General features: G+C 43.0%; 1 protein-coding gene and 2 long non-coding RNA genes across 4 annotated transcripts; 1 reads left to right on the forward strand and 2 right to left on the reverse strand.

The window, feature by feature from the left end:
• Positions 1-15,176: 15,176 nt before the first annotated feature.
• Positions 15,177-17,402, reverse strand: LOC134460751 (N-acetyltransferase 8-like). Its single transcript, XM_063213282.1, has 2 exons — positions 16,380-17,402; positions 15,177-16,082 (listed from the first exon to the last, which is right to left on the reverse strand). Coding segments are annotated over exons 1-2 (678 nt in total). The 5' UTR covers positions 16,381-17,402; the 3' UTR covers positions 15,177-15,405.
• Positions 17,403-44,009: 26,607 nt separating this feature from the next.
• On the forward strand, positions 44,010-46,487 carry LOC134460758 (uncharacterized). 2 transcript variants are annotated; one of them, XR_010037163.1, is made up of 5 exons: positions 44,010-44,144; positions 44,418-44,529; positions 45,549-45,685; positions 46,050-46,183; positions 46,306-46,487. It is a non-coding gene; the product is annotated as an uncharacterized LOC134460758 (long non-coding RNA). The 2 variants fall into 2 exon arrangements; XR_010037162.1 differs by having other exon boundaries at positions 44,010-44,139.
• Positions 46,488-46,575: 88 nt separating this feature from the next.
• LOC134460765 (uncharacterized) lies at positions 46,576-48,295 on the reverse strand. Its single transcript, XR_010037164.1, has 3 exons — positions 48,177-48,295; positions 47,570-47,739; positions 46,576-47,120 (listed from the first exon to the last, which is right to left on the reverse strand). It is a non-coding gene; the product is annotated as an uncharacterized LOC134460765 (long non-coding RNA).
• Between the last annotated feature and the right edge of the window lie 12,907 nt (positions 48,296-61,202).

Raw genomic sequence — 61,202 nt, forward strand, 5'->3', positions numbered from 1 at the left:
ACCTAGATAACTATCTGTCAGCTTAATGGAGAATGAGAGACTGTGTGTGTGTGTGTGTGTGTATGTGTGTGTGTGTGTGTGTGTGTGTGTGTGTGTGTGTGTGTGTGCGTGCGTGCGTGCGTGCGTGCGTGCATATCCATATGCCTGTGCATGTGTGTACAGTAAGTATTGACTACATGTATTACATGTGCGTCATGTGCCTGTGTGTGTGCGTGCATACGTCCGTGCGTGTAAGACATTGAGTGAAAGAAAAGACAGAAAGGGTGATGAAGTGAGAGATAGAGTAAGTGTGTGGAGAGGAAGATAGAAAGTGAGACTTTTATTAAAAAGAGATTTTTTTTAAAAGACAGCGAGAGAATGAGTGTGTGTGAAGAAGAATGTTTCTGTGAAGGATGACAGAGCAAAGAAACTTTGTGAATTGCTGCCTCGTTCTCTCAGACACTAATGGCGCATCACCCAGATGTATTGGCGTTCAGCGCCTCTTTGACGATCATCTTTGATGAGACGGGAAAAGCGGAAGAGAAATCTCAGGGCTCGTTTCCTTCTGCACATCAATGAGTACTGGAGGAGAATAGCCATTAATTTACCTGCATCTGCAGAGAGGACGGTTTACGTAAAGCTTGCGCTCTAATAATAGCAGAAACACAGCTCATACTAAAAGCTACATGCAAAATGTAAATGTAGCAGGAATAGGCCTACATGGTCACAAGCATGCCACATGAACATTCCACACACACATTACACATAAAAAAAACATGCACACGCACACACACTTTATTTCAGTTCAGCTCTCCAATACAACACATTCCACTTTTCGAAATAAAATCCAAGGACAAAATGGACACGAATTGCAGTACACTGAACAAGACAACCCCTTTTTCTACCATTTCTCTGCCACTTAGATCGACTTGGCTGCTGTGACAGCGGCAGCGCCTGGGTCTCCTGCTGAAATCAATATTTTCTCAGCTCTCCAGACAGGATGAGCCCAGGCAAGAATGTCGCTGTTGTTGGCTGTTTTGAGGTTTAAGCTCATCAGAAAGGAACACAGTGAGTTGCCAGGCCCATACCAGAACGCACTTAACAACAACACACACAAACGCACACTCACACGCGCACGCACTCACAGACATGCACACACACACACACATTTCAGATACAATCACAGGCACACGAACATGCAGAGAACACAGGCACATAAGCACAACCCACTTTGTAATGCATGGCTGGATATTGAATTAAATAAATATAAATATAAATTCATCATGCCAAAGTCCACGTTTGTCTTAAAAGATGTGTTTCACAATATCAGCACAATAAGTCACAGTCATTGTCTCTCTGTCTCTCTGTCTCTGTCTCTGTCTCTGTCTCTGTCTCTGTCTCTCTCTCTCTCTCTCTGTCTCTCCCTCTCTCTCTCTCTCTCTCTCTCTCCCTCCCTCTCTCTCTCTCTCTCTCTCTCTCTCTCTGTCTCTATGTCTCTCTGTCTCTCTCTCTCTCTCTACACAGTCAGTCAGGTCAGACAGTCAGTCAGATAGACACCCAGCAGCCGACACCCAGCAGCATTTGATGAGATTAGATGCCACCTTCCACCACACTGCCGGATCACTCTGGGCAGCCAGATGCAACAAATGGAACTGACAAAAGTTCAGTGGAGCCTGCAGTGGCTTAGCCACGCTCTGAAGCCCCACACCCACACAACCCCATCCCCAGCCCCTCTCCTCTCGTAGCCACGCTCTGAAGCCCCACATCTCCACAACCCCACTCTCCATCCCCAGCCCCTCGCTCCTCTTTTAGCTACGCTCTGAAGCCCCACATCCCCATCCCCAGACTCTCTCCGCTCTCCCCCACAGCCCCCTCTGCCCTCTCTGCCTCAAAACAAAGCTGGATCAGCAGGCAGAGCCCAGGGCAATCTGGGCCACTTATAGGTGGGCTGGGAGGCTGCTGCTCAGGAACAGAACGTGTGGAAAGGAAGGGAAGAAGGGGAGAGGGGAGAAGGGGAGAAGGAGAGAATGGGCCAGGACTTTTCTAAACCAATGTGCTGCTCCACTGCCCTCCATCAGGATACTATTAGGAGCCAGCAGCCACCAACTGACCCACAGACCTGATTCAAGTCCAGCCCTCCCCAAAGGACTCTGGGGACTATCTGGAACACAGCCATTACTGTGTACTGCCTTCACACCTTCAACTAGTCAATGTAGTCATGTGGCTCCAATGCTGAATATTAAACTAGTTAAACAAGGAGAGGTAGGGAGGAAAGAAAGAAAGACAGAAAGAAAGAAAGAAAGACAGAAAGAAAGAAAGAAAGAAAAGCAAGAGCAAAGAGCAAAGAAAATAAAAAAAGGAAATAGAAAATAAAATCCAATAAGAAAAAAAGAATCAGAAAAGAAAATTGAAAAGACATAAAACAGACTGTGGTAATGAAACGCTAGCCTGGCAGCACCCTCTCAGTGACGAAACACCTTCGGCATTGCTACTAGTCAAGAGCAATAGCAGTATTTTCTGAGCTCCTGAGAACTTGGGAACTCCACCCACTTTGTCGGGAAGCAATCCACTTTGAGCAGCTCCAACGGCCTTGGGTAGATGCGTGTTCAAAGCAGTGACATGGTTTGAGCAGAGACGTTCCATTGGGACTAAGAAAATGTTTGAGAGAGGGATGTGGAGTGGGAGAGAGAGGGAGAGAGGGATGCTGGAGTGGGAGAGAGAGGAAGAGAGGGATGGGTAGTGGGAAACAGGGATGAGGAGTGGGAGAGAGGGAGAGAGGGATGGAGTTCAGAGGTGAAGAGTTTCAGCTTCAGCAAAGTAGGCAGGGTGGACAGCAACTGGAACTGATGAGCTAGTTTATACACCAGACCACAAGCCCCAGTGTCAATACCAATCTACTGTGTGGCTGCACATGTTTGCGTGCATTTGTAATGAATGCATGAACGGACAGCGTGCTGTGTGTGTTTAAATGAATAAGTGGTGTGTATAGTGTACTGTATGTGTGTGCGTGCATGCATGCGTGCGCGTGAAATTGCGTTCCCATGTTTGGTTCTTGTGTGTGTGTTCACATATTATGAACAAACCCACTGCTGTACTCTACACTATACACCTGGAGTCCACTGCTGTACTCTACACTATACACCAGGAGTCCACTGCTGTACTCTACACTACACACCTGGAGTCCACTGCTGTACTCTACACTATACACCTAGAGTCCACTGTTGTACTCTACACTATACACCTGGAGTCCACTGCTGTACTCTACACTATACACCTGGAGTCCACTGCTGTACTCTACACTATACACCTGGAGTCCACTGCTGTACTCTACACTATACACCTGGAGTCCACTGCTGTACTCTACACTATACACCTGGAGTCCGTTTCTCGATTCTTTTCGTTGCTAACCGTCTTAAGACCGTCTTAAGACCGCCCTACCGTTCCCTTGGATTTAGTTGTGAGCGTCGCTGTCGAGAGAGAGTTGAGTCGCTCTTAAGAAGGACTTTGCTAATGACGATAGCAAAGACGCTTTCGAGAAATGGACCCCTGGAGCCTCAGTCCACTGCTGTACTCTACACTATACACCTGGAGTCCACTGCTGTACTCTACACCAGTGGTTCCCAACCTATGGGTTGAGACCCACCGTATGGGTCGCCAAAGATCCACAGGGAGTCGCAGAGCCCTCTTGATTTTAAGGGGTTTCATTTTAAATATATATAGCCCATGTTGAATAAATGACAAAGCTTTTAACTAATAAATGTATAGAAGCAGCAAATTGTAAGTGCTACATTAAACATTTATTCTATATTTGACCAAAGACGAATTGAGGAATAAAATAACTAAAATTAGTTTTCCCAGGAAACAGAGGGCATCTTGTGACTCCGTCTCGTGCGGGCGCTCGCGTGGTTGGGTCACCAAAGCTTTCAATAGTAAAAACATGGGTCCCTTAAGAAAAAGGTTGGGAACCACTGATCTAACCTGTCATTTCACTCACCTTAGCTGCTTATAGACAATGAATGGCTTTTTAAAAGCCATCCTAGCACACCTCTCACACCTCACCATTTACATCTCTGAAAAGGGCTTTAAGGTCGCAGAGAGAGGAATGAACAGGAAGGTGTAAACATACAGTAGGAGAATAGCAACAAAAACGAAGAGATAAAACAGCTTCAGTCCAGAAAAATGCAGGTTGGTTCAGAACAGTCAGAGCATGAGAAGTGTGAGATGGGCTTATGACATGGGCTTATGATTAACCAGCACAGACCATTTTAATTCTTTGGATCGTCTTTAAGTTAATCGGATGTTGGCTGGCATCGGATGGCCAGTCCCATAAAAAAATGACAAATTCTTTACCTTGATATGACTACAGTATGTCAACTAGTGGTCATTACGGCTATGGTAATTATAGAGACTGAAACGGCTAATTAACGTGAACCATCCATTCAGATGACTTTGTCCTGGGCCCGGCAAAAAGCTGTCACCGGCCCTGCATACAGGAGTTGTGAGCAAATTAGCTCCACACCTGATCATCACCAGTGTTGGGCAGTAATGCATTACAAAAGTAATTAATTACTGTAATGCATTACTTTTTGCTGTAAAGCAGTAATGTAAGGCATTACAGGTCAACAATCTGTAACATTTACTTAGTTACACTGCCACATAACTCAAGTTACAAATGCATTACAATGAACTGGATTTTAGTGATATTCAGTGTGGTGGGTCAGGAAGAAGCTATTCCTGAACCTGGTAGTTTTTAGTCTGCATGCTGCCAAAAACACCTCCTGGGTTGGAGATGAAAAAGTCATGACTAATGAGCTTGATTTACACTGTAACAAATCGCCAGATCCATATTTAGGCCTTCAGTTATTTTGGTGAAAGTAACTAAAGTAATGCAAAAGTGTCATTCCTTTCATTTTAAATATAGTAATATTGTAGTGTAAGGGACTATTTTGAATCAGTAACAGGGATTTAAAGAAGAAAGAAACAATTGACAGACGTGCCCTATCACCCAAACCCAGTTGCAGCGAACTGAGAACTTCTCTGTAATATATTCTACACACACCAGCACATACTCTTCTCGTCACCACACACATCACAAAACCTGGTTTTCACACAGCACACTCATCACACAAACCCTCCTCACTTCAGTTGGCTCGTTTAGAGATGGAGCAGCTACGTTAGCCTCCACCAACACCAGCGTGAACACCTCAGGAGTGATGGTGCCATTAGATCAAACGATCGCTTGTTGCAGACGCTAGTTAGAGCCCTTAGCGGTGGTGGGATATAGTGTGTGTGTCGAAGCACTTAAGGCAAAACTAGTAAAATAAAGGCTGTTAGTCTCCCGCTCCAGCTGAGTGAAGCTGTGATTAGAGCTGTCCTGTGTGTTTGTGTGTGTGTTTGTGTGTGTGTGTGTGTGTGTGTGTAGCCAACTCAGGGTTATGTCTGCCAGGAATACATAGAGAAGCCAAGTGGCTCCACTAAAATCAATATCTTTAACGTCTTGGGCACGATAAAAATCTCTCCTGCGTTTGATTCCCATGCGCACACAGGAAGTAGCCATGGGAGGTGTGTGTGTGCTCATATCTGGCCACCTCAAGACATCACACAATGTCATGAAAACAACACTGCACTCAACAAAATAGGTTCCCGAGGAATGTTGTCCCACTGGGAAATGCCCTGTATGCCAGATTACCAGTCCAGGACTAGGTGGAGGTGGTAAGGATGTGTTACATTGTCTGAAAACACTACAGCCATACATTAGGTGAATAAACATCTTTACAGTTGACAGGTGATTAGGGACAGACTTTTTAGGAGAGGGCACAAAATGCTAAAATAGATTGTTGTGTTTCATTTACACATGTAATAAAAGCATAAATAAAATTCTAATACAATTGTGTTGCATCCTTGGCATTGAAATCTGTAACCAAATAACTTTACAGTACTAGTCATAACCTTGTACACATAGTAATGCTCTGGGAACTTTTGGGATTAATATTTTCAATATCTTTTTATGTAATGAGGTCACTGCAATAGAGAGCCTGAAATAATAAGAATTTTAATATCCTAAATGACATTATCGAGGACAATGAAAAAAATTAGATGGCATCCCCAGTTTTAGTATTACATAAACTGACAAAAAAGAAGGGAAGCAAAAAATAGCCCAATATATTGTTCTATCTGTGAATGAGTCAGTATTATTGCAGGCGGCGTCTTATAATGAGATGGGCTTCTGGGGCTGAAAAGCCTACAGTGTCGTCTGTATGAAACAGGCTCTGACTCTGACCGTGCTAGCTAGTTCTCCTGATGCCCTGATCCCCCTGAACATGGCCCTGTGCCCTCCCACACAGACACAGCAGAGAAGAAAAAGAGAAGAGAAGAAAGAGAAAGAGGGACAGAGAGAAAGAGGGCACACTTAAAGCAAACCCCTGTAAGGAAAATACCATCTTGCATTCATCACTTGTGAATGAGTGTACCTACTTCTAGGCTAAACCTTTCCAGAAATCATGACACATGTTAAGTCTTGGAGGAGTGTTAGTAATAATAAAACTTGTGATCTGGTGTCAGTGTCAACCAAGTGTACCTACACTGTACAGAATCTCCCAGTGTAAAGACTGTGGGTTGGCATCCCAGCTAAAGCTTGGCATTCATTCCATTCATTATTTACTTGGCTGTGAGAACGTAGCTGCAGTGCCACTCCTGGCCACCAGCCTGTGACCATTCTCATACATTCCACCTTCTCTGGAGCCGTCCACACCATAGAAGCTGTAACACGGGTCAGACATCCACCGGGATCGCATCCACTGCAACAATAAAGGTTTCCACAGTATGACGTGCCTTTGATAGTTAACCTGTTAAATAAAAAGCTTTAGTGCCAAATTAACTCTCTTCAACAACTCTCTTTAAAGTCTAAATGAGGGAAAGGGCATCTACAAGTGATGAATTTAAACATACACTATGTAGTTTCTACCTGTGGTTACCATATTGGTTGGAAGAGGGTTTTTCGCCAATCTAAATGTACAACTGTAGGTGCTGTAGTAACCCAGGCATGGTGGCACTATGAAGTCCATTTCCTCCTTTTATAAGTTAATTCATATACTTTTTTGCAACCATTATTTCAAAATTTGGGGGAAAGAATGTTTCTTTAAACATTATAGACTATTGACAGATGATGAACAAAACTGGATTCTTAAAATACGTCTGCATAATTGATAAGAGTGCAAAATACTCACGTCAACTTTACTGGGGCAGTCTGGGTATAGAGGATCCTTTGGGACGTCACACTGGCCCATCAAGCCATCTCTCACTGCACAGAAAAAAACAGCTTTGTTCACATTTCCAATAAATAAATAAATGAAACTTTCTTTAAAAGTTTTTTCACAGATATGGCAAAAAGGATTTGAAGGATCTTTCGTTTGATCTCTCTTTTCAAAGGTATATCTTTTGCCCTGCGGCTCTTGTCAGCTGTCCTGCTTTTTACTGTAAAGGTTCTCCAAGAAAAAGAGAAAGATTGGCCTTGGCTATGTACAAAAACTTAGCTCAACCAGGGCCGAATACCAGGACATTAGTTTTTTTATTAAAATAACTCACAGATAAAAGTCCTTTTAAGTCTGTACATGTGCATGTGTGCAATCATCTAATATTTTTTTCATGACTCTACTGGAGTACATGCACAAAGGCTTCATGGTTCAGAATGTACATCTAAGCATGTGTATGTACAGTTCATGTGTGTATACAGTCATGCATGTAAATGTGTGTGCATATGTGTGCGTTCGTGTGTGTGCACATAGTTATACAAATACAAATTCCTGTGCATATTCATGGCGTTGGCAGTGTGCTCTGGCTTTTCCTAATTACGCATCACTGGCTGAGGGAGCTCTGCTCTCGAAACCTGCCAAGCATGAGTGGTGGTTCTCTCTCTCTCTCTCTCTCTCTCTCTCTCTCTCTCTCTCTCTCTCTCTCTCTCTCTCTCTCTCTCTCTCTCTCTCTCCCCCTCCCACACACACACACACACACACACACACACACACACACACACACACACACACACACACACACACACACACACACACACACACACACACACACACAGGCCTGTGATCACATCCAGAGGATTACAGCCCATTCTGTACCATTAGAATATTAATTGCAACAATGACGATGGCTCCTGCACAATGTCTCTGAGCCCCACAGTCAGGAGGGATTAGCTGTCTTGGACTGAGTATCTGAGGAGCATATTTCAATACCACGCTGCCTTCAGGAACTCCGCTTGACAAAACATTATCAGTGAGACTGAGAGCTGAATGGATTAAATGAAAGAACATATATCTTTACTATGGCCTCTGCTTTAAGGGTTGAGCAAGGCTGAGCACCTGCCTGCACAATACCAAGCACACCAAGGGTATGGGGGCTAATATCAAGTAATAAAAGATGAAGACTCATCTGTCAGTGTACTGCTGTTGTCTCATCTGTCACTGTAAGCTGCAAGGTGCATACCGTGTTTTCTTGTGGCTTCTTCAAGTGTCTCCTACTTTAATGCAACATTGGTCCGTGAGAATTTTGCTGGTGTGTTAGAAAAAGCTAATTGAATGAGATTAATGATTGGTCTTGTTTGGGCATTATTCTAAACAGCCATTGAAGCCGTTGAGGTAGACATGACTCTGATGCCTCTTTCACTGCTCTCTTGAGACTCGTCTGCTCAGTCTGAGCAGATACCTTTGCTGGCACTCTGTCTCCTCTGAAGGATCTGCTCCACCTTCTCAGCCTGAAAATATATGGCATATATTTTGTAAATTGACATTGAGAATGTTTAATAAGGGTCATGATCATATGCTGTATATTTTGCGAAGGGTTATCAGCCACATCCAACCCACTTTCTCTGTGTGATCAAGACACACCTCAGGAGGTCTGGCCAAGGGGCTAGATCTACCTGGAGACAATGGAAGCCCCCACAGCTTGGAGACAGACGGGGGATGGTCACTCTACTACAAAAAGACAGATACAATAGGGAAAGACAGAATGTTCCTAGGCTGTTGCTGTAAGGGTGAGGTCACAGAAGAACAGAATTCAAAAATGCTTTAATTATTTGTAACTTCATGCCAGATGCTTTGGATAAATAAACCCGCTAAAATCAAGAATTGGACACCATGCTCTCTGACTCTTTAAAAAGAACACGCTGGATTCTAGCCAACACATAGTAAGTTTGGAAAATGATTTTGAAATGGGTTTACAACAGTTGGAACAAAATGGCTGAAATCCAACAAGCCATGTCTGAGACGTTCTGAGCAATAGCCTGGATACGCTCCACCAGGCCCATGGGACGGAACCTGGAGATGGACAGAGAGGGCTTGTGTGTACAGAAATATGCATATCCATATTTATTTATTTATGTGTTGAAAATATTTTTGTATTGAGAGGGATTTTGAATGGGGAATTTCCTGTTATGACCTAGGCCTAAGGTCTTCATTTTGTGAGGTATTGGGGTTTTGATTTGACTATTCTTTAATTAATATAAATGATGATGCAAACTAGTGTATGATGTCATCTGGTGACATTTATACAAGTTTTAAGCTTTGGATACAGTTCACTGGAAATATTTGGCATCAGAGCCCAACATAGCCTTTCAATACTGTCTGAGAAAACAAAAAATAAACTGTTATTTTCAAGTTTAAGAGGTCCCAGTATCTTAGTTCAGCATCAGGTTGAATTCTGTCTTCTGTGGATCATCACTCCATGGCTGGCTAGAGACACTCATCAGTGGCTGGCATTTCGCTTGCCTCCAGGGCTTCTTTGTGTGTGTGTATGCTGCCCACCCACATCCACCCTCAAAGGCCAAGCAAACCAAGTCCAGCCAGCGGGCGGAGAGCCTAAGGTGGCCAAGTCGAAGCACAACTTTACACTACATCACCCAATGCAGCATGTGATGGACTGTCTGTTGCTATGGCTACTCAGGGGGGAAAAAGTGGAGGATGAGAGGAGGAGGACGAGGAGGGAAAGATACAAAGAGCACGAGGAGGAGAAACAAGGAGGAGCATCTAGTGCTGCTGGATCGGCAGAAGGCATCACAACCCAAAACTGACACAAGAGAAGAAGAGGAGAGAGGAGAGAGGAGAGAGACATACAGTAACACAGCTGAATGAACACATGCTAATGCTAGATGAGGGTCTTAGGGTTTCAAATGTAACTTATTTCATATTTTTCTAGGTTTTTATAGGCTGAGGGCAACTCTCCCAAAAAGGGCTTAGGCATTCAGGAGGCATTTTTTGCAGGTGCTTTAGGCATAAATGGGTCAACATAAGTGACAAATTAAGATCAAGCCTACTTCTTGTGTTTACAGTGACTGTGGTGTGACAGTTGGGGCCCCTATGGAGGACAGACCTTGTTCGGGGCCCTAGGAAATTGCCTAGGTTTGTCTGATGGAAAGTCCACCTCTGCTCGTTATGTGCAGTAATGTGTTTTTGTTCACCCCCTCCCTCATCCCTCCCAAGTTTACTGACAGGAAGCTTACGGATGGCAATGCTATGCTATGTGAATACCACTGTTTGCTGGATAGTCAACAGGATGTGCTAATGTAACACACACCATTTTCCCTGCACAGGACCAATGAATATTACTGCCGACCACTGTTGGACATTTCTCTAGGCTAAGAAAATGAAGCCACATATTCATAGAGACAGCACATTGCAAATTGCACAACCCCTCATCCATGTAGATGACACAACTGCACAATGAAAAACTTTGACTTTGCCCAAGGAGGATTGTCTTCAAACACGACAGCTTGCTTTTTTCATGTACCGGTACAGGTGTATAGCATGCTCTCCTCTGTGTGCTCTACATGTGTTCTATTTTGGGCTTGCTCATTCCCTCTGGTGGATAAACATTGCATCAGCGAGTTGCTGCTGGTAAAATGTGTGGCACTGGCATGATGATCATTGCACTACTATTTAAATAAAGGACACATTTTCTTGTAAACTTTAAAACACGTTTCATGAATGTTAAGATACATCATTTGCACTGAACCTTTTTCACATTACTTTACTTTAGTGATTGTTGCATACCTGTAAAGCGCACTTGTAAAAGAAGACATTTTTCATAACTTTCCAGCATTGTTGGTCATGAAACCAACTGTTGAAAAAAAGAACAAGATTATATCTGTGTTCATGAAAACTCATCTCAGCAAAAAGAAGACTGGCTGCATTGCTGAGGAGAAGCTCGGGCTCCGGACTGGAATAATGACAGAGTATGATTTCAGTCGTTTATTTTCAAAATGTATGGTGTCCATTCACCAATTCAACCTTTTTCTGAACATTTACAAAGTAATAAACTAACATTTACTGGTCTGACCCAAGCAGAGTAAGTTTTGCAGCCCAAGAGCCTACTGAATCACCGGTCATACCGTACTATGACCGGTGATTCAAAATGGCGGACATGGAGAAGATCCACCTATTCAAGTGTACATTTTCAAGTCATAATGGAATACACATGAAAAAGATAACACTTGTGAATGGGAAGCATACATTCTGGAAATAAACCTTTAATAAAAAGTACATGCTCTATCTTTTAAAGGTGCACTGTGTATATTTTTATTAATTCATTTCCAGAATTCATGATGCCCATTCACAAATGTTACCTTGTTCAAAAATACTTAATAGCACCATCAAATTGTAAGGATTCGTTATGACTGGAAAAACTGCAGTTTTCGTACATGAAAAGGGGGATCTTCTCCATTGTCCGCCATTTAGAATTTCCAGAAATAGGCATTTTTAGCAGCAAACCTTGCTATACTTTGGTCGTAATAGTAAATATTAGTCCATTAAAATATTAATGAAAATGTAAATATTCATGAAAAGATTAAATTTGGCAATAGACAGCACAGTTTCAATGAGCAGCATAGTTGCAATACCTGCTCTGGCTGCCATCATACACAGTGCACCTTTGACATTGCATCTGAGGAGGAAAAAGACCTGAGAGCATCTCTGGTCACAGCTCCCCATGTAGGTTTTTTTATTTTATTTTTTATCACAGCTCTATGTCCCTCTCATGTCCTCTCATATCATATCTTTCTCACACTAGTAATGGGCAATAATGTTAAACTTGGAAACCTTTGCTTACAATGTCTTCATCACAAAAATATTTAAATGCCATTGGTCAGTGAGAGGAAGTTTCATGTGGTCTTTTCTGTAGTCCTAATGGTTTGTCAACAATGATACATGTTTCCATAGATTACATAGGCTAATTAAAGGTATGTCTGTTATAATGTGTTAATTGCAATGATGTTCATTAATGCTATTGTTCATTATGATCTGTTTGTGACTGTTTAGTTCAGTAAAATTAATAAATACTTGTATTTTCCATACTGTTACACTATTCTTGCTCATGGATGCTGTAGCATTACTATGGTGAATGGAATGTTCCATCTGTTTGTTTGTTTATTTACTTATTTTTACCTGAGAGAGAACACTTGGTTTGTTTAAGCAGCACAGCTTTTAACAAGTAACCTACAGGTATGCCAATGCTGTTGACCTTTGACAGATTTGAGTTAAAAATTGCTCACTGAAGCTGCAGTGTATGCAGTGAGATTGACAGCAACATAATATGTGAACAGCTAAAAGCAGCTATGGTAATGAACCACCTCTGAACCATTTAACAACATTGTGAAACTACATTTAATGGTGCATTAGGCCTATATTTTAATATTTTGTAGCGGTGTAGGCGACATGCACTGTGCATTTCCACACATAATGACAAAGTTACTATTAGTGCACGGGAGAGCTGGCCATTCACAAATGGGATATTTTTCCATGAATATTTATCATATGATTTACACTATTCATACATGAATAGGTAGCTCTTCTCCATGTCCGCCATTTTGAATGACCAGCCAGAGACAACTGGAGCATTAATGAAAAGAGTGATTAGTGCCTTGGTTCTGAGTCAGATGGAGTATTGCAACATAGTATGGTCTTATACATCTAGAACATATCTTGCAAAACTTCGGGTAGTACAGAGTAAGGCTAATTCTCAAATGCTCAGAGTACACCAGCACACATGCACTCTACTTTGCACTGACTAAAAGTTGAGGATAAACTAATGACCTCTTTATTGACCTCAAACGGGCCATTTTAAATGATAAAACCCCTCTGAAACAATATTGCAGATTCTGTAAAACTTCTAACACCCATATTTAAAATACAAGGTCTGCACTGATGTGGACATTTGTACCCCGAGTTAATACCAAATGTCCTGTAGCGAACAGTGGGATACAGAGCAATCCCTGTATGGAACAGTATGCCATACAGTAAAAGCAGAAGCGGGACAGATAATGCAAGTGTCACCCTGTTTAATAGTATTGCTAAACATCTGCAAACTCCAACACATTATAGACTTCACATCTACATTCAACACTATGCAAATACATACTGTATCCTGCTGTAGAGACTGCAGGTTAATGGAGGTAGCATACACTGGGTCAGAGACTTCCTCTCTGACCGGCCTCAGAGAGTAATCTGGGGAAGCAATACATCAGAGGAAATTGTACTGAACACGGGATCACCCACAAGGCACCATTTTGTAACCACTGCTCTTCTCTATTGACACGAATGAGTTCATGATACATCAAGATTATTTTAGATTATTTAAGTATGCGGATGACATGGCCCTGGCCGGTCTTCTTCTAGAAGGGGACTTGGAGAGAGAGCAAGCCTATTCTAATCATGTGTCAAGACTTCAAGAGTGGTGCCAATCTAGTCACTTACATATAAATGTGAGTAAGACCAAGGTGTTAACCTTTCAAATGGACAAAGACGTGGCACAACACCTGCTCATTAAAGGGGAGGAGGTCGAAATAGTCAATGTTTTTAAGTATCTGGTTACATACATTGACAGTGCACTCAATTTTAAGGTAAACTGTGATTTTATTTACAAAAAGTGCTCCCAACGCCTGTACCAACTGCGTAAGTTAAACAGCTTTGGGGTAAGCAGTGCGGTACTTGAAATGACATACAAGAGTTTGGTGGAAAGTGTTTTGTCTTTCAATATTATTATGTGGTATGGCAATTTAAACATTCAGGGGAGGACCAAACCAAACAGAGTAATTAAGATGGCCACAAAAATCATAGGGAAACCACAGAGGAGCCTGGACTCTATGTACCAAGAGAATATGAGAAGGAAAGCACTGGGGATCATTAGTGATCCTTCCCATCCCCTGCACTGCGAATTTGAGCCCTTACCCTCTGCGAGGCGCTTCAGAGTACCTAATGCCACTAGGAACTTAAGAAATAATTTGTCCCAAATGCAGTTAACATAATTAACAAGAGGGATTTATATCATAGATGAGTCATTATGACTAGTAGGCTATTTTATGTAAACATCTATTTATTGGAGTGGTATGGTTACCTATGAATTTACTTGCTATTCCTTGTAATATCTTATTGTATTTTCTTACATTGTTAGATCTCACCTATTTATTCATTCATTTACTGGAGTGGTTTCCCGGATTGTTCTTGCGTGGAATGGGGTGTCTGTCTTAAATGTGTAATGTCTTTGAATGTGTAATGTGTAACTGTATGTCTTTTACAATGGTGAAACTGAAGACAAGTTTCCACACCTTTGGACATTAAAGAATCAAATCAAATCAACTTTTATCACTGAAATAAGTTCTACAGACAGTTTTATAACACAAGTTAAGATATTTTAAAAAGGCATTATACCAGTAGGCCTATTTACAATGGTTTATATTTAATAACAGGCTGTATTAATTGTTAATTGTGTAACTGACTTTATGTCTTTTGTGTATTCTGTTACATGTTGTATTGATTCTTTGTTTAATTTAATTTTCAACTTTTAATGACAACTTTGATGGACTGATTTTATTGAATAAGTGGACCCCAGGAAGAATAGAGATCCAACAAATACACACATTAACAACTTAGGCAGCAAAACATAGCCGTTACTACTGTACTTTGATGAGACCAGTAGATAGAATTGTACTACTTAGTAGGGCCTAGGCTCTATAATTATTAAGTTCTGAAATAACATTTGTGAATGCAAACTACTAAAATTACATATTAGGCTTTTAATTTCTTGTGGGATCACAAATTAAGTCTACTATAAGGCCTATGGGCCACCTATGTCAGTTTACTATAGGCCTACTCTACTCTTCTCACTGAAGAAAGAAACAATGAGCTGCATCATTTGACGGGGTGTTATTGATTTATCAGGGCCCCATGTACAGTATTTAGGGGGCCCACAAACGGTGTCATTTATGTGGCTGGGGGGTCCATTGAAGCTGATTGTACATAGGGCCCACAATTTGCTGCTACACCCATGCCTCAAATCAGTAAATGACGACACAATGGGCTGCATGATTTGTCGGGCAGTGGTGAAGTTAAAAGGTTTTCATCATCCTCAGCGATGTGACAGTGGTGAGGTAGTTTAAAAGTTTTTTTCCATCCTCAGCAGGGTGACCTTGATGAGTTTGGTGACCCATTGCGGTGCCTCTGTGTCGGTGTGAGTGTGCGTCAGCGTGAAGCCCATCCTGTAGTACAGTGCCACTGCGCTTCGCTGTGTGGAGCTCGTCTGCAGCACGACTTTGAAGAAGCCGCGCTCTTTGCAGAAGTCAACGGCGCTGTGTGCCAGACGGGTTCCGAGACCCGCGCGCCGACACTCCGACGACACAATCATGCGGAACAGCTCGCCGTATCGCCTCCCGCTTCCACTCTCAGTTTTCCCCTCCACTGCAACCATTCCCATACATCGAGGCCGCCCGTTCACATCTGCCTCCGCCACAAGGAAAGTGTTGTCGGGGTCGCTGAGGTAGCTTCGCTGAATGTCTCTCATGTCCGTGCGCAATTTTGCCCTGACAAATCCAGCGTACAACCTGTAACAGCAGCAGTAGACTAGTCCAGGCCAAAGAGCACCCAAGCAGACGGCAATGAGCCAGCCGCCCAGCAGGTACCCCGCTACACCCAACAAGAGGGTGAGGACGAGGTAAAGCGGCTGACGCATGGCGTGGGTGAAGGAGGGGTTGATGTGCTCCTGAATTCCATCGGCAAACAGTGCCCTGATGGCATCTCCATCACTGGGCCGGAACTGCCGGATAACCAGTTGCACTGCATAGGGGAAACAATAAATGATGCCGGTTTCAATGTGAGGGTGTCACATACTAGACTCCGTCAATTGTGCGGAGCCAAAATCTTTGGGTGGAGTGAGGATGGCGTCGCGAGGCTGGTCATACAGCTTGCATTGAAAATACGAACTTTGTCCTATCAGTCTATAGGCTACACGTTGGATATTAAAACAAACTTTGATGCATGAAATCGCTGGATGCAGAACATAGGCCTACTATAGGCTACTACCCTACCCTACGACAGATGATACATTAATTAAATGTAGTGCTGATTACTTACTTTTCCCTCCAACTTTCTCACCCCACTCGTGTTGATACAACGGCTGCAATTTCGATTTTTTCACAATTGTGTAAAATCGTCAGGGGTAAGACACTCAACTGTGCATCAATTTCACACAGCAATAGCCTAGGCCTACCCTCCTTTTCGAATATGAATACGACGGTAGAGGAAAATAAATCCTATGTATCTTTAGTAGGCCTAGTTTACTCAAACGATTTAGCCTATACCTTGAGCCCAGATCTAAGTAAGCAACTATTTATGTGTTCAAAGTCCATCCTTGGCTAGTGACAAATTAACCTTTTAGTGCAACAGGTCAGCTCCAGACACGAACGCAACATGCCGAACCAGTGTCCTAACCTATCTAGCCTAACTAAAATCAATAATACATAGGCTAACCAGAAACTCCTCAGTCTATGAGTGCGTTTTAATATGAGACCTTGCCTCCTCCACTTGCCTCCTCCACTTGCTTCTCGTCATGATGACATCACTGACAACAGCATTATATTTCAATATCTTGCAAAAGCTCAATTGTAAAGTCTTTTTCTCATTTGCAATTGGGATGGTGAATGAAAAACAGTCCCTCAAAAGTTGTTGTGGCGAGGCTGACAGCTGGGAAACTTTATGGTTTTCTCCACGGAGGAGGGGCCAGGAGGCGGGACGAGGAGACAAGCACAAGTGGAGGAGGCAAGGTCACATATTGGGATGCACCCTATGTGTTAATGTTGCATTCTTCTTCTCCTTCGCCATAATTTGAAACGATTACCAGTGAAAGCTCTGTCGCCATCTAGTTGGGCAGAAGTGTCAACTAGTTAGCCCACCCACCCCTCAGCAAAATCCGTATCACGAAATAAATAGCCGTGCAGTAGGCCTACTATACAATTGAACAATTCTGCCACCTGCATTCAATTATAAAATAGATGTTAAAGCAATTTAAGATTTGTAAAGCACATTTAATATTAGGCCTATGGATAGGCCTAGGCCTATGCCTTGTTGGAAAATAGGCTAAATTCTGAGGTGCTGAAATTGAATGCATTGGCTCACAACAAGTAGTTCAGGAATTCATTTGTGTTTGCAAGGAAATTCTACAATATTTGGTTATGATTAAAAACATTAAAATAAATGTGTCTTGTTTTTCTGTTTGTGGGCACTCAAACCATTGAGTAATGCCCCCCCCATGTGACAATCATGAGATGAGGATGTTGAGTAATTGCCCATACCATTCTTATTAGGAGATCCTACAGATGTCATCAATTGTCGTGAGACAAGCTGAAAGCCAGTCATTTGATGTTTGATTAACTGATTGCTTATTTTCCTTAGAGAAGGAGTCTGAAGTCCAAAGAGTATACAGGAAGACAGGGCTGGACTGGGAGAACGAAACGGCCCGGGCATTTTTTGGCTCAGACCGGCCCCACATACCGGTAATTAGCGGAGCACCGCCATTAAATTGACGTAACTGTCTTCTAAGGGGGAAAAATCCCCTCTCTTTCAGGTACCAAAAAACTCCACCATACGCATATGTGCAGTGATCTCACGTTCAATTGTTTATGTAAAATGAATCTATGAATTGGTCATGTAAGCTGGCAGAAAACCTGGAAGTTGAAAGAAGAGAGCCCCTAGCAGCTGGGGATGAACTGCCCTTATTTGCACCCTTCAGTCCAATCAGCTCCTTGGACACACACAAAGAAAGGGGGGCACATACTTATTCTAATGTTAGGCACATAGCCTACTGTAGACCTTCACTATTGGGTTTGGAGCGTCTTGCCATAGTGGTTTAAAAAGGTTTGCAATGTACAGTCTGGGAGGCAAAAGTAGTTAACTTCTGCCTCAACAGTCTGACTTGACTAGACAAGAACAGAGGGAGAAATTATTAACTACAAATAATTCAATACTTAAAATTAATATTCAAATGTATATTTATTGGTATTCAGGTGTAAAGAAATCCTGCACACTGTCCATTCCACCAACAAACTTTTTCTGAAGAAGTTCAGATGACCGACATGTTGTATTAAAGTTTGTTGATGGAATGGACAGTGTGCAGGATTTCTTTACACTTGAATGACAACCCCACCAGCCCAACCACAGAGGTGTGCAAAAGCGTCTTGAAATATTTATTGGTAGTGACAATAATATGCTTAGTGGCTACTCACTGGCTACTCTACAGAATCACAGACAGCACCATTCCACCACAAAGACAGCAATTAGCACATGCCTGTGAATATTTTGGCCTTAAAAATGAGCAGAATGTACAGGAGGAATAAAATGAAGTCTCAGGAATTAACCATTAAGTTTACCATTGATCTCCATTTAGCCTATCATAACAAATCTTTATCATTATATTTATCACATGGACTATAGAGCATAGGCATATACTTACAAATCTTCATTGGTACACATTCAACTTGGAAAAGGAAAACCAAATGAATGAAATACAGTGAATGAAATACAGTATTTTCTCTGAGACTTTGTCTTCCTCGGGATATAAAAGCACACCTCTGCTTCTATGTGTCATTACATGGCAACTGAATATCATGCATACCACTGGAAAGAGGAGAATGTAAGTTTTCGAATGGTACCCCACTTGTCCATGATGTACCCCACATGTCCATGTCACAGCCATGATGTCTATACAAACATGCATCAAAGAGTGTGGGGAGGGGCGACGGGACGATGTTTTGTTGAACCACTATTTGCGATTTCGTTCGTTATTACGCGTGTTTTTCGGGGCTATAGAGTCTATTATATGATATCTGAGGGGGCTCCTGGGCTGGCATATCATATTTCTGGCAAATGCCACCCCCTGCCACCCCTTAGAACCGCCCTGGCCGAGGGCCGTCAACATGACATCATGGGTTGCCGGCCCTCTTTTTTTTTAAAAAGAGGGGCATCGGCCCTCGAGGGGCGTCGGGCCACCGGGAAAATGCCCGGTATGCCATACTGTCAGTCCAGCCCTGCAACAAAGTGTTGGCCAACAGGGCTGTTGGACCACCGGACCACCTGGATTATGAGGCTATTACCCAAACTAGTGTTTGATGGTTTAAAATTAGCATGGGGGAGGGCCAAAGCAATCTTTTTTTCTCTCCTTGAAAATCAATTGCATTAATCCCAAGAAAGTGCACAGTGAGCATGCTCCCCCTCCCCACGCTGTCGGCCTTCATTTATCAACGTCCAAGAGGAAGTCAGCCCTGTCAGAATCTAAAACAAGCCTAGAGTAAATAACCATAGAAACCCAGCATGGATCAAGCGGTTAATCAGAGGAACGGAGGTATGGCGAAGAAAAAAAAAAACTTAATTAGAGAAGGATTGATCCTCATGGGCTCTGGGCCCACTTTCACAACAGTTTGAGTAGCAAGGCAGCCGTGACCAAGTTTGTATGGAAACTTGGGTGGACAAAAAAAGTTGTTCACGTTACAAAAAAGTATTTGGGAAAAGAGCATCTCCCTTACGAAAATCGACCATGGTAAACCAAGGTGGTCCGTGTACTTTTTCGTTCATTCATTATTCTATTTTGGAAGTCGCACGAGGAATAACAAAGGACTCATTTGTGATGATTTGTTTAACGCTTGAAAATCACTTGTTTGAATCCTGCGCCATGTTTTGATATCTGTTACGTACTGAAAATGAAACACTGAATCGTGGAAAAAAGAAAAAAGCAATGAGGAAAAATCATAGAGGTAGAAAATAACACTAGAGACGACACAGCAATTTGCGACAGCACTGGGAAATGGCAGCTGGAGCTTCCCAACTTCCGTAGGTAGTGTAGGTACTTTCAGGCAATGCAAGTCAATGGAGAACACGCCCGCCCCTGTCAAGAAATTAACTAAAACTGTGTAAATATGAAGTAACACTTTAATCAAAGACCAGATTTGAAATGTCAGGCTAAATATCTACTTAAATAATATGAGTCGATAAAATACATTTAAAAATCAAATAATATATTTTATGAACATAGTTAGCAACACACTTCAACTATTGTCCTTGTATAGTGTGTTGATGGACATTTTCACAAGATTAAGCCATTTTTGACAGAGGTGAGCCTCGTTCTCCGTTAATTTCCATTTCTCTGATCTACCTACAGATAATGGCCGCTACAGATTGCCGTAAAAAGGGGGCGGGGTCCTCTCTAGTGTTATTTTCTACCTCTATGGGAAAAATGCCCTTCGAATTGCGACTTCGGTTTATTTAGGACCCAGAATTTGGGTGACCCGGAAGTAATACAGCCTGGAATTATAGGCTGTGGTTCAGCTTTGCTTGCAATGTTTATTTGGGCACATTCCAACTTTGCCAGCAATTGCTACACTATTCCAAAACGTTGCTACACTGCAAGGACGTGGCTGCTCTGTGATGAGTGTGCGAAGAATATTTAGAGTTCTAGTGACTCTCACAAGGGCACATGCACGAGGCACCACAATATTGAGCAGGAAGCCCTGTGAGGAGTAGAAGATCAATTTACTGCAATTTAACGTATAAACCATGTCATGTGATTATTTATGCCTATCCTTCATACTGATTGCATTTGCATGCCCTAATAAAAGATGTGTATTTGCGGTTCATGCATCACGCATAAACCTTCAAACATTTCCCCTTCCTCATCCAAGATTTTCAGATGCTGTTTTATGAAAATACATGCAAGCAAGCAGTGAGGGACAGCTGCTCAACGGAGCCGTTGACGGAAACGTTGACAGCTCTGGTGATCAGCAACCTTCACCGTTTTCCCAGGTCATCTCTGGCTTGTAGATGTAGTCTAACTGGAAGCACCCAATGATGCCACTAATGCCCCAAATACACCATAGTGAAATGTGTGTTAAGCGTGCATAGCCTACATAAACAAAAGCAAAAGCAAAAGTGTACGCGTCAGCTCTCCAAACTCGCGCTCCAGCGCTTCCAACTTGAGAGGGAATAGAGGCCCACTCAACTTTGTTGTAGGCTATTCTTCGCGTCCGTTCACAGAGATAAATGTGTAACCTGCTGGATTTCTAATAAGCAAATGGTGGCAAAATAATAATGCAAGACATAACGCATCTTACAATAGCCTGCCTGTCATACATGCCTGTCGCATTACACCACTGCTTTGGACTATTTGTTCCCTAAGCTTCGGGGCTATTTTTGAGGGTTTTTTTAAAGGTACACTGTGCAGGAAATGGTCAAAAAAGGTACTGCAACTATGCTGCTCATTGAAACTGGGCTGCCTATTGCCAAATTTGATCTTTACATGAAAGTGTACTAAGTAATAAACAAATATTTTCTGGTATGGTCCAAGTAAATCCAAAGGAAATCCAATCCAAGGACATCCAAAATGGCTGACCATGGAGAAGACCCCCCTTTTCATGTATGAAAAGTGCCATTGTTTTCAGTCATAATGAATACCTAGAATTTGATGGTTGTGGTAAGTATTTATGAAAAAGGTAACACTAGTGAATGGGCAGCATGAAGTCTGAAAATAAACAACTAAAAATTGTTTTCTCCACGGAGGCGGGGCATCGGCAAAACGTGAGGCAACAAGCACAAGTGGAGGACGCAAGTTCGCATATTGGAATGCACATTGTGAGAAGAGGCCCTCCCGTGGCCAACGGTAGACGAGTGCCCTACCCATGCGGCTGACCCGGGTTCGATTCCCGACCCAGGTCCTTTGCCAGCCCTTCCCCGTCTCTCTCCCCCCACTCGCTTCCTGTCACCACCTTCACTGTCCTATCATACATAGTCAAAAAGGGGAAAAAAAATCTTTAAAAAAGAATTTGTGAGAGGAAAACTAATTAAAGGTAATTGCTTACTTTTACTTGATTTATGCACTCAAGTAAAATCAAAAAGTATTTCACTTAAAATACAATTTGAGTAAAAGTAAAATTACCTGTCTGAAAATGTAAAGTAAAGATACTTTTTAGCCTACTTGAGTGCCACCACTGATGTGTGCAGTGAGGAATGATGCTGTGGAAAGTGTCAGGTGATTTATTCAAAGTTTGAATGGCTTGTGGATAAAAAGCTTCTCCTGAGTCGTTCAGTCAGTCCAATGTGGAAAAAGAGATTTGATTCATGTCCTTGAAGCAAACACACAGAAAGTAAAACCAGAGATTCTTTAAGTATATAGAGATATGCCAACATAATAGGTTTCTATGGGCACCTAACGTGACCAGGTTCCGGTCTGCCTAAAGGGGCGTCATAATGTTCCAAGCATTGAATAGAAGAGTCCTTAGGTCTGCCTAAAGGGGGACTTCCCCTCCAATAATAGAACCCGGAAACAATGGGCCAATGGAACCTCTCTCTCTCTACTCTCTCTGGTAAAACCGTGCTGTTCATTTCCACCACAATACATGGATCTAGGTTGGACTAAAGCAGCTTTCGTGCATTTGGTGGCGGTAGACTGCCTCCCTTCCCACACAGTACAGTTTATCTGGTAATGTGAAGTCTATTCTATGGGTGAATAGACAACCTCTCAGTACCTAGTCTGAAGTTTGGGCAGAGATGGTTTAAATGCATTAGAATAGAGAATCTTTGGTTTGGGTTCCATTTCTGTGCCAAAGCAAACCTTCCAGTGAGGCAGGGGAGCAGTAGCCTCGCGAGCCATCCTACGTACTTCCGCCAAAGGATTGGCTCCACTACTGTAGGCTGGCCGTGCTTTTCTGTGGAGTGCCTGGAGCAGTAGAATTTTGATTGCAACGTCCCCCCAGAAAACAGCCAATAATCTAATACGCCCCCCACGTGGGGACGAAAGGGGGAGGACGCTCGTGACAATGACGTACACATCTGCGCCAGAGCCATTGGTCTGCGCTATGTTGTTGTTGAGTAACTGCCAGCAATTGGGTGAGAGGTGTCTAATAATTTCAAACCATAACTGAGTGCAAACTTCCTGCTTCCTACAATCGCTTCAGAGCAAACAAATGCCAGACCATAAATACGAAATGAAATGGTAGTATTATGGGATGGTCAGGACCAGGCTAGGGGAGCAGTACCCGTTATTGTGTTGTCTCCCTGTTCACTCTCAGGGAACAGGCCAACATTTAACACCTGGCAACCTTGCATATCTTAAAGGTGCACTGTGTAATAATTTAGTAGTTTATTTCCAGAATCCATGATGCTCATTCACAAATGCTACCTTTCATGAATAGTTACCACCACCATTCAATTCGAAGTATTCATTATGACAGGTAAAATTGCAGTTTTCATACATGAAAAGGTGGATCTTCTCCATTTCCGCCATTTTGAATTTCCAGAAATGTAAATTTTAGCTGCTAAACTCACTGTACTTGTCATAATAGTAAATATTAATTACTTAGTAAATATTCATGAAAAGATCATATTTCGCAAAAGGCAGTTTCAATTAGCAGCATAGTTGTAATACCTACTCTGCCCATACTGTGACTTAATGCATGTTTATCTTGTGTCTACAGGAACCACTCAAGGAGGACTGCATTTCCAAGGAGACTGCTTTGAGGATTCAGAATTAACTGCAGAACAAACATGAATATGCAACACCAAAGGAAAAGAAGCCAACTTGACCGATCCTTTTTTTTGTCCCTCTAGCCCAGTGTTTCTCAAACTTTTTCAGATTGAGGACCACTTTGTCCCCCCAAAATGTTCAGGGACCACCGGCCAACTGAATTGACAGTTGACGGGTGCTAATTTCGATGTTGATCACTTACTTCTTATTTACATTTACAAGCCTGCTAGCTTGTCTTGGAAAAGTAGAAATCCCCTCGCGGACCACCTGAGCTCTGTCGCGGACCACTAGTGGTCCCCGGACCACACTTTGAGAATCACTGCTCTAGCCTACGGTTATAATCAATGTCTAGTTCTTTGGTCAAGCCAGTGTAGTGGGATAAAACGCCTTGACCTGTTCCTCCCAAAACAACCACTAGATTGAGCAAATACATTTGACCCTTTGCCATGCTGTACATTAATGACTGGAGTGGGACATTCTAATTAATGCAGGGAAGAGATGTACTGAAAGATGAGACACGGTAATATGCAGTGGATGCAATTGGCCAGAGATGTGTAACGGAGGCTAACTAGCACAGAGTTGGCGTGGAACGTTGGTAAACCTCCCTCCGATAGCTTCATACAGTCTTGTGCCGTTGGGCCGAGAGACTAGTCTCTTGGCCCAGCGGTATCGTACTGTGTCTCCCATTGCCGAACCGTTGTAGTTGACGAGGTCGCACGTTCGATCCCCGAGGGGGGTGAACAGGTGCAAGATGACCTCCGTCACAGTGGTGCCGCTGACCCGGGATGGGAGTGAGGTTTAAGGGGGAGAGTGTAACGGAGGCTAACTAGCACAGAGTTGGCGTGGAACGTTGGTAAACCTCCCTCCGATAGCTTCATACAGTCTCGTGCCGTTGGGCCGAGAGACTAGTCTCTTGGCCCAGCGGTATCGTACTGTGTCTCCCATTGCCGAACCGTTGTAGTTGACGAGGTCGCACGTTCGATCCCCGAGGGGGGTGAACAGGTGCAAGATGACCTCCGTCACAGATGGTAGCAACAATCTGTGGTGTCACTACCTTTAACTCTAAGTAGGGTGACCAGAAGTCCGGTTTTTGGTGACCAGACGTCCGGACATGTCCTACTTTTGAGACCTAAAAAAATGTCCGGGGGGAATTTCAGAAATGTCCGGGATTTTGTTGGACTGCCTGAAATATAGACCTAATTCATCTGCACTGTAATTTTCACACATTTGACTCCACTCCAGGTTTCTCTCTACCGTTCACATTAGTCACGCCCTTCTCATCATAGCCACTTCGCACCATGTGTCCGAAAGAAGTGGCCTAGAGGACTAGCCAGTGCGCCCCATGTTTACAAGCGAAAGCGCATCTGTCCGCCGGTTCGACGGACTGCAATGCCGATAGAAACGCAAATGCACGTTCGCGGTGGAGTTGAAAAAAAATGCCCGCGTGTGAAGCCAGGTATGAAGGAAATCTAACACAGGAGTATGCCTAGTAACACCACCAAATCCATCATTTAGGGAGGTACAAGTTTTGTTACACCTTGTTGTCACAAGACTTAGCCTAAAAATTCTTTCATGATCTGACATTTCCAAGTTATTTGCAAAAGCAATTTCTCGGAGCTAGAAGGACTCATTCCTGAGTTAAGAAATTAAGCTTCTTCTTCATCAGCTTCTTCTTCTGTCTATTGCCTTTGCAGTTATTGATAACGCTGTATGGGTTACATCTTATTAATGGTAGGTAAAACTCCAGTTCCTCTCTTAATGGCTACAGTGCCCATTGCACCATGCCAGTACAAATAGCCTATCTAAATAGGCCTAATGGATGACAGTGGAGGGGTAAACTGTGAGGTGTCTTATAAACATATTAAGCCTAAAATGTAGCCTAATAGAACTTCATTATCAATTCAGTTGAAAACAAATGTTGTGTTTTTTATATTTAGTTTCCAATGTTATATAGCCTAATGGTGTTCATCTTTGTGGGGAATGGCTGAGATGGGCCTACATGATGGTGAATCTATTTTTAAAAACCTAATGCAGAAATTAGAATAGGCCTATGAAATTGAGCTGCATTGTTATGCTGTTAAGCTACTCCAATAGTGTTAGGCCTACTATCTAGGATTGTAACAAAGGCCCACTCTGCATCATATGATCACACAAATTATGTGATAGGCCTATAGGCGTAACTGAAGAGATTTTAATTGTCATTTATGGTAGACAAATGAATGTGCATGCCAAAAAGTTTGAGTGGCTTTTAAACAAATGACCATTTTGGATGCGTTGATACTTTATAGGCCTACTATCATACCTCATATACCCATATATACTTTCATACCTGTAGCCTAGATACACAGATACACCGATGAGCCCGCCCCCAAAAAAAGTCTCCTTTTTACAAATCCAAATCTGGTCACCCTAACTCTAAGCATACTTGGGGTCTGACTGTATCACTTAGTTATTGGATTTTTTTGAATTACATAAATATTGACCTACTAAGCGTGTGTGTGTGTGTGTGTGTTTTCTGCTATGCCAAGTTTTGATTCGCTACAACGCTTAAACTTGCTGACATGGTTCAACTACTTCAGGAAAATAAGTTGTTTTAGTGTTCTGTGTCCAGAAATTGTGTTTCATCTTTCCTCTTCGTATTTATTTCCATTTTAAAAATTACATACATTTGATGTGCCAGTCTGTGGTGTATGGACTAGCTGAGAGATTCACCCTTCAGCCCAGTCGTCTTTGAAAACTTTTATCTGCGTTTCTGTACCACAAAAAAAGAAAATAAGCATGACCCATCACAAAAAGTCAAAGCCAATTTAATATCAAAGCAAATAATACAGTTTGGGGGCCAAAACAAATGTAATACAAATCAGACAAATGATCATCTGCATGACACCAACACATGCATTGTTTGGTATTTGATAATGACATTAAATAAAAGCTGCAGTGAAAATTCAGTCTCAGACACACACACACACACACACACACACACACACACACACACACACACACAAAGACACAGAGGCAAAGAAACAGAGGCAAAGAAACAGAGGCAAAGACACACACGCACACGCACACACACACACAGACACATACACGCAAGAAAAGACACACGCACGCAAAGACAAACACACATGTGCTATACACACATTCTCGCACACACAAACCACTTACACAGGCCCACAACTTCTCTCAAACACGCTGAATACTGCTACTGCTGGCGGCAGAGCCCATGATCCAGACCATACGCCGTCTGGGACCACAACCGGGTGCAGTGGACCCAGCTGAGCCCGGGTGAGCACTGCAGTGAACACCTTCCTCTGCATTCCAGCGACACTGCCTCCCGCCTGCGCAGTAAGGCATTCCACTTACCCTGTTGGCCACCCACCACAAGGAAGCAGAAGGAACCGCGCACCCAACCGCCACTAGGAACGCCCAGCCAGGACATCAGGACTGGCCCCCCGGGTGACTACGTCCGCCATGCCCACAGTACCCAGAGTTCACCACCAATCTCAGACATCAGCGGAGATCAAGTTCTCCAAGAAGAAGAAAGAAAAATGCCTCGGCCAGAACTTGCTGAGAGACAGAGTGAAAGAACAAACATCAGAAGAGCGCTGTTAAGCCAAGCTTCTACTCTACTCTACCCTACCCTACATGCAGTGGAGCTGCAGTCATGATGTCGTCGTGAGGATGGTTGAGGCCAAGGCCAAGCTGAACCCTCTTGACCACAACGGTGACCGTGTCAAGGCGAAGATGTACATGGCAGTGCTTGCAGCACGGATGAAGAACTACTTCCACAAGCACTGCCGAATAAAGGTCAAGACGAGGCATCACCAAGTAGACAGCCAGACCATCTCGGGTGCAATACAGCGTGAAAGTTATGGATGCCAAACCTTCTATGCAAACGGGAGTTGGCAACATCTAGAGCAGCACGACTGAGATTGGTGATGGACTCCAGGTGCTGTGAATATAGCAGGCCAGCATCAGGCCAGTCCTGAAGACCTAACTGAAAGTTCCAAGTGAAAGTGTGGTGCACAGTTCCTTCAGTGACCAAGGAAGTCAGTAAAATACGTTGCTAAACAAGCAAGAGACATTGCAACAAGAACGCAGAAGGAAACATTCAATGCAGTACTCACCCGAAGTCAGCTGAAGGCACAAGACCCTATTGCAGACCAGAACAATGCAGTCGAAGTCTAGAACTCCACCACCAACAGTAGCAGCAGTCCACACACGTTCTACACACCACACACATTCTAGACGCGCGCACACACACACACACACTTTGCTTGCTTGCTTGCGCTCTCTCTCTCTCTCTCAAACACACACACACTCTCTCTCTCTCTCTCTCAAACACACACACACTCTCTTTCTCTCTCTCAAACACACTCACATGCATGCTTTGTAATGATGCTGCAGTGAACATTCAGTCCCAAACATCCACATCTTGTATTGTAGAAAATAAAAATGAATTGAAAAACAAAACTAAGATCATGCCAGTAAGCAAATGTACTGTAAAAAATATGTATGTCCAAGTTGAATGTTCTAGCTCAACCCTGTCATTAGTTTAGATTCTGACCCCCCTGTCTTGTGTTAGTTGGTTTGTTCGTAGGTCTGGTTTTCGCCATTTCAGTGCACACGTGCCCTCTGTGGCGATGGTTAGAATTAGTATGAGCGAAGTACACAGATACGTACATGCATACATACACACACAAATTATGTCCATGATGGTGGTGGGGGGCTTGGATAGGGCAGATGTTAGTCTGATTGTTGGGGGTTGCTGGTTGTTGGTGACTGCTCTTCTCCTCCAACCTCCCCTCCGCTCAGGGTTGTTGGAAGGGGAAGAGCTTAATTGTTGGGAGGAGAACAGCTGGGTTGTTGTGAGGAGAAGAGCTGAAGAGCGGGGTTGTTGGGAGGAGAAGAGCTGAAGAGCGGGGTTGTTGGGAGGAGAAGAGCTGAAGAGCTGGGTTGTTGGGAGGAGAAGAGCTGGGTTGTTGGGAGGAGAAGAGCTGGGTTGTTGGGAGGAGAAGAGCTGGGTTGTTGGGAGGAGAAGAGCTGGATTGTTGGGAGGAGAAGAGCTGGGTTGTTGGGAGGAGAAGAGCTGGGTTGTTGGGAGGAGAAGAGCTGGGTTGTTGGGAGGAGAAGAGCTGGGTTGTTGGGAGGAGAAGAGCTGGGTTGCTGGGAGGAGAAGAGCAGGATTGTTGGGAGGAGAAGAGCTGAAGAGCTGGGTTGTTGGGAGGAGAAGAGCTGGGTTGCTGGAAGTAAGGGGCTACTATAACAATACTGGCTGGCCCCTGTTTCCCCTGGCAGGCTTACAGTATAGGGCCTGGGTCTTGTGCTTGATGGGCTCCCCCTCAGGTGTCCTGCTCCAGAGGCTAGCTGCCCTCTCGGCCAGGCCACAAATACTGGGGGAAGAGCATGAAGTCATACATGACGGCGCACATGCCACCACAGATCATCGGACCCACCCAGTGCACCTACAGGAGGAGGGAAGAACAGAAACCATATTTAGAGACATCGGTGCAAGACAGAACAATCTTAAGACATACAGTGCATTGCAGTGGTTCATGAAGTTCCTCTTGAACATAGCAGGGGTGAAGGCTCTGGCAGGGTTCATTGCAGCTCCAGTGTAGAACATCTGAAACAAATGTAAAAAAGTAAGGAAGCAAGACATTGTCGCACTCTAGATGTGTTGAGAGTGGCCCCAAATAGAACAGTTCAAGGGTGAGAGCAGGTTCACACATTGAAAAAGATATTAAGGTCAAGCAAAAGGAGTTTTGTCTGACAGCAGAGCAGACGTTTCAGGGTTCTGCCTGCGCAGGAGTCACAGAAATCAAGCTAAATCACACTGAAGTATAGTGAAGGTATGTTCTTATACAGGGGTGGAGCACAAAATTCCCTATGTTCAAACAGCTCTAATGGACCCCTTTATATTATTAACAGGCTTATGTAAAACCAAATCCCTTTGGGGGCACCTTTCACAGTGAGAATAATACAGTCGACAAACCAAAAAAGAAAGCAAGGGATCAAATAGGCATGAACAGAATACACTTACTATTAAAGTTATAGACTAACAGAGGCAGAATATCAATAAGAAACCCCGGAAAATAAGATTAAAGAATACCAAAGAATATATAAATTACATTTGTCTTCTTTGTATTTCATTGAGGGAAAGAAGTATTTGACCCCTGTAACCATTGAGGGAAAGAAGTATTTGACCCCTGTAACCAAAGTACTACCTCTAGTTGGAAAAGCCCTTGCTCTATAGGACAGAGGTCAGGTGTTTTGTTTAGTTGATGACAACATTTGTGCACATATCAGAAAGGAATTTTGCCTTTTCTTTATAGATCATCTGTAAATCATTAAGATGTAGTGGCTGTAGCTTGGCAAATGGGTGCTTTAGTTCCTTCCACCCAATTACTGTAGGGTACATCATGTCTGGAGACCGTCTAGGCCACTTCATGACCTTAATGTGCTTCCCACAGAGATAGAACATTAGATTAGGGGTGACCCCATCCCGTCTTTCAGGACAATCCTGGCAGCCATTATTTGGAGGTAGACCTGAGAAATGTAAATGAATGGAGAAGGCGGCTCATCGCTGTCAAAGAATTGCTTAATAATGTGAAAATTCCCATCAACACACTACACAAGGACAATGGTTGAAGCGTGTTGCTAAATATCTACACAAATCATACGAGTCGATAAAGTACATTTTAAGATCAGTTTATATTAATAAAGTAGATATTTAGCCTGACATTTCAAATCTGGTCCTTGATCAATGAGTCACTTCATATTCACAGTTTTAGTCCCGTTTTGGACAGAGGTGGGAGTGTTCTCCATTAATTTGCAATGACTGAAGGAACCTACACTAGTTTGGAGTCTGATTGATATGGTGCTGGTGACCATTCACAGGAGTCTTTAATTCAGATGACAAGTTGTTGGAAGTGCCCATCAGGTCTGTGGGACCAGAACTTTTAACAGCTGGAAGGGGGTCAAATACTTCTTTCCCTCAATGAAATATGACTTAATATGTATTCTTTGAAGTTAATTTCTGCATTTTCTTTTTGAGATTTGGTCTCTGCATGTTAGAATACACCTACCATGAAAATGACAGACTATTCAGGGTGCTGTGATGCAGGGCGCTGTGATGCAGCGCACTAAGCACCCCACATTTGGGCTTGCATGCCCAAGGGTTGCACCCAGGGTTCGAATCCGGCCTGGGTCATTTGTCATCCCTTCCCCGTCTCTCTCCCCAAATTCGCTTCCTGACGCTCTTCACCGTCCTATCTGAAAGAAAGGCGAAAAAGCCCATAAAAAAATACATTTTAAAAGAAAATGACAGACTATTTATGTCTTTATTAATACGCAAACCAACAAAATCAGAAAGGGATAAAATGCTCATCATTCTCACTGTACCTGGTGACTCAGTCCAATGTTGTCCCCCTATGTATGACACACCTGTTTATATGCTATGAGAAAGAGGGAGTAATGCAAGTGTATGTGTGTGACACTCTCTCATGGTGACAGAAGCCAATATCCATGGGAGAGGAGCCCATGCATCCATTCCTCCTCATCCATCACAGAGAAGATGCAGATGACCAACTGCATGGTAAGGAAGACCACTGCAGTGACCTTGCCAAGCTGGAGCTATATAAACACACACAGAGACAGAAAGAGAGAGAGAGATAGAGAGAGAGAGAGAAAGAGAGAGACAGAGAAAGAGACAGAGACAGAAAGAGAGACAGAGAGACAGAGAGACAGAGACTCCGTATTCATATGACAACAATGTGACACTGAAAGTACAGTATTTAAGGGTATTCTCTTAGGTTAAAAACATCAATGTTAACATAGATATTGCATTGGCTTTTTACTCACACCACGCAGCAAGAAACGATGGAGGCTGTCAATCAAAGCAAACCCTTGCCCAGGCATAAACCACCGCGACACCTGGCACTCGATCTTGGCATGATGCAACATGGGAAGATCGCACCCATCAGGCGAGCTGGTTTCTGCTAACTCTACTGGGAGGAGGATGAGCTGTCGTACATCCCGATACAGTGTGTGGTACCTTGTGGGTCCCACGAGCACATCCACTTGGAGGGTATTTCATATGGACATCCCAGCCTTTGGACTTGTCATGTTGACCACTCTTGAAAGCTTGAATTGCTCCTTCAATGAACTTTGGTCGGAGAGCCACATTACATCTCCAACAGCTTCTTGAAGTGTGCCATTTCATGTCTAGGTTCTGAGGTTGTAGGCGCTGCCCCCCCCCCCCCTCCAATGACAAGTGACACTTGAGTGCATCCCAATATGTGACCTTGCCTCCTCCACTTGCCTCCTCCACTCGCTTCTCGTCATGATGACATCACTGACAACAGCATTATATTTCAATATCTTGCAAAAGCTCAATTGTAGAGTCTTTTTCTCATTTGCAATTGGGATGGTGAATGAAAAACAGTCCCTCAAAAGTTGTTGTGGCGAGGCAGACAGCTGGGAAACTTTATTGTTTTCTCCACGGAGGAGGGGCCAGGAGGCGGAGCGAGGAGACAAGCACAAGTGGAGGAGGCAAGGACACATATTGGGATGCACCCTGTGTGTATTTATGCCTGTGTCTATGTCAGTGCTGTTAGTCTGAATGTGTACTTCGCTCGTCTTGCACATCATTGCTAGGGGGGGCACAGAGCCATTAACAGACACATACATAGTGTGATTGTGTATGAGTGTGTGTGTACAATATGTCCATGATGGTGGGGGCGGGGGCTTGGATAGGGTAGATGTTAGTCTTTGATTGTTGAGGTTGCTGGTTGTTGGTGACTGGGCTGGGGGGGGGGGGGGGGGTAGTTGAGGAGGGGAGCTGGGTTGTTGGGAGGAGAAGAGCTGGGTTGCTGGAAGTAAGGGGCTACTATAACAATTCTGGCTGACCCCTGCTTCTCCTGGCTTGGTGGCAGCCTTACGGTATAGGGCCTGGGTCTTGAGCATGATGAGCTCCTCGCAGGTGGCCTGCTCCAGATGTCAGCTGCCTTTTAGGGTGGCTACCCACTCTACCAAGCCGCACATGCAGAAGAAGAGCATGAAGTCGTACATCACCTGCCTGCATGAGGAGGGAAGAACAAAGACCATGTTATAGTTACATGTGAGCTGCAGAGACATTGGAGCAAGACAGAACAATCTTAAGACATGCAGTGCATGACACATTCTGCAAAACACTAATACACAATGTAATATCTAATTTAATTAAATACCTCTTGATACACAAACAGTGCTGCAGACCACATTGCAGATCACATAATTCTATATCTGACCTGAAAGTAGTTTACAAACAATGGATGGCTATACGCAAGTTTTTAAATGCATAATTTGTATACATTTTTCTTACCCAGTGGTTCATGAGGTTCCTCTTGAACATAGCAGGGGTGAAGGATCTGTCAGGGTTCATTTCAGCTCCAGTGTGGAACATCTGAAACAAACAGTGTTCAGAGTTGAGCATTAGCTTTAATGTAAAAAAGTAAAGAAGCAATATATTGTTGCGGCCTGGATGTGCAGAGAAATAAGCATGTGTGTGGACCCCAATAGAACAGTTCAAGGGTAAGAGTAGGTTAGCACATTGAAAAAGTATTTGATCCCTAGCTGAATTTGTTGGGTTGTCTAACAGAGACAGAATATCAAAAAGAAAATCCGGAAAATAATATTAAAAGGTGCACTGTGTAAGATGATGGCCAGAGTAGGTATTGCAACTATGCTGGTCATTGAAACTGTGCTGTCTACTGTCAAATTGGATCTTGTCATGAACATTTACTAAATAATGAACTAATATTTACTAGTATGACCAAAGTACAGAAGTTTTGCAGTTAAAAATGTCTATTTCTGGAAATTCAAAATGTTGGACAATGGAGGGATCCCCCTTTTCATGTATGAAATTTGTTAGAATTTGAAGCTGATGGTAAGTATTCCTGAAAAATGTAACGTGTGAATGGGTAGCATGAGTTCTGGAAATGAACTATTTAAAATATTACATGGTGCACCTTTAAAGAATATAATATTAATTACATTTGTGTTTGTATTTCATTGGGGGAAATAACAAGTATTTGACCAAAGTACTAGTTGGAAGAGCCCTTGCTCACAGAGGTCAGACATTTAGTTCAGTTGATGACAACATTTGTGCATATATCAGAAGGGATTTTTGTCCAATTTTCTTTGCAGATCATCTGTCTGTAAATCATTAAGATTTAGTGAATGTGGCTTGGCAAACGGGTGCTTGAGTTCCCTCCATACGATTAGTAGGATACATGTCTGGAGACCGTCTAGGCCACTTCATGACCTTAATGTGCTTCCTATAGAGATAGAACATTAGACTAGAGGTGACTCCACCCCCTTTTGCATGACAATCCTGGCAGGTGTTATCGACTCATATGGTTTTAAGAAGAAATTTAGCCTGACATTTCAAATCTGGTCCTTGATTAATGTGTCTTCATATTCACACAGTTTTAGTCCAGTTTTGGACAGTGGTCGGAATGTTCTCCATTGATTTGCATTGACTGAAGGTAACTACACTACCTACACAAGATGGAGGCTGCACTTGCCTTTTTCCAGTGCTGTCGCAAATTGCCAGTGACCTCTAGTCTAATGTTATACCTCTATGGTGCTTCCACTTAAGCCACGCCTTTGTTGCTTTGGCTGTATGTTGTGGATTATTGTCTTGGTGGGAGACTCATCCATGGCAAACTTACTGGTGGAGGGAAGGAAAGGATCTTTGCACTCAGAATTTTATGATGCATGTTTCCCTTCATCTTATTGCTGACACCATATAGTTGTGCTGTGCCTTGGCCAGACAAACACCCTCAGACCATAATGTTTCCACTTCCATGCATAATGGTGAGGAGGGTGTTCTTGGGATCATAGGCAGTAAGGCTCTTCCTCCAAACAGTGAGATGTGTTCATGCCAAACAGTTTGATTTTGGCTTCATCTGCACCTCATAATCATATCCTATATCAGTCTGCTTGAGAAGGAACCTGTGCAGGGCCACCTGAGGTTTGCCAATGAACATCAACGTTACCATATGTGTACAGCCTGGTCACGGCCTGGTCATTGCAGGGTTCCACCAGGACAGTAGGGGCATGGTTACACTAGTCACTTGAAGTGACTCAGACCCGATTTTTTGCTCGAATGTGACACATATCCAATATATGCGACCCATATGTAAAAAGCATAAGAGCGCATGAATTCCGATCTTCTCAGATCAGATACAGGCGCGTTCCAAATGTGGATTTCAATCAGATACAAATCGGATATATGTGAATGTGAATATGTGTGTCCTTCAGTAGACGGTAGTTGAGTTGGTTACAGACTTCTACAGGTAATCATGTTTCCTGCCTGGCGTGTGCTTCTGCAACTTAGTGGATAATAAGCTTTATATAGCGTAGTTTGCACTACAGCTTTCTGACTTGTTTGGCAGCGAGCACTGAAATAGCGCAATGTTTTTGCGTAGACGCAGTTGTTCAAACTCAACCAGGGCAATGGCCTTGTATGTCTTAAATAAAACAAACTTAAACTTAAATGTTGCTTTGTCTATTTTTGTCCTCTTTACAAATTATATTGGCTACATATAGGCTCATGCGCTATTCAAGTAATCGTCTTCCTAAGCTTGCTTCACAGTCCCATATAGATGATTTTTGTTTCGTATTAAATCCTAAGGAAATGCATTGCCGAACTATTGCCGATTTTATTATATTATTGCAATTAAGTGCAAGCAGTTAAAGCACTCAAACTAGACTATACGGCATCTCTTTATTAATAGCACATCTGAGGTGTCTCTGAAAGGGAGAAGGGAACAATGCATGCCTCTCAGATGGTGGTTAAGTCAGCGCGTGCAGGAGAGCAAATGGGGGAAACGCTTGCACAGCTCAGACCTGCACTAACTTCAAGATTGTCAAAACGTCGGCTGAGATTGAAAGTCAGAAGCTGAGATGAAGCACCCCATTTCTTTTGTGTGCAATGATACGGCCGAAGTTGCGTGCGTGATAGGGATGGGGTGGGGGTGAGACGAGTTGCAGACGGAGTTGAGAGGGGTGTAACATAGTTTTTAAAAAATGTGTCGTCAGAGAATGGGGTACAAGACATGTGCCATCACAGCCATGGGGCACGCAGACAAAGCAAGGGAGAAAAACATCCAGCAAATGTCCGAAGTAATTTAGCATACAAAATTTGCATCGGCTTCAACCATTTATTGAAACGCGTAAAGAGTTCAGATTGGTTGAAGTAGGCTATGCACGCCCGCGCGTGACAGCTCCAATAGGAGCTCCCATTCCCTCGATGGCTAGAAAAAGCAAAAACATATTTGTGGGGGTCTCTAACATAATTTCACCAATTTATATCTCCATAGTAACTTCATATACCACACAATAGCGTATGAATATAAAATAATCATGAATAAAACTCTTTTCCCATCACCGTCTGTCTACACATTTGTCTACTATGGTAAGATAATCATATGCCTTTCTTCCACTGGATAACGTTTTCACTCGCTCTGCCTCTCTGTCTTTCCGTCTGTCGGTCTGCCTGTGAGAGCTAGCCAGGGCCTGCGCTGTAATAGCAGGCTAGGTTGGCTGAGGCGACTCTGCTCTCTCTCCCTCTACCTGTCTGGGCTCTGGATTGAAACGGGGATTATAGAAAATAAAAGATCTGTGAACGGTTACCCTCTTGTCTCCCCTTTCTGTGTCATGGCACTTGAGCCAGGCAGTGACAAGAAATTTAATCATCTGTGCCAAGTGTAACCAATAGTTTTGCTTAGTGGCTGAGATACCCGTGGTAGAGGTTTCAGCTGCATTGAGATCATTGCCTAGCTCCGCCAGTGCAGTTCCAGGGTGCTTTCTCACCATTATATTGATTCCTCACAAAGTCAAATCTTGTGGGGATCCCAGGCAGGCAGATTGAAAAAGTTGATCCAACTTGAAAATTAAGAAATACAAAATGACCAACAGTTGACCGCCTCTTGCTTGTGGTTTTGTAGCACCTTTCAGCCTTGTTCAGGTCTAAAGTTCTGTCCCAGACATCCTTTGGTCTAATGTTGCCAAGTTTGGACTGATTGTTTGATTTGGTGCTGGTGACCATTTACAGGAGTCTTTAACTCAGATGACAAGTTGATTGGAGGTGCCCATCAGTTGGCAGGGGATCAAATACTTTCCCTCAATGAAACGACAAAATTAATATATATTATTTGAAGTTATTTTCTACATTTTCCTTTTGATATTCTGTCTGTGTTAGAATGCACCTTACCATTAAAATTAGACTATTCATGTCTATTAGTATGCAAACCAGCAAAATCAGCAAGGGATGAAATGCTTACTGTACCCTGGTGACTCAGTCCAGCGCTGTCCCCCAATTTTGATGCACCCATTTATGTGCTACAGGTATTAGAAAGAGGGAGCAATGTGAGTGTATGTGTTTGAGACTCACCCTCATGGGGTGTGCCATGGTGACAGAAGCCAATGGCCATGGGATCCATGCATCAATTCTTCCTGCCATCCATCACAGAGGAGATGCAGATGACCAGCTGCATGGTCAGGGAGACCTCCACCGTGGTGGCCATGCCAAACTATATAGACAGAGCGAGAGCGAGAGAGATTTAATTGACAACAATGCGACACTGAAATAGTCTTAGGTTAAAAACATTAATGTTAACATAAAAGTTATATTGACTTTTTACTCACACCACGCAACGAGGAACGATAGAGGCTGGTTGCTCTTGCTTCTCTTGGCTGGGCAGCAGGCTTATAGGGCCTGGGTGTTAAGCTTGATGGGCTGCCCGCAGGTGTCCTGCTGGTTCACCTCCAGGGGCCAGCTGCCTTTCAGGGTGGCTAGCCTCTCAGCCAGGCCACACGTACGGGCGAAGAGCATGAAGTCGTACATGATGGCGCCCATAGCGCCACAGATCATGAAACCTGCCTAGTACACCTGCACAAGGAGGGAAGAACAGAAAATCATATTATAGTTACATGTAAGCTGCAGAGACATTGGAGCAAGACTGAACTAAGACAAACAGTGCATGGCACCTTCTGCTAAACACCAATACAAAATATAATGACCGATTTAATTGAATATTTCTTGACACACCAACAGCTTGACTGGGACCTCATGACATTGCACAAAGACTTGCCCCTTCCCTTGATGCTTCCCGTTATAAATATTTTATCTATCCAGTTCAACAAAATCGGAGCATTTTCTACAGTTGATTTCGTAGAGCAGACAGCGCAAGCCGCCAGCAGCAGCTACATTTTAACGCTCCGTCTTTGAATGCCCAGAGCACTTTAGCATGACGTAGTAGAGTAGAGTATCATTTATTGATCCCGAGGGAAATTAAGGTGTCAAGTAGCATACATACATACATACAGACACAAGGACATTACACATACTGTATATTAAATATTCACCAACCATACATACAGCTCCAGGCCACTTTATTAGAATAGTGTGAAAAAGTTGATTTATTTCCATAATTCCATCAATAATGTTAAACTGTCATGGATTATAGATTCATGGTCCAGTTTTTTAACTATTCCAATCAGTCAATTGTTTATTTTTTGCATATTTTGGGCTTCCAGCGCAAAAAATTCATGGATTGGGGAATTCGCATTATTAGAATATTGTGATAAAATCACAATTTTCTTCAGCAAAATTCAGGTCACATCAAATCAGTTAAAATTTGGTACTATCTACATATCATGCAACATTCAATACTTGGTTGGTACTCTCTCTGTCTTAATAACTGCCATGATGTGTTTAACATTGAAGTCAATGGCAGAAACAGTACATGGGAGTTATGGAAGCCCAGATATCCTTGATGCTTTGCTGTCAGCTGTTCTTATTTGTTGACCTGGTGACCCACCCTTCACTCTTCAATATACCCTGTAGATTTCCATGCCACGTTTTGGTGTTAACTCACCAGTTTAATTCTAACTTACCAGATATAAAACCCCATTCATTTGCAATGTCTTTTTTATTACAATATTCTAATGTTGCGAATTCACCAATTCATGGGTTTTTTGAGCTGGAAGGCGAAAATAAGTAAAAACAAACAATTGAATGATTGGAATAGTTAAAATAAACTGGGCCATGAATCTATAATACATGACAGTTTAACATTATTGGTGGAATTATGGAAATAAATCAACTTTTTTACACTATTCTAATAAAGTAGCCTGGGCTGTATATTCACAGGGTCAGATCTCCCTATCCACTTACACACGATCAAAACTAGAAAAGTGTCCAAAATATACGTGCACATTTTAACACAGTTTTAGAGTTAAGCTACATTCAGCACAATTTTAAGGTCACAGATCTTTCAGATATTTGAATCATTTTATGGTTTCATTGGGGTTTTATTACTGGTCATTTAGAATGTCAATAACAAAGCAACAAAATCAGCAAGGTTTGAAATAATTATTCTCACTGTAACTGGTGGGCCCTGATGACTCAGTCCAACATTCTCTCCCTATTTTGACACACTTGTTTATGAACTATGACAGAGGGATCAGTGTGGGTATGTGTATAACTGTATGATACTCACTCCTATGAGGTGTGCCATGGTGACGGAAGCCCATGCGTCGGTCCGTCCTCTCATCCATCACAGAGAAGATGAGAAGATGCATATGCCCATGCCAAGCTGTAGCAAATACACGAACACACGAGAGAGAGAGAGAGAGAGAGAGAGAGAGAGAGAGAGCGAGAGAGCGAGAGAGAGAGAGAGAGAGAGAGAGAGAGAGAGCGAGAGAGCGAGAGAGCGAGAGAGAGCGAGAGCTTTAGTCTTCATCCGACACCAATGTGACACTGAAGGTACACAATTTAAAGGCATTCTCTTAGTTTAAAAAAAAATGTCACATTGACTTTTTACTCACCCCACACATCCAGTGCAGCGAGGACCTGTGGAGGTTGTCAATCAGCAAGTCTGTGCCAAAGACACCACCTGCCGCAACACTTCCCACTCGATCTTGGCATGGCGTGACACAGGAAGATTGCACCCATCAGGCAAACTGGTTTCTGCTAACTTTGAAGAAGAGCGGTCGCACATCCCGATGCAGTGTGGTCCCAGGACTCTTTGGTTTGCTTTGGAATTTTCACTTGAGCACATCCACTTGGAGGGAATTTCACATGGACATCCTGGACAATGCCTTTGAACTTTGCACTCTTGCGGGCTTGAATTGCCCAAGCAACACATATTGGTCGCAGAGCCACACTACATCTCCAACAGCAACATTTCTTCTTGTAGTGTGCCACTTGCTGTGGATGAACAGGTTTGGGCCTGTAAGTTGGCTTCAGGACTTCAGAACAGGCTGACTTGTGTTTGCATTTCTTGCAGTCTTTTGAGGGGGTAGATGTTGGATGTCGACTGTTTTGAAATCTCCACTGTCCTCTTGAAAGGCCCCTGCACACATTACCCCCATTTCCCTTCCCAACACTCAGGAATCCGACAGTCGCTCCCCATGTCCATGCAACTGCCCTGACCAACTGCCCCAAACCGCCGAAGTGCCCTTCATCCAACAGCTCCTGGACTGCTGCCACTGCTGGCGGAGCAACCCCGGACCTGGACCACACGCCGTTCCGGACAGCAACTGGGTGCCGTGGCCCCGGCTGAGCTCAGGAGAGTACTGCAGTGAATGCCCTCCTCTACACTCCAGCAACACCACCTCCTGTCTGCACAGTAAGGTATTCCACTGACCCTGCAGGCCACCCACCCCAAGGTGGCAGAAGGAACCACGGACCAGATCGCCACTCTGAATCCCCAGCCTGGCCATCAAGACAAGCCCCCCGGGGACTATGCCCACAGTACCCAGAATTCACCACTTATCTCAGACATCAGCAGAGATCAACTCCAAGAAGAAAAAAGAAACGCGCTTCGGCCAGAGCCAGACAGTGAGATAACCACTCACCAGAAGAGAGCTGTTAAGCCAAGCATCTACCTCCCTACTCTATTCTACTCTACTGTACTGTGCTGTACCCGAGGTGGAGCTGTAGGCACGGTGTCATCGTGAAGCTAGTTGAGGTCAAGGCCAAGCTGAACCCTCTTGACCACAAGTCAAGTTGAAGAGGAGCACAGCAGTCTTTGCAGCACGGATGAAGAACTAATTCCAAAAGCACTGCCGAATCGAGGTCAAGAAGTGGCATCACGTAGCTGACAGCCAGACCATCTTGTGTGCCATAAAGCATGGAAGTTATTGATGCCATACCCTTAAAGGAAGCGGAGCTGGCAAAATCCACAGCAGAATTGACAGATTGGTGATGCATTCCAAGTGCTGTGAACATAGCAGATATCAGGCCAGTCCTGAAGACCTAACTGAAACTTCCAAGTGGCAATGTGGTGCGCAATTCCTGCAGTAGCCAGCACAGTCAGTAAAATACATTACTGCACAAGCAGGATACAATGTCACTAGAAATGCAGAAGAAAGCATTCACTGTAGTACTCACCCGAAGTCAGCTGAAGGCACAACACCAAACTGCAGTCAAGGACAACACACAGTCCAAGTTCAGAACTCCCCCCACCCACAATAGCAGCAGTCCAAGAGCTAATGGACAAAAGGTGCTTCAGCAGCCTGAGACAGCTGATCGGGACAGTTGCATGGACATAAAGAGTGGCTAGGCTCCTGCATGTCAACAGGGGAGATGAAGCAAAGTGGGAGGCAGAACCTTTTTTCCTGTTTTCTTCTTCAAGCTTTATCCTCCAGGCCCCTATGTGAAGCGTGTTCTCTCTTTGTTGTGTTTTGGTGTGAGTGGAGTCTGCATCTTAGTCACTGGCAGCAGAATGTTGTCCACTGGTCAGTTGCCTCACTGGTCAGCGGTGGTCCGCTGGCAGACGGCTCACTATGCACTGGCAGTCATTGGTTTCCAATGGTGCTTTGGTTTTCCACTGTCAAGTGTATATCAGCACTGGGTTTAACCACACTTGAAAGACTATGCACAGACAAAGGATTTCATGCATCTTGTCTTTTTCATTGATTTCAGTGGTATGGATGTCCTGAATAGCCTTATTTTGTATTTTAGGCTATTATTATTTATTATAATAGCTTTATTTTTGTTTGAGTTTTTTCTTTGGTTGGCCTCTGTGCATTTTCCGCAACTTGTAAAAAGGACGGAGACTTCTGGTGGAGGTTTAAGGCACTATTCCACAAGAAAGGATTTCTTTTTGATTTGGTCGAGTTGTGGTTCTGTCTTTTCCTTAGGTGAAACACCTGGAGGGAAACGTGTAGACAGACAAAGAAAAGAAATGAGTTATAAAGAAATGTGCAAAAATGCTCATGTGCAAACATGCAGGAAATGTGCAACCATGTCTACAATAATTCAAAAATAAACTTTGCTATGTTAGACGACGAACGAGATTGAATAACCACAAGCCCTCGTGATATATGAGATTGTAGGAGCAGACCCTGTCGTGCCGAAAAGCGAGTCCCTGCCAGAACACGAGTGCCTTCATTGAAACCAATGGAAACCAATGACCATTTTTCCAGATATTTTTTTTATCCATTTTTGCAGACAAATCCGACACAATTGAAGATGGAAAGCCTATCAATAAAGCATCTACATTCCTTCTGGAAGTATTAGAGCTGGTTACAATTTCAGTATTTCCACCGCGGTAGGCTAGTTATCATCAATGGAGCAGAACGCAAGTCAGAGCCATACAGAGATAGTCGATCTCCTGAGATAGGTAATCTCTGGCCCACCGCGCTAAACATTCCGAAATGACTAAAACAAGCGCTTACCGGCTGCCTCGTTTCAGAAATCACGTTTGTACAATAAGTCGTCTTGGCTTGGTTCACAGGCAAGCACAACAAAGTCTGTCTAGCTCAGTAGTCTCCCAAACGGCCAAACAATTCTAGAAAGCCTAATTATAAACCTGAACTCCAGTTTGCCGCGCAAACCAAATCAGCTGACACGACACAGCTGACGGTGATCAACCGACTCATGCCTTCATTAGGTCTAATTAACTTCTACTAATCAGTTCGCGGTACTCACCAAATCACCACCCATTGTTTTGCCCATGTTTTCTCCCGTTAATTTTCCCACTCCCAGCGAGACTAAAGTCAACTACTTAGGCTAGCCTACTTAGAATTGACGTAACAGTAGCCTAACCTAGTAGGCCTAAGCAAATATAGGCTAGTTCTACAGTTAAATGTATTTTCAAATAGGCCTACCAATGCCGGGGTGGACATTAAAGTGATCGGGAGTTTTCCCGGCCCAAACCATCGACGTGGCCCACGGCGACAACTAATTTTAACTTTTTTTTTTTGGTCACTTCTTGTGTCTTATTCTTGCATTAATATCAATTAAGTTGCAACCGCCAGCTGCATCATAGTGGATTAAATAGGTCCAAAGCCCCTTCCTAGAAATTCTGTGGTTCTACTACCATGTAAGCAGCATAATTCCCCCGACCCCTCCCACGTGTTTCAGAAGGTTTGGCCCAAAGCTCGTCTTTTTAAATCACACTGGCGCGAAACAGAGCGTCAGTGATGGAAAGCAGAAAGAGGGCTAAAATAAAAAAAGAAAGGCAGTGGCAGCCAAATGTGCCAAATTAACTGACATCTTCTCAAGACAAACTGGTAGGTTACTGAAAGAGAGATAATTGGCCTGGTTGTGAATTTTATCATATAGCCTAACGTGGCGAGCGTTTGCAACTGTCACAACTGTCAACTTACTGTCAACTTTTAAAAATGTCACAATGTAGGCTATAGGATTATCTATGCTTTAAAGTGCATTCCTTCCGTAGAAGAACCGAAAACTTGCCAGTTAAAGGTGGGGTAGGAGATGTTTTTCTGGAACATGTTTTACCATATCATCTGAAAAACCCCTCATGACGCCATAGCACCCATTAAAATAGAGTGTTTGGAAAAAAAAACGAAATCTTTTGGTCCAGTGTAGAGGGCGTAGTCAGAAGAAAACGGCAACCAATAGAAGTAATACTCATCATCACTTCTATTGGTTTCTGACACGTCCATCAACCACCAGCACTCACCCCTCCTCCCTGCGCGTTCACCGACTCGTGAACTTGACCGACCCCGCCCCCATCATTCATGCACACGCGACGAGGCTCATCATCACTCGGCTAGCAAGGTAACGACAGTTAGCAGCAGGCTGAGCTACTTGGAAACTTTGCTGGCTTTTGCAGAGCTACAGGAAGAACTTTGGCTTTTGTTACACTGGACTATCCATGTCAGGATTATAGTCATTGGACTCGCAAGACCAGATTCCAACACGGGCTGACAATTGGAAATGGGACCTGACACTCTTGGACACAGATGTCGGCTACGGCAGCGGCTTCAAACATAGGCTTTGGTGACCACATTTCTAATCGAGAGGTGAGGTAATATATTTGTCTGTATAATATTTTGTGAATTGGTTTAGGACACAGTGGTGTCTTTTTTTTAAGCAAGTAGGCCTATCCATTGAGAGGGGTCAGAGGATTAGCTCAAGTTCCAACATATCTAGCTGCTACCTTGCTTAACATAGCTGCTACCTTAATCGCGTTATTTTTGGTGTTTTTTTCCCCCTGTGGCATTTATTCTGTGCGCATAAACACGTTTTCAGAATTGCTCTGTGTAACTCAGACGGTTACTCTTGTGTGTTTTGCTACTAGAATCTAGTTGTGCGAACGAGCGACAAACCAGCTGGGAGGATGGAAGCACCTGTTCTCAATTCCCCTTCTCCACCCGCGTTCAGTAACTAAATACGGATTCACCCCGTAATAAGTAAGTAACCTACCATGTTTACACACACATTACTTTGACCAGCAAAGCCCATGTCTTTCTAGTGGTTTACAAAAATATATCGTTTGCATGTTTTGCTTTGGGTATGTACGTCTCTGTTGTATGACGATGGTAATACTGTAGCAAGCACAAGCACAACCTGTTCGCCACTCCAGCATTGCAAAATAGATTGCCTTTGGGTTTTCAAATGTAACATGATTGTGGGTGTAGAACTAATGTTGTTAACTCGCTGATGTCGTTTTTGAGAAGACGGTAGTTTTGCATTTGATAAATACCACCTAATGACCATGACGGCTACACAGCAGATCTTTATTGTGATGGCTACACTGAATGATCACATGGAGATGCCGGTACATTATTTGTTTTTACCATGGTTATATAGAAATGTTCTGCTTTGTCCATTCCAATGTTGTGGTGTTTTCCATTGCTCCTGTATCACAACATATCAAGGCTGCCAAGTAAATGAAGGATGAATCACCACACACTGGTAGTTTATTTGCTGAACAATGCGTTTCGCTATTGCTTCATCAGGTTCACTCTCACATCAAGGCTGCCTTTGAGTTGTTAAAATGTTTTTCATGTTTGTGGGTGTAATTTCGTCCAGTTGCAGATACTACTATCCCTTTTGGAATGATCTGCCTTTGAGAAACAATGGTTCTATCTGACAAAAGCATATGAACAGATCCTGTAGTTGTAATTGATACACTAAATTATCATATTCCTATGTGTGCGCGCACACGCGCTATAGGTTTCAATTCAATACACTGGGACACTTTTCAGTCTTTGAGGTTGCTGGAATCAACACAGACTACCTCCATGCACCTTATCAGAACACTTTACGTGTTTTTTGTATACTTGTCCCCTTTGTGTATTGCTGCTAATCTGTCTCTTTCTAGGTTATGTTGGTTGCATGCAGATTGTGCCAGATGATTTATCTGTCTATCTATGGTCTTAGCATGGGCTCTGTGCTAATATGCAATTTGTGCTCTTTTTTCCCTCAGGTCAACCGCAGACAGGGTCCTTCCACAACCACATACTTATGCCAGTAAAAGCTACAGCTCTTCTCCGATGCAAGAAGCCTGGACTGCAGTCACCATCTCAACACACCAACCAAGAGAAAGGCGGATGGCTCAATTCAGTATGTAGTTCTGCAAATATACTCAAAGGTCTTCACAGCCCCCCATGGTGCTGAATGCATTTACATTTATTTTTGTAAGGTAAAAACAATGCTGATTACAGATCATAACTTGGGCCATGAGTGAAATTTGAGGTAGCAGCCATCACCTGATGGTGAGAGGTGGTCCTAAGATCACAGAGAGAAGCAGGTTAAAATCCCATCCTTACCTCTCCCTACCTACATCTCCATCCACAGCTGAAGTGCACTTGAGCAAGGCACACAACTCCACTTTGCTCCTGGGACTGTAGCCAACACCCTGTAAAACCCTGCTGTGTAATTTGATGTAATGAAGCCCTAATATAGTATAACACATTGCTTGTTTCAGATATGGAAAATTGCACAATAAAAGTTCCAGGACATGAAGGCTGCATACTGTGAACGTCAACCTTCAGGGCACCGTCCTGTGCAGAAGACTTTCTGCCCCAAGAGGGATGGCTGACGGCAGACACTCACAACCAGGTGAGCCCAGATAAAGGAGTTATTTTTGGTGTCCCTGCCCCAACAACCCAGCTCTTGCATTTAAAATGTCACTGGAGCTACTGTCAGATATGTGATTTCTAATTCTGTTTATCTTTTTACAGCACAGACGCCTCCAACCTCAGACTAGGCCCTTCACAGTTGCTGCACTTACCCACCTTCCCCGAGTTTTTGTGTGGTAATGACAACTGTAAATATAGTATAAAGTAATGTATCTAGTGTCATGTGTAATACATTGTTTAAATTGTCCATACATTTCAATGACAGTAAATATTGGTGGACACAATTTGACTGTGTGGCTTTTTTTATTCATTCTCTGACTGAAAATGCATGGTTACATAATTTATATATTCCACAAGACTACAATCAGAAGATTGTTTGACAGGTTGCATTTATTTTCTATGTATTAAAAAAAAACAAAGGTAACAAGACAAACATGGTTCCAAACAAAAAAGGTGAGATGTATAAATGTACAGATTAATGCTCCTACAGATAATGAAAAATAAACTCTGCACACTGCCGGTTTGTGTGTTTTATACCGTACTCTGTATAAACCTTTTATATTTCTCTAGTGGAGCAGGGTAACCCTGGCTAATCCTGGGTATTGTACTGTGTATTACAACGTCAACCCTGTTCAAGTGCCCCATACTGTCTGTAGGCTGCATGCCTGAAGAGTCCGTTTCTCTCACCTAGTCCTACATCAGCCCAAAGTCTTCCATCAAAACTGAGAACACCACAGCATTTCCTTTCAATGTTCATGGGCATCTCCTTACGCAGAGGCGCCAGGTTGGTTGTGCTACTGGGCTGTGGCTGAGGACCAGATGTCATGTGCCAGGTCGAACATCAAACTGGGGTCACGGATCAGGGCACGCTGCAGTAACCGATGGGATTGCTTCAAATTCAATGATTGAATCAAGGCCTGCAAAGCAATAAATACGTTTTATGTAATGCATTTTCTATTTGATGATGGGGACTAAATAACTATTGACAATAAGACCGATATGGACATAAGCAATCATTATTGTGTATATAAATAAAGATGTGCCAATTGTATGCATACAACGTTTTGCAGTCAATTTCTTACAAACTGGTGTTGTGCCAGGGGCACACAGATGTATGAAGTAGAAGGGCTTTTATGGATGTACTTGAACTACCACTGGTGTTGTGTACCTACAACCATGTCATATCACACTAGTACTCATAGGAGTAGAAATATTGTGATGGGTGTTATCACAACAGGTGTACTCGTGCAGCCTACTCGTGTTGCGATATAGAGTACATCTGTTGTGATAACATCCATACAATACTTACACATCTGGAGGAATACAGCAGGACATATGTTATTGTGGGATGAATGTACATCCTTACAGTTAGCAGGGCGTCAATTCTGTTGGAGTCTTCCTAATCAATATCCCCGACCTCTGCTGCGTCTATCTTCCTCCTCCTCCATCTCTGGCCATCGGTCCTACTGGGCTGTTAGGTCGTTATGATTGTGATGGGCCAGGAAAGCTGGAGCTCTCGTCGTGGTCGTGGAAGGTCTAAAGCATATGAAAATATCGTCAGCCAAAACAATTTTAGCGTTGATCAGTTCGGTTGTTTTTCTTTACTCCCTCTGTTCCTGTGTCTGCGCGTGCGGCAACCCAAGTGAAATATCCCCGTAAGATTCGTACATAACTGACGTCCTTGCCTAAAACACTACGGATTGTGGTGTCGGGTATATATAAATACAATAGTAAAATGTATATTGCTGTACACATCTGTCCAAATAAATCCATGTCAGTACTGTAGCTACTGGCTACTGTCTAGGGATGACGGTATAACATCTGTCATCAGTGTTAGGAAGTTAGAATGAGATAAGTAACATGTATCAAGTCAAGTTCAATAACTAATCTAGTATACATCTACTGTCATCAATATTTCTTGAAATGGCAACCATGACGGCCTGTGCGTTTATTGTGATGTTGAACATTCTTACCGTAGCCGGAGACAGTGCCATGGCTGGAAGTTAGCTTGGCTAATCGATTTGACGTGGCTTCTAGTTCTAGCCCCGCCTCGTGAGCTCTCGTGGGTTCCCGGGATAATCCGAACACTTGACAGACTGCATGCGTGTTCATGTGTTTTGAAGGCGTGACTTTGAGGGGAGGGCTGAAGGGAGAGGCGGGCTGTGTATTTTCAAAAATATAGCTCACAGGAACCGTTTTTCAAAGATCTCCTACTCTACCTTTAACCATTTTGATGAACAGATTCCCAAACGCTTCATCACGCTTTATTTGTAGCCTACCACCAGCGCGCACAGGTTGACGCAATAGACAGTCTATTAGACTCTGGCCAAATAGGCTATAACGTGGCGATGTTTGCGATGTCAAATCAACTGTCAACTTACTGTCAGCTTTTAAAATGTCACAATGTAGGCTTTATGGCCTATGCTATGGTTGAAGTGTATTCCTATTTTCATAGAAGAACCGAAAACTTGTTGCTTTACATTAGGCTAGGCCTACATTCCATTTGATGAAGAGAGTTGCCAAACGCTTCATCACGCATTACCTTGCATTACCACCTGCGAGCACTATCAGTTATTAACGCAATAGATAGGCCTATATTAAACAGGGGCTATTACATTTATTGTTAAATACTATTTGTTATTAAATACACGTCAAACATGCTGTTTAAATCATTTATAAGTGCTGTATACCAATATTGCTCTTGGTTCGCGCGCACGGGGACAGTTTAGTTGTCTTTCTAAAAAATAATTACTGGAGAGTTTGCACGTTCTATCTGCGGAATCAGCATCGTGAAAGCCCTCAGCGAATGACCATTCATTGTAATGTGAGACCCCCTTCATGCCCGCGGGAATCTATTCTATTTTCAAGTTGCAATGCCACAAATACATGCAGACACGTTCGCCTACATCCCGTGCTTGCAGTGAATATCCTCAAGGAAAGGAATCCTTACATTCGCTGTTTTTGGTAAACAGTTTCAAAGTCGCCGTCATGCTTAGCTCCTCTGCAACTGTAGCCTATTTCGTCTCGCTGTTATAGTGCAGCATTTCTACCGGTGCGTAAACATCAACTCAATATGAAATGTCTTCTTTAGCCTATGGAATGCTTTCTAGCATCAGCACAGCAGATGATCCAGATGAGGGCAGGAGTAGGCCTACTGAAGGGCCAGGTAGGCCTAGAGGAAGAGAGTCAGTCAAAATAGATGTTTATGATGATAGGCCTATAAAATAGGCCTATGGCACAGTCTACAGAAGAAAACCATGATATGTGTAGATTAAAACGTGTAGATGATTTAACAAAGCCACAATTAAATAAGTAACAAATAAGTGAATGAAAGGATAGGCTGTATGCAGAATGCAGTAGGCATGGAGCCCAGGACCACTGTGGAAACAGGTAAGGATTTAAGATGAACTAATTGATGAAAATGCATCACAATGAGACCAAATGAAACAGGCAACCACTGTTTAATCAATAATTGTCTATGAAGCCTACATTACTTTTTGATTGTTAATTCAAATAGTTAGGTCTACATTTAATTTAATTGTTAAATTTAATAATAGGGAATAGTGATAGGGAAGTCAGCGATAGGGAAGTCAGATGTTAAGAGGGAGGCGTGCATTTTGTCCTCCGTATCAGAGTGGCCTGAATTTGAATTAAATTCCCGGACTGAGAAAAGGGTCCACTCCGGGCCTAGCCTACAATACAAAATACCCAGCACTAAAATGTTAATAATATAAGAAACAAAATACATAACTAACAGTATCAAACATCGAAACACAGTAGGCCTATTTTGTTGGCCTATTTTCAACGTAGGCCTATAAAATAGGCCTAGCCTACACAACAAAATACAACAAAAACCATAGTGTACAAAAACTATCAATTTGACTTATACAATGACATTAATTGAACAATTCAATTCCGAGAAATGAAATGAGAAAACAAAACAAGCACAAACAAGAAAGAAAGAAAGAAAGAGGCCCTGCTCTCTGTAGTATGACACTGGTGTTAGATTAGGTGATCCCTTTCATCATTACTATTTTTGAACAGCTTTGCATTCAAATGTTGCCGATGGGGCCGGTTTATAAGGCCTGTAAATGAGAGCAATAAGGCTGACATTGCATGACATTGCAGGTCTGAGCAGGGGAGCCTTTATTTATTTATTTATGTATTCATTTATTTTACGCCATTCTATTTAATGAGTGAATAGCCTACTTTTTAAAACATTATTCAACTTTTTGAACTTTTCTTATTTGTTTTATTTTGTTACAGGGTGCACTGTAGGATGGTGGCCAGGGTAGGTAGTATAGGTTGATATGTAAGTTTTGGAACATTTCATATAGATTTTTCCATTTGGTGTTTTTTTTACTTCTAGGACCCCCCTGAATACAAATCCACCTGTTTCCATTTTTTTCGTGAACATTTAGTGGCAAATTCAAGATGGCTGCCATTGTGTGTAGAAATTTCACCATTAATGCCGTTTTAAGGTTCAATTGAACTGTTTTATAATTCCAGGGCAACATTGAATAGAAAACAAATTATTTTCAATGTTTTCCTTCATTTTTTGTGGCAAAATCCAAGATGGCTGACATAATTTATGGCGAAATTGGCATATTTAATATTTTGAAGTCTATAAAGCCATTGTTGACTTGTTTTGGTAATATTTGTTACATGAATGTGAAGTCAGCCATTACATAAACTAAGCCCATTACAAAATCCAAGATAGAAGACATTTTGTTTAGCAAAATCAACATTAATGTTGCTTTCAGGTCTATAAATCAATAAATGATACTCTACTCTACTCTGACGCCATTCATTTGTGAATTCGAGCACAGAGGATTCCATGCTGGTCCAAATTATTGTTCCAACAACAATTGCTATGAGTCACTTCATGTACAGTAGGCCTACCTATTATGCAGTACCTGTACAGTAATATGCACATTCACTGGATTGGCTGCCTATATCGAGGCAAAGGGCTACAAAGTTGCTTCAAGGTCGGCCTCAGCTTATCTGAAGGCTGTGAAACATCTATCTGGGATGTTGCATTCCTCCAATGCCAACAATCTTGCCATGCTCTCTGCTCATAGAACTGGGCTCTCTGGCATGACAGTCAGAGAATATCCTCAACTGTAGTGATGGGTCATACCCTGATATGGTCTTCCCTACGGTAAGCCCACTCATGTGCTTCACACGCTCTGAACGTCCCTCATATAATTCCCAACTTACTTAGGCCTATATCATCCATGGTGTCTAATATTATGCTTCATCCATCAGTAGCATCCATTGAGATCACGTCTCTGTGGGTCTGTTGTGGCTCATCCGGTTGGCATGCCTATGTTGGCCTCACAGCAAGTCATCCCAATTCTGAAGCCATGTCTCCAAGAGGAGAGTGGGCTCACACGACTTGGAACCAAGGCCTTCTGTTATTTGAACCCAAACCCAAAGTACTACCATATGTCATGACTCAAGGGGGCTTGGCTGTCCTCCCTGCTGGTTCCTTGGTCTGTCCTCTGTGTTTCAGGTGCAAGATTGGCAGGTGCGCTGACTGCTGATTGCCACACTATCATACACTGACCTTTGTGAGACCTTTGGCATCATGAGGATCCGTATAAGTGGCACAAGTGTGAATCTTTTATGAAAATAATTGACATAAAAATGAAAAGAAACTGGCTCCCTCAATGATGCTGCACATCATGAAGGTGGTCCTCTTGCCCATTCTTTTTTTACAGTTGTTCTATGAAATGAATTAATAGGATTTTCTTTTACTTTCTGATCAGTCTAGAGAGTTTAGTTGGAGGCAACAGGCCAACTTTTTGCTTCTAGCCAATTGCTAGCCGACATGTGCGCAGTGCGCACAAGATTTACAGTGTGTCACCCCAAATTCCAGATGCTCTTCCTATGAGACGAAACATTTAATGTAATGACAGTTATGTGCCTATCAAAATATTACCAATAGGCGTACAAAATAACACAATAGCTTAATAAACCTGAAAATACCAAATGTTCATATTTTGCTACAATGTTGACCATCTTGGATTTTGCTTCTAAAAATTGGAAACAGATTGTTTTGTTTTCAGAGGGGGTCCTAGAAATATAAAACACAAATTATCAAAGGGGTCAGCTCAGATTTGGGATGAGACACATCAGCTGGCCATATAGAGAGGTACGCAATCGTTTTATAGATGTCATGTTGAATTTTTATAAATTTTAAATGATTTTTGAAAAAGTTCATGTAATGACTGACTGAACGGTCCTGTATACATCAAGAATATTAAAAACACAAGAAAAAAACACTGACTTTAGAGACTTCAAAACACCAAACATGTCATTTCTGCTATATGTTATGTCAGCCATCTTGGATTTTGGTTCTAAAAATGAAGGGGTAAATAGAATCAGGTAGTTTTGTATTCAGGGGGTCCAAGAGATGCTAAAAAACACCAATTCCAAAAATGTATATGACATGTTTCCTTCCATTACATTCAATTGTGTTAGAATCTGACTGCATATCCGCCATCTTGGATTTTGGGCGTTTCCACTTCGGAAAAAAAATGGAAACAGGTGGATTTGAAGACTATGGGGTTTGTAGTTGATAAAAAACACAATTTGGAAAAATCTATATGAAATGTTCCTAAACCTCTTTTTTCTGACATATCCACCTGCACTAAGGCTAGGTAGTGCAACGATGCTGCTCATTGAAACCGCTAGGAAGTGTATGTTGTAAATCTTGCCCAAGCATCGTACAAAGCTTCACTAAAACACCATTTGTGGCCTTAGAACGCCATCTTGTGGACAATTTGTGGTGTAGCATTAGTAATGATAACAGTTGCACCTTTGGTGCGGAGTATGGCCTCAAGCGTGCAAAACGCCCATCTTGGAATGAGCAACATTATGGATAATTAATCTTAAGGTTACTTAAATCGATAGCCCTCATAGCTTATTGAAGGCTACATTTACACCTTAGGGAACAAATAGCCTACATCATGCATAGGCTATTTGATCAAGCATTCTGGTATTGATGCTAAGGTAACATAAACATACTATCTCAATAAGGCTATACCAAATGTGCTCCACTGGTTACAGTAGCACAGGGCACAAGATATTATGTAAGAGCCTTCGACATCTACTGTATCCACTATAATAGGCTGGGCCTATGCAGCAGCTCCTGATTTGGTCATAATTAACAGTTCTGTTTTAAGTTCAGTCTATAGTGTCCTGCATTATAACACATTTTTAAATAGGCGATAGGCAGTTTCAAGGATTGGACCTACAGGACCATGTGAAGATGATTTTTTTTTTAATGCTTTATTTCACCCAGGGATTTTACACAGCAACTGCAGAATTTGTCCTAAATTTGCATGATGATTCAGATTCAGATACAGATTCAGAAAACTTCATTAATCCCATCAATGGGCAATTAAATTTGCAGTCCCAGTCTCCATCAATTGCACAAGGGCACTTCAGCCATGGATGGAGGTGACGGGAGATGTAAGGGTGGGATTCGAACCTGCAACTCTGTGATCTTCAGCTCCCTAACCATAGAGCTCTTCAGCGTTGACGACAACTTGTATGCAGCGTTTGGAATTCCGGTTCCATGGCGATTTTTTACATTACAAAACGCCATAGAGATTCAGGTTTGGCTAAAAATAGAAGTTGCACGCCAACAACGAACATTAGCGTGTCCCCGCATCCCTTTCTCATTAGTGGAACGGATCGTATCATCATGTTGGTGTATTCACATGTTAAATCATGACGATTTTAATTCAATATTGCTAACCCCTTTCTGATCATTAAAACTTCCGAACTACATACTTTCCTTTGGTTGCCATGGGTACAACCCTCCGCACGTACATGCCGGCGCCGCTTCTGTAGTCGCCAAAAGTTTCCGGGTTTAGCATATGGACGCAACATCGTATTTATGTCGAAGTTTGACACAAAATGATCAACCATGTCATACCTAGAGCCTATTTTTAACACCCTCGACAGTTTGCGGGGGTTCGCTAAGCGCGTGCTTGCACTCGGAGCTTATTTGAAACTGGCCCCTATTCATTCCCAATGGAAGCCGGAAGCCGATACGAACCAGGAAGTCCTTAAATGCTAACATGAAAGACTACAATCTACTACATGCTTCCGCGTTACTGAAGAACTCTATTACACCACCGCTGCAAACAAGTTTACATGTTTTTTTGGGTAACCATCAGTACGTTTCCATAAACCTCCAGGACAGGTGTTAACCTTCTGCACGAAAATGAATGCCTTCAGTCGGACTGAAAGCTTGGGACATCCCCTGTGGTCTGGTTCTTTCAAAATGCTAGTTAGCTTACCCACCTACCTTAGAAAAATGAGTGGTCAAAGGGTGATGTGGAGTAACTTTGTTGTGCTTCATTACTTCGTGGGGCACTTTTACATCAATATATGGAAGCCACAACATTTACAGTCGCTTAGGGACTTTAAATTAAGCAAAAACTTTCATGTAGGAAGTGGACCGAAAGTCAGCCATGTTTTCTCACTGAATCAAAGAGCATGGGATCTTGGCGCCATCGTGTGGCCAACGAGCATGCGTGAAATGACCGGACTTATTGTAATTCTGAATAAGAGGTTACATGACAGAGGAACGTGTTTAATCGGATCGGACTTGGCGCATGAAGACCCAAGCAAAACAGGTTCTGTGCTGTAAATCTAGATGAAACATGTGTCATAACTGAGATGTGTGGTGCATGTATTGTATTTTATTTGCAGCACCCAAAACAGCAGTTGTTCTTTCCAGTCAGTTCTGGACGAGTTGTCTGTTGGTAATTGAATTCTGTCGGCATGGTAAAATGTGTTTCCACTTGGTTTCATTTATGTATGAGCAAGCCCTGTGTGTGCCTGCTGTGCTGCAGTGACTTGGAAGCCAAACGCCAATCTCTCTTTGAAAACAAACTTTCCTTACTATGCCTAACCCATACCCGAGTCTCAGTTCCTGGTCTAATGGTAAACACATTGCACCTAGTTTGACCTTGAATTAAAGATGGGGCTGGTCAGACCACAGATACAGTACAGTAACAACTAGAGATGCACCGGATCCTGATTTTTAGGATCCTGCCGGATACCGGATCCACTGCTTAAGATCCTGCCGGATCCGGAACTGGATACCAGATCCTACGAAAGGGTTGAAACACAGTCTACTCGCACACGTGGGCCCTTTTTATTACGTTGGCTCAAACTATTTTTTAGACTCATTGGCTTACTGACAAACTGCCTGTAACGGCCGCTTCCAAAGGGCTCTCACTCCATGCAGTGATTGGGGTTGTGAAAGACTGCCTGAAAAGCCAAGGCTACGTTAAAAACTAGAGATGCACCAGATCCTGATTTTTAGGTAACTGCCGGATACCGGATCCACTGCTTAAGATCCTGCCGGATCCGGATCCTGTGAAAAACCCTCCGGATCCGGTGCATCTCTAGTAACAACCAATCCATGGCCAGTGATGGGTTAGGGTTACAGTAGATACCGTAGGACTACATTCTATATCTACTAAATAACTGAGATGATTCTGATTGACATAGCATTCCAGTTGTAAGAGTTAACCAATTAACTCGTCCATGTTGAAAGCACAGGCTCACAAGAAGTGATCAAATGAGCTGATTCCAAACTAAAATGCCACTTCATCCAGGTGAAACAATTAACGGTGAACTTATCCACATTGGCTTTTCATTATGTGATCAAGCGTGCTCTGTTTACAACTCAGATTATTTCTCTCAGTGTGCAATATTGGCACAACCTGAAAGAGAGTGCTAAAGAGACACCTGCGCATTGGTCTAAAACAGTATTTCACTCACCTTGGGCTGTGACGTGTCTGCTCGATTTAAAAGTCATTTTTGTACATGCTATAATAAAAGTCCTGTTCAAATCCAACTGAATGAGTATACCAAACAGCTTTAAGGAAAAGGTGGTAGGAGGAAGATAATTAACAGTGAGTTTAAAGCCTGAATGTAGTTTTCCTGTTGTCTTGGTCAGAGGTCATCTTGCCTACAGAGAGGAAATATCTTTTGTTAATGATAATTAGTGGTGTCCACAATGATCGATTTGGCAATGCAATCCAATGCGGGGCATGGACGATCCAATTCAATGCGGCAAGTTCCGGAATCGAGCCGGCAATTTTTTTTAAGTTTCAATTACTTCCATAGATAATTCGGGAGCAAATGAATGTTAAATTAAATAAAAACACTTCAAAACATTGCAAGACTGATACAGACTGATACAGAAAACAGCCAATAAATTGTTGCTCAGTATCTGACTACTTGTATTGCCTCATCATGACTGATTAAACATTTGCTTTGCATTGAATCGGATTGGATCGGATCGGATCGCATAGAATCGAATCAAATCGAATCGCTACCTCCCGAATCGTGATCGAATCGGATCGTGAGGGCAGTGCCAATCCACACCACTAATGCTCATATAAGTAATGTTTGTTTTACTTTTGTCTTGAACTGCATGTTTTTAATGAGACCAGACACTGACACATGCAATTTATTTTCCTGCACTGAAAAGGGATTTTTTTCACAATATTGTCTTTAACTCCGGAAGCATCAGCTGGTTTGTCTACTGCCATGAATAGTTTTGTGTTCACACCTTTTCTTGAGTGAAAACACCAGTATCACAGTTTTACAGTACTAAAATACGTCACAGCAGATGCACCCCTTTTTTAAACAATTTGTAAAGGTTAAAAAAGCACTCCCACGGCAGACTGACTCTTAATTGTCCTTGTTCCTATTTACATGAGTGTACTTATCTTCTTTTTAGGAAAGCTGCCATATGTATGTCTGAGAAATGTTAATGACTCACATTGCTATTTGCTGATAGCACATTATATAAATCAATTATTTGGACACAGGTTTGTTTACTTCAGTAGTCTAGTAATTAAAAAATTGACAAATTGGTAGAGCCTGTTGCCAACGTCTGTAAAAGTCCTCTGTTGGGGTGAATAATTGTAGGCCTGAGAGTGATGGCACACTGAAACCTAAACCAAAACAAGTTCTAGGAATCCGATTGCCAACTCACTCACAGAGGGCAGTGCAGCAGCTGTGGAAAGCTGCCTGGCTGCGAGTCCTCATTACAAATGCATCATATTTTCTGAGCTGTTGGTCTGGGTACACAGAGGGGGCTGAAAACCTCAAATTGCTGACTCTAAAATGAGCACGGTTTGTGTTCTGCCATAATCAGGTTCCGTTGGGTGCACAAGAACAGCTCACAGGAACCCGGCAGTGTTTGCCAGGTATGCCCACAGTTGCTTCGTTGCACAGCGGCAAACTTGGGAGGGCTGTGGTCATTCAGGAGGATCTGAATTCATAATGAGCCAACTATAGTGCACTGCTTTGATTAGGTTGCAATGGGCTCACAAAAGGGTCATTAAACTGAAAAGAAAAGTGAAAGGACAAGTCTGACCACCCCAGAGGACCTGAAAACACTACGACCCTTAGAGCAGCAGGAGTAAAGAATGGAAATGGGTCCAGAAACCTATCTTGAGCATTGACCCTTGACTAGATGTTGTGACCCAGCATGTGCAGAGTCCGACAACATTGTCATTCAGACAAACATCTGTCTGGTCATACTGCATCCGTACTCTAGAGTGTCTCTGACTGGACAACCAGAGAGCGTCTCCAACTCACCCAGGCTTCATCTGCAATCAGCTGGTCATCCAGAGTGACTCCATGGAGCTTCCTGTCAGTGTCTTGCAGGACAGGACAGCAGTGAGGATGTTAATCCAGTAACAGGATGCCACACCATCTCATGATGTATTTATTAGCTCACTTCAAATTCCTTACTTGTCCTGTCAGGCCACCCAGAACACTGTATAGGACCATTCATTACCTCATGATTGGATCAATAGATGGAATTTGTGTGTATGTGTGTGTGTGTGTGTGTGTGTGTGTGTGTGTGTGTGTGTGTGTGTGTGTGTGTGTGTGTGTGTGTGTGTGTGTGTGTGTGTGTGTGAGTAAGTGGAGAGAGAGAGAGAGAGAGAGAGAGAGAGAGAGAGAGAGAGAGAGAGAGAGAGAGAGAGAGAGAGAGAGAGAGAGAGAGACTTTACAGCCTGTCTTGTAGACTGGTGTAACTCTTGCTGACAGCCTGTTTAGGGGCCACGTCTTACTTTATTGGGCTGTTGATCCCATTTTTTAGTGACGAGTAATGAAACGAGACTACGTCGGGATTTTTCACATCAGGGTGGGTGAGGATGGGATGGAATCAGTACGACAGAAATGGAGAGAGAGAGAGAAAGAGAGAGAGAGAGAAGGAGCTGTTAATGTCCCTTAACTGTCTTTTATATACTGTATGTGCGGCATGAACATTCAGTGTGTGTGTGTGTGTCTGTGTGTGTGTGTCTGTGTGTGTGTGTGTGTGTGTGTGTGTGTGTGTGTGTGTGTGTGTGTGTGAGTGTGTGTGTGTGTGTGTGTGTGTGTGTGTGTGTGTGTGTGTGTGTGTGTGTGTGTGTGTGTGTGTCTCTGTGTCTCTGTGTCTCTCTGTGTGTGTGTGTGTGTGTGTACCATAAGTATATACTGTATGTGCATTGGGGGGCATGTACACCATACTCCAGTTGACCCCAGATAGGCTGGGTGGGAGGTGGGTTGGGCATATCACCATGGCAACTCAACAAGTGGAAGACTGCGGTTCTGAGCGCCAGCAGGCTACTGACAGAAACCTGTGTGTGTGTGTGTGTGTGTGTGTGTGTGTGTGTGTGTGTGTGTGTGTGTGTGTGTGTGTGTGTGTGTGTGTGTGTCTACGTGCGTGTGTGTGTGTCCATGCGTTTCTCTTGCCTGGGCGAAGTCACCACTAATCAGGGACTTCACTGTGTCAACAAGTGTCATGGCGTCACTGTGGCTCAGTGGCATCAGAATAGGGACTCAACACCCCTCTGCATTACAACAAGAAGGACTCCAGTGCACTAAGCAGCCAATCACTACAGCATAACCTTGGCATTGACCCAGGACCAGATAAGGCAAACGAGCCATCTCTCAATATCAGGAATGGGCTTTGCTAAATGCAGCTATGGAAATGGTAAGAGACACAGTAAAACGACCGGCAAAGCTCTACCTTAAGTATGATTTTAAGTGGGTGGCATAAACCTGTTTATGAATGAGGCAACACACATTTTTTACCTTCTAATCAACAGGGAAAATTACTGAATGCCTGCCTTCGCAATACAACAGAAGTACAGCAGTTGAGACTTGGTTCCATCCACCAAACCCCAATATATTCATGTGGTAGGCTATTTGCTGATGCTGGTATGCAATAGAAGACCAGGAGTCCGTTTCTCGATTCTTGTCGTTGCTAACCTTCTTAAGACCGTCTTAAGACCGTCTTACCATTCCCTTGGATTCAGTGGTGAGCGTCGCTGTCGAGAGAGAGTTGAGTCGCTCTTACGAAGGACGTTGCTATCGTTAGCAAAGACGCTTTCGAGATACGGACCCCAGAGCTGGGCAGAGCTGAGGACTGCTGTGCCAACTGCTCTCCCTGTCTCAGGAGACCCAGACGTGTCGTTTCATCCTCACTGAGTGACAGGGCCGGTTCTCTCGATGAGATTTTAATGATAAAGGCAAGGGCCTTAGTGAGGAAAGTTGAAATAAATGGCATTCCATATATTCTGATGGGTTTCAATCTGCAACAGTTTTATTGCTTAAATGGCATTCACAGTGTGCACAGGGTGCCCAGCCATTTTGGGGGGCACTGCATGTGGACCTTACAAGGCTATGGGCTATATAGTAATTTACAAACATAATGAATGTTGTGGTTATGCCCAAAAGTACCTAGACATTCAAGATTACAGTTACACACAGTAAGAGTTTTTATGGTTATAAAGAAAAAAACACACACACATGCATGCACGCACAAACATGCACACAGAGAGAGAGAGAGAAAGAGAATAGGCCCTACAGTTAGATGGGGTAGTGCACTGTATTGGCCCTACAGTTAGATGTGGTAGTGCACTGTATAGGCCCTACAGTATGAGTGGAGTACCAGTGCAGCTGGGTGGGGGGCAGTGCACTGTATAGGCCTAGGGAGAGGAGAGTGCTAAAGTGGGGGAGCAGTGTTGCCTCTCCCCCCTGGCCTCATTTTCCTCTCAGTAAATCTGACAGCTTAAGCATGAAAAGCTTTAGCACCACTGCAGCAGCAGCAACATACCAGACAGCCTCTTGAAGTCAATTACAAACAGGCAAGCGAGGGGGGAGGGGGGGACGTATGTTATGATTTTAGCCTTTGATGGCTATATCAAAGACCTCTCTCTTTCTCTCGCTCTCTTCCTCTTATGCTCTTGCTGTGTGTACTGTATGTATTTGGCTTGAAGTTTGAACATCAGACCCAGATATCAGTCTCCATTGGCTTACAGTGTTCTGTGTTCCCAGCAGTGTTTTCTTAAAGTTTCTGAAATCCATCAATTCGATATCTTCCCTGTAGAGACCATGATGTTGGTGATGTTGTTGCTATACGTACGTATACTGGCTGCAAACCGCTCAGAGGCCTCCGTTATGTTTGGCAGAGCACTAAAGCCCAATGCATCCTAAAGATCTTATATGGTGGTTGTGTGAAATATGCTATGTGGAATTGTTTCTTGGGCCTTGTATTGTCTACAACTGTGGCTCAGCCATGATCCCACACAAAATAATATTAAAATGTTTATTGTTTCCCTATATTGCCTCGCAAACCCCATGTGGTAATATTTTTTAAAGCAGTAACATTTTAGTAACAGTAAAAGTGTGCCCTGCGTAGGTTGGTGGCCAGAGTAGGTATTGCAACTATGCCGCTCAGTGAAACTGCAGCTGCCTATTGCCAAATTTGATCTTTTCATGAAATGCATTAAATAATAAACTAATATTTACTAGTATGCCCAATGTATAGTAAGCGTTGCCACTAAATGTCTATTTCTGGAAAATCAAAATGGAGGACATGGAGAAGATCAACCTTTTCATGCATGAAAAGTGCAATTTTCCCAGATGTAGTGATACTTGATTCATTTGAATTTGATGGTGGT

This window comes from Engraulis encrasicolus, chromosome 2 (genome assembly GCF_034702125.1).
Source record: "Engraulis encrasicolus isolate BLACKSEA-1 chromosome 2, IST_EnEncr_1.0, whole genome shotgun sequence".
Classification (NCBI taxonomy): domain Eukaryota; kingdom Metazoa; phylum Chordata; class Actinopteri; order Clupeiformes; family Engraulidae; genus Engraulis; species Engraulis encrasicolus.